At 39.4% G+C, this 72,089-nt stretch overlaps 1 protein-coding gene across 4 annotated transcripts; it reads left to right on the top strand.

Moving 5' to 3' along the window:
- Nucleotides 1-29,352: 29,352 nt before the first annotated feature.
- TSNAX (translin associated factor X) lies at nt 29,353-62,214 on the top strand. Of its 4 annotated transcripts, none has more exons than XM_032841097.1 (7): nt 29,354-29,523; nt 29,787-29,814; nt 30,000-30,104; nt 32,288-32,402; nt 35,095-35,225; nt 56,506-56,633; nt 60,351-62,214. In XM_032841097.1, exons 3-7 carry the CDS (start codon nt 30,089-30,091, stop codon nt 60,726-60,728), a joined length of 768 nt encoding a protein of 255 aa, XP_032696988.1. In that variant the 5' UTR covers nt 29,354-29,523; nt 29,787-29,814; nt 30,000-30,088; the 3' UTR covers nt 60,729-62,214. The 4 variants fall into 4 exon arrangements, with proteins under 4 accessions (XP_032696987.1, XP_032696986.1, XP_032696988.1 ...); XM_032841098.1 differs by having other exon boundaries at nt 29,760-29,814; XM_032841096.1 differs by lacking the exon at nt 29,787-29,814 and having other exon boundaries at nt 29,353-29,523.
- The last annotated feature ends 9,875 nt before the right edge of the window (nt 62,215-72,089 follow it).

The raw sequence follows: 72,089 nt of genomic DNA, 5'->3' as shown, positions 1-72,089 counted from the left end.
AAACCGATGAACAACAACAACAAGAGACAAACTTTGAGACTGAGAGAACAGACGCTGTTTACCGACGGGAGGTGGGTGGGGGAGGGGTGAAACTGGTGATGGGGATTAAGAGGACACTTACCTTGATGAGCACTGAGTAATGCACATAATTGTTGATTACTATATTATATCCCTGAAACTAGTATAACACTGTCAATTAATTAATTATACTGTATTTTTTTTAAATTCTAGAAGTTAAAAAAAAAAGAATGGTTCAGTCCTGTGGAGATCTTGAGAGATAAAAGTATAAACCCATATATATATATATATATATATTTATATATAAATATACATATTTAAATCTTTTTTTAAAAAAGATTTTATTTGTTTGGGAGAGCAAGAGAGTGAGAGATAGTGAGAGAGAGTGAGAGAGAGCATGACTGGTGGGGGGAGAGGGAGAAAGAGAAGCAGACTCCCCACTAAGCAAGGAGCCTGATGCAGGACTCGATACCAGGACCCTGGGATCATGACCTGAGCTGAAGGCAGATGCTTAACTGACTGAGCTACCCAGATGCCCTAGAGACCAGTATATTAACTTATGAAAATCATAATTGGCAAAGTGATCTGACCTTATGCCCTATGGACAGTGAATTTTTAAATGTTGATTTCAGAAGGCCTCTTAAGGAGTACAAGCAGTGTAAAATCTGCTATCTAGTGCCCCTGGCATCCGTTCTCCATCCAGCTCCCATCATATCCTTCCTAACAGCACTTTGTTCATACGCAGCTTGTGTGATTATAGAGAATCTGATTTCACCCTCAAATTGGGAGAAAGGCTCTATCTGGTCTAAGCCTGTAACATTAATCTATACTCTTGTCAAGTCATCGACTAAGGGATGACATAAGCCAACCAGCAGTTGCCATGTCCATGTTAATAACAACCAACGCAATAGTGGGTACCCAAGCTCTGTCAGCTTGATCAGACTGATGGGAAAGTTCTCTCCACTTCTCCTCTCCTCTGCCCTCTCTTCCTCCCCTCCATTCCCCTCCTTTTGTACTAATAGTGGAAGACAGTGAGGACAAAGCTAATTCACAAAGGGATAGAATGATGAAATTGAACAAAGCCAGCGCCTTCACTATGCTGTATCTGGCGCCTTTTCTGCACTTACACTTCCTGTTTGGTGAAATCTTTCCTTTCCTTTCTTTCACATCTAGGACAGTCGGAGAGTTGTGTTACTTGCAGCCAAGAGCATCTTCTAGATGCATCTTCAAGATACAATACATGATCAGTACAAAAGACGTTAGTTTACGGCTTTTCCACGTACTCTGCACAGTGCTGGATGTGCTCCCCACCCCAAAGTCTCCCTCTCCGAAGCTCACCATCTCCTCTGGCTCCCGCCTTCTCCATTCAGACATATTAATACCAACTTTCCCACAGCAGTTTTTGTTTTATTAACTCAGCAATAATTTACTTTCTCTTTCTGCCTGCGGCCTATCAGTTAAGATGACTTCATAGAATTGACACAATACCTGTGTCTTTGGTTTAGGTCCCACTCACCCCTATGACAGGACAGACCCACATATCAGTTGACATGGACACATTCCAAGGTAAACATCACTTTGTGGTTGATTCAAATTAAGGTCTTTATACAGTCCACTGAAATCTCTCCTCTTTATACCTGGCTCTGGTATGTCAGATTCTCTTATTTCAAAGCAAGATACTAGATATTTGAATAAATAACAACTTCACTGTAGTTGATTTTGACCTGGAGTTTTTTCAGTTCCAAAAAAATAGTAAGTGGCTTTTCCTCAGATAATCTCCCAAACACAAATGTTATGTCACCCATGGGACTGTTATGAATAGATGCTACAAGAGTTCCAACTACAGATTCCAACACCAGCAAATTTTAACATTCTTTGGGATTAGCTGTCCCTTCTGTCAACTTGGCTCCTACGAAGCAGTTGAACCCTCATGAAATGCAGGATATGTTCTGCATATGGCTGTCCTGACCTAAAGACATTGTCCAATAAGAGAGGCCTGGGACAGTACTGAGTGTTGACTAAAGATACGAGGTGAGAACTTTATGGCAAGAATTAAAACAAAAACAAACAGCATGTGGATGTCTACAACAAGAAGGGCAACAGATGAATTACTGAATTCAAATGCCTTCGTTTTATCCAGAACCCTATTAAATTTAGCAAAAGAAAAGCATTTCTAAATTAGTCAACAGCCAAGATTGTAAACTGATTATAAGTAATAGTATTTATTGTGCATCATAGAAGGCTTAGCTCTGTTAGCTCATTCTGTCCTCACCACAATTCTGTGGCATAGATATTGTTTTCCAAATCTTAGTGAAAATGTCTTACCCAAGTCCCTTAACAAGGAAGTGCTAAAAATGACAGGTGTTCACAGGTGTGCCTGGCTCCAAGCTCTGTGGTGTCTCCCCATTTCCAAGCAGCATTTATAGGCACTGTTTTCCATGACTCCATGAACAACGTATGTAAGTACGTACAAGAAGCTATGAATGGGCCTAAAAAACCCCCTGAAGTATATAGATTTACGGCTACCTGCAGCCCTGGGTTTTAACTTCCCTGACACAAATCCCAGGCCTAGACTTCATTCAGATTAATTTCATTACAAACACACGCAACTGACAAATTTGAATTCAAATGCTCTATTTTAGAGGACTTTACAAATCATTGACATCAATTAATTTCTATAAAGCTGAGAACACATTTTATTTTTAAATTCAATTAATTTGAGAACAGATTTTATAATTTGACGTATCATAACAATTTGTCCCCAAAAAGGATGTGCTATTTATACTTTCACCAATACTATTATATGAATATGTTTGTTTCCCCCTTACTCTTGGCTATGGTGGGTTTATCACACTTCAAAATTTTTGTCAATCCGGTCAGTGTAAAGAGTATTTTCTTTTAATTTGCATTTCTATAGTTAAGGGTGAAGCGGAGTGTACTAACACTGATTTATTGTCCATTTATACCTGTTTTGCACAGATCTCTCTGATTATGCCTTTTGCTTGTTTCTCTTAAGTGTTGATCATTTTCTTGTTAAGTATTAGAATCCTCTTTATGGTAAGGTAATGAACCCTTTGTAATGTTTTCCCCCTTGTTATGTTTTAAAAATAACTGTTCCATGAAATCTTTTTTCTAACTTGTCATTTATTAAATGCATATCTTTTTGCTCTTTTAAGACCTCTGAAATCAGAATATGTCTTAAAATTGGTAACCTTTTATTACAGCTGTTACTCAGGTGAAGGAATTGTCCTTGCTTGTGTATGCACAAATTGTTCGTGGTTGTTAATATTTCCATCACTTCAGCTCACTTATTTTATAATTAAGGGAAGGGAATTCAGTGGAACTTGAGCCAGTCTAGCCATGATGACACATTACAAAGCCATCACAAGATCAGATACTTTTTAAATACTAAGAGAATGAGCTGTGTTCATAGAATTCTTGATACTGAACTGTTTTATGTTTCTAAAATAAATTCACCTGATATTCATGTATCATTTGGCAAATATATTACTGAGTTCCATTTAACAGGATGTTATTTATAATTTTTGCAGTGACATTTATGAGTGAGATTTGGGCTATTTATTTTCCTTTTGGTACTATCTTTATGAAATTTTGATGTAATAAGATTTCATTAGTTTTATTAAAATACTGAAAGTATTCTTTCTCATGTAAGAACTTAAACAGGTCTAAAATAATTTATTTCATGTATCTCTAAAACTTGTAATAAAAAGTGCTAAAACCAAGGTCATGAATAAAAGTGATGAAATAAGATGGCATAACATTTACTGTGTTCCTGAACATGGGAATGGGATAAATCAGAGGCTGTATCATACTTCATTTTATACTCAGTTGATGTTATGGCCATTTCAAGGATCTGGAACAATTTAAACTCTGATAAAAAGAAGTGGCAATTTTCATTGATTCTACAATTTTTTTTTAAGATTTTATTTATTTATTTGACAGACAGAGATCACAAGTAGGCAGAGAGTCAGGCGGGGGCGGGTGGCAGACTCCTTGCTGAGCAGAGAGCCCGATGTGGGGCTCGATCCCAGGACCCCGAGATCATGACCTGAGTTGAAGGCAGAGGCTTAACCCACTGAGCCACCCAGGCGCCCATGATTCTACAGTTTCTAATTTTCAGTTTTATGGGAAATATGAGACATTTTTAATATATATGAATCCAATATGCACATATGTAACATAAACTTCTATATATTGAGAAATGCAAGTTTGAAAACAGAACATTGGTATTTTTTTAAGGATACTTCTACTCATTGTGTGTATCATCATGGGAGAACATTTATATTTTATCCTTTCCTGGCAATCGCACGGGATCGCACAAAATATTAACAAGTAAGTCAATGTTATAACTATAACAGCTCTTAAAGGCTAGCTCATTTCTTAGGGGTCACATTGTATACATCGTCTCACTTATTTACCATCATATACGGATGAGGAGACCGAGGCCCAGAGAAATGAAGTGACACCCCTGAAAACACGAAGCTTTAGCCCAGAGAGAGAGCCAGGGTTCAAATCGATGTTAATCTCATACTCAGAACTCTGTTACTTGGCTGCACTGTGCTGCTTCTCAGTATGAGTCCTTCTGCCATCCAAGAACATACTTTGGCTGCCAGTAATTACCTCAGCTCTCTATAAATGAGTAGGGAATTTCTGAGGCTGTGTGTGAACTGTCAAGAGCCACAGATTTTTTTTTTTTTTTTTAATACAGGTACCTACTCACCGCTGAAAGCCAAAGATAATTCATTAGGAAATACCAAGTGAGAGAAACTGTATTCTTAGCAGACTTGAAAGCAACATGGGTACGGCAGAAACTCCTTCTTTCATGGGCTCATGTATGCGCTTTCAAAGAGTGCTGTTGAAAATTAAATGTACATAGCTCATTTATCTCTCACATGCCAGATAAGAGAGCATTTTTCTGTTTTCTTTCTCAGAGTTCTTAAGAGTCTCACCAAAACCAGAGGCAGATTTGAGATTAAGACTGGATATTCTCCAGGTAACATTAATCTGTCCATCACTTAGCTCTGAGTCAAAGCAACAGCATGACACGCGCTCGTAAACTTGTGTAAACTTCGACGTGCTCTGAGGCAGGTACGACTCGGCTCCCTGCAGGAGTGGACGAGAACTTGAGACACTGAGCATGTGTCATATTCATAGGAAAGTTGCCAGGGAAGTTTCTGCTTGGCTCATGTCATCATAGATTTGCTCATTTTGCCCAAACAGGCTGATTTATTTGGGGATTTACTAATTTCCCCTTGCTAAACATGTTGCTCAAACTTGATCTGAGCCAAGAAGAAGTAGGCCAAGTGGTTTACCAGTAATACAGATAAAAATAGAACTTGTTTAAAGTCAGGTAGCTTGACTAATCACATAAGGGATTTGTTTTATACTTGTACACACCCTTCAACAGAATTTTCAGCTACTCAGACTTAAAATGAAGAAAGGCAGATACTTACAACCATGGACGGTTTAATTCATTTACTTCATCTACCATAGATGGTTTAATTCATTCATTCATTGTCATCGCATGACAAGAGTTAAAGATCCAAATCAAGTCAACATGTATTTATCAAGTGGCCATTATATGCAAGGTACTGTGCTTAGAGAAGAGGAGCAGGAGGTAATTGAAAGAGAAGGAGGAGAAGAAGAAAAAAGCAAAGAAAGGGAAAAATTATCTCCTTTGGGGCGGGGAGTGTTTGATCTTTCCTTGAAGCTTGTTTTAAAGAGCCCAAGTCGGTGGTGTCCTTGTAAGAGAGAGTGAAGTCAGACTGAACTTGCAGATGACCGTATCTTTCAAAGCACCTTTCATCCAAGAAACTCCCAAGGTTTGACAATCAAGTTTATCTTTGAAACTGAAGAGAAACTAGACAATTTCTGCAAAGAGGAGATTCCAGGCTCCTGGTAAGGAGTATCTAATGGTGGCTCCATCTCCCCAATGCAGAAGTGAGAGTGAAGCGAGGCTCTGAGGCTCCAACCTAAAGATTGTGAGAAACCCCAGCAGAGGTGGGAGGATTCATATACTGGGGTGAATGGGGAGATGGTGAGCAGAGGCCTCGGCCTCGGGAGGAGAACGGACGGGGCCCAGAGAGCCAGACCAGAGCCTTTCAATTCTTACTTGCTTCTCCCCCACACTGCCTTGGGAGTACCACGTGGCAGAGCGAGCCTGGCCAGCTGGTGTCTCGGGGTAGCACCAGGGCGGCCCAGAAGCCTGCTGGGGTGTGGTGAGGTGCTGAGGAAGAGAGGCGCTCGCTGACTACGGTTCCCTAAACTCTCACGCCTACACCCATTCCCACCCTGAACACTGGGACTGGTATATGTCACAGGCCACAAAGATTGTTTCTTTCCAGCACAGGAGCGTGTTGCTGTGACTTAAGAACAAAGTCTGACCCAACCAGGAGTTTCCGGGTGTGGTGGCAGAAAACAGGGCCGTCGACTGTCCCCTCGTACCTGGGGTTCTCCGCCCTGCGGCTCATCTCCTCTATTATCTTAAAGTCACGGAGGGGAAGATAGATTAAGCCTGGGCATTGGCTCTTCTCTAACATGTATACGGTTGCATAGAAAAACAACAAGGGGCGCCTGGGTGGCTCAGTGGGTTAAAGCCTCTGCCTTCGGCTCGGGTCGTGGTCCCGGGGTCCTGGGATCGAGCCCCGCATCGGGCTCTCTGCTCGGCGGGGAGCCTGCTTCCCTTCCTCTTTCTCTGCCTGCCTCTCTGCCTACTTGTGATCTCTGTCTGTCAAATAAATAAATAAAATCTTAAAAAAAAAAAAAAACAAAGCTGAATAGCCTATGCCACATGAATTCGGAAAGCAGAATTATTGGTATGGATGGATCATGAATTTCAAATAAGTGACAAATATTCTCACAGGAAGTATTAGTCATATGAAGCTGTATGAGAGGTTAAAAAAAAAGAACAAGGAGGAATGAAAGTTATGAAAAATATAGAGCACACAATAATGATAACAATAATAGTAACAGCTGCTGGAGTGTACGTATTATTTACTTGGTACCAAGCAGTGCTCTATGTTCGCAGATTAAGTTCTCACAACCCTAAGAGGTAGGTGCCACTGTGATTCCTACTTTACAGATGAAGAAACAGGCACAAAGAGGTTACAAAAATTGCTCAGGTTGGGGCTAGGATTTAAACACAGACATTCTGGGGTCGCTTGGCTGGCTCAGTCAGTAGAGCATGTGACTCCTGATCTTGTGGATGTACGTTTGAGCCCCACAACGAGTGGAGAGACTGCTTACACATAAAATCTTAAAAAAAATAAAGATAAGGGCACCTGGGTGGCTCAGTGGGTTAAGACTCTGCCTTCAGCTCAGGTCTTGGTCTCAGGGTCCTGGGATCAAGCCCCACATGGGGCTTCTCTGCTCAGCGGGGAGCCTGCTTCCCTTCCTCTCTCTCTGCCTGCTTGTGATCTGTCTGTCAAATGAATAAATAAGATCTTTAAAAACATAAAGATAAGCAGACATTCTGGCTCCATAAAACAAATGGCAGATGGATACAGCCAAAGCAAGAATTAGGGAACAAGATCAATGGATGAGGTAGAGCCGAAGTTTCGGTCTTACATGGACGAGATTTAAGAATGGAGAATGAAAGTGATTCACAGCAAGTGTGGCTGGCTGCTGTGCTTGGTGGGACTTGACCTCTGCTCTGTTTTCCTCTGTCCAGTCATTCCTCCATGGAGGAACGCACTCCCAGCCACTGCCGGGATCCTAAATGCAAGTTCTATGAGACACATGAAACAAGGAATAAAATTAAAGCTGAAGTTCATCAAACGCTAGTGGAAAATTGTTGGAGAATTAAGAAAGAAGAGAATATTAGGAGATGGCAATTCAAGACACAGTTGGGACAATTTGAGAACCAAGATAATCGGACGATATTGAAACATGCTAGATATATTTAAATCCACAAGCTCATAAGTAATTATTCTCCCCTCCCCCAGATAAGCTCCTTACAGATCACTGTTAGAGGACGTGGTAAGGCAATTCGTCATTTAGAAAACTGGCAAATAAAGGGAGAGAAGCACGCATTTTTCCTGCTTTTCCTATACACACTCTGAACTCATAGATGAGAGGAAGTCGTTTCTTAGAGAAGTAGCCCAGCTAAGAAGTGAGCAGAGGAAACAAGTGAATTGAATATTATTCATCGGCAATAAATTAATGCATCCTACCATGGCTCATTGATAGCTGCTAACATCACACAAAAGGAAACACACATTGTGTACTTCCTCGTGGAAGAAGGTAGCACCATCTTTGAAGTATCTTTGCCAAAATATCCAACCTAAATCTCAGAAACTACCAAAACACAGAACACTGCATATGATGAGAGAGGAATATATTAAACCGTACTGTGAAAGTGCAACCAGCAAAATCCAGACTACAGGAAACTCTACTGCAAACGTAATCCAGTTTTTCAACAAATAAACAATCCTACAGTGTATTTTGTAGATAAAAAATAAAGATGTACAAATAAAGAAACCTTCTTATAGCTCTTCAGATATGACCAGTAGAGACATTTTTGCTTGATGAGCTTTGCTGATTTTATATAATTTTTTTTTTAAGATTTTATTTATTTATTTGACAGACAGAGATCACAAGTAGGTAGAGAGGCAGGCGGAGAGAGAGGAGGAAGCAGGCTCCCCGCCAAGCAGAAAGCCTGATGTGGGGCTCGATCCCAGGACCCTGGGACCATGACCTGAGCTGAAGGCAGAGGCTTTAACCCACTGAGCCACCCAGGCGCCCCGATTTTATATAATTTAAAGATGATCTCAAATAACAAGAAATAAGCAGTACATTAAAAACACAACTCCTAACATTTTTTTAAAAATGTGTTTTCCTTGCCTCCTCTTATACCAGTGGCTTACATAGAGACTGATAAACAAGTAAACATGCTTGTTCTATTTTTCTACCATCTGTTCCAAAAGACCAAAACAAAAGGACTCTAGGAAAACTTATCAAAAAAATAATAAAGAGCCACAATTTGACTGGCTGACAACTAGCCTAAAAGCAATGCAAGTCAGAATATAATACAAGTCAGAATATAATATAATGCAATGATCTTGAAGGCTGAAAGAAAATGACTACAGGCTTAGATTTCTATATCCAGAGAAAATATCCTTCAACAAGAGCAAAAAAAATTTTGGTGGGGGGGGGCCAATAAAAATTGATAGAATTGGCCATGAACACTCCTGCACTCAACACCACTAAACCATAAAATTCAATTAAAAGATGGGCAGAAGGAGGGTAGTTCAGTTGGTTAAGCATTCAACTCTTAATGGCAGCTCAGGTCTTGATCTCAGGGTTGTGAGTTCAAGTCCCATACTGGGCTCCACAATGGGCATGGAGCCTAGTTAAACAACAACAACAACAACAAAACGATGGGCGGAGGACCTGAATAGGTATTTCTCCAAGAAGACATACAGGATGCCAACAGACGCATGAAAAGATGCTCAACATCATTAATCATCAGGGAAATGCAAATGAAAACCACAATGAGATACCATTTTACACCTGTCAGAATGGCTAGAATCAAAAAGACAAAATACAGTAAGTACTGGTGAGAATACAGAGCCACACCCATTATTCAGGCAAGAAAAAATATAATCCCAGATGGAAAACTGGAAATGCAAGAAGAAATAAAGAATAGTGAAAATAGTAAATATCTCAGTTAATCCAATCAATACAATTATCTATACTAATTAATAATAGCTTATGGGATTTAAAATATATAAAACATTTAAAATATGACAACAGTAGCATCCAAATTAAGAAAAAAAAAAAGAAAATGGTACATGCATTGTTCAAGAGGAGGATAAAAGTAACAAGTAACAATAGGTTTTTATAAATCTAGGGTATATGCTACAATCTTTTAATTTTTTTTAAAGATTTTATTTATTTGAGGGGCACCTTGGTGGCTCAGTCATTAAGTATCTGCCTTGGGCTCAGGTCATGATCCCAGGGTCCTGGGATCAAGCTGTGACTGGGGTTCCCCTCTCAGCAGGGAGCCTGCTTCCCCCTCTCCCACTCCCCCTGCTTGTGTTCCTGCTCTCACTGTCTCTCTCCCGAATAGATAAATTAAATCTTTAAAAAATAAAATAAAATGTAAATAAACTAAAAAGTAATTAAAAAAATATTTTATTCATTTGGGAGAGAGAGAGACAGCACGTGCAGGGGGAAGAGGCAGAGGGAGAAGCTAACTCCTGGCTGAGCGGGGAGCCTGACAACGGGGGCTTGATCCCAGAACCCTGAGATCATGACTCAAGGGGAAGGCAGCTGCCTAACAGACTGAGCTGCCCAGGTGCCCCTATGCTGCAATCTTTAGGTAACCACTAACAGAATATTAAAATATATAAATGCAAGACCAAAAAATGGAAGAGGGCTGGGGGAAAAGAATAAAAAAAAAATAAGTCAATCTAAAAGAATGCACGTAAGGAGTAAAGGAATGACACCAAGTAGATGAAACTAATAAAAAGCAGCAAAGAGAGAGGTGGTAGATTTAAAATGAGTATCTTAGGGGCACCTGGCTGCCTCAGTCAGCGGAGCCTGCTGCTCTGGATCTTGGGGTCTGAGTTTGAGCCCCCGTTGGGTGTAGAGATTATTTAAAAAAAAAAAAAAAGGAAATTTAAAGTGGATATATCAAGGAGTACCTGGGTGGCTCATTTGGTTAAGTGGCCAGCTCTTGATTTTGGCTCAGGTCGTGATTTTGTGGTCCTGGGACTAAGCCCCAAGTCAGGCTCCCTGCTCAGAGGGGAGTTCAGCTGAGTGTTCTCCCTTTGCCCCTCCCACTGCTCACACACACACACACACACACACACACACTCTCTCTCTCTCTCTCTGTCTCTGTAAAATAAATAAATAAATCTTAAAAAAAAAAAGAGTGACTATGCCAGTAATTACATTAAATGTAATTATATTAGCTGGTCCAATTAAAATACAAGGATAGGTGCACTGAATCAAAGAAGAAAACCCAGTTATATGCTGTTTATAAGTAACATATCTAAAATGGTAGAGTACAGAAAACCTAAAAGATGGAAAAAGATAATGCAAACCCTCAACCGAAGAAAGCTGGTTCACTGCTATATTTATAAAAAGTTGATTTAAAAAAAAAAAAACTGCTACCGAAGATAAAGAATTTCACTTCTTAACACAAAATGGTTCAATTTAATAGGAATACACATATTTGTGTGTGGGTAAAATCCACATATAAGTGTATATAATTTGTAGGGAGTTAACTTTAATATATACATTGTTTCACTGCTCACTGGGTGATTAGGTTGTGCTAACAACCTGCAATAACCAACATAAGGAATAAAAGAGGAGACATCACCGAACAGCCTACGGACATTAAAAAAGATAATCAGGAAGACTTCTGTGCCAAATCGTTGGAAATTTTGGATAAATGGGCAAATCCTTGGCAAAATACAAATTACAAAAAGAGACATGAGATGAAGCACAAATATGAAATCTTCTAATTATTAAAGAGATTCATAATATAACCACCTTCACACACGTACACAAACAACTCACGGACTATTTATTTCAGCAATAGAGTCCACCAACATTTAAGGAATAAATAATGCCAATATTACAGAAATCCTTCCAGAAAAATAGAATAAGAAAAAAAAAAAAAAGAACCATTCCCCAATTTTGTATTATGAAGGCAGCATCATTTTGGAACCAAAGCCCAGTAAGGAAAATTAAAGGACATTCTCTGAAGACAAGCAAAAATCCTAAACAAAACAAGAGCAATGCAAATTCAGCTTTGTCTAAAAGGATAATGGATCTCAACAAATTTGTGTTTATTTATTGTGTTTGTTCCTGTAGAGAAACTTGGTTTAATATTTGCTATGCTGAATACCAAGACTTAATGCAAAATTATGATAAGTTTGACAGTGTAGTACATGGACACATAATTTATGACAAAGGTGACAATACAGAGCTATAGCTAAAGAATGGATTTTTATTTTAATTTTTTTTCAAAGATTTTATTTATTTGACAGAGAGAGAGAAAGATATCACAAGTAGGCAGAGAGGTAGGCAAAGAGAGAGGCAGGCAGAGAGAGAGAGGGGAAGCAGGCTCCCTGCTGACCAGAAAGCCCAATGCGGGGCTGGATCCCAGGACCCTGAGATCATGACCCGAGCTGAAGGCAGAGACTTAACCCACTGAACCACCCAGGTGCCCTAAGAATGGCTTTTTAATAAGTTATGCATAATTGAATATCTGAATGGGAAGAAAATCAAAATTGGCTCTTAAACTACATACAATAATCAATTCCAAGTGGATTGTAGCTCCAGGTGTGAAAGGCAAAATAACAAAGCTTCTAGAAATTGATCCAGGAAAATATCTTCATTACTTTGGCATAGGGAAACACTTCTTTCTTAAAAAAGAAAGATTCATTTATTTATTTTGGGGAGAGAGAGTGTGAGAACAGCGGGGAGGAGCAGAGGAAAAGGGAGGGAGAGAAGCTCAAGCAGATACCCCACTGAGTGCAGAGTCTGATGGGGTGCCCTACCCCAGGACCCTGAAATTAAGAACTGCTCTGAAATCGAGAGTCAGACGCTTAACCCACTGAGCCACCCAGGTGCCCTGGGAGACACTTCTTCTTCTTCTTTTTTTTTTTTTAAGATTTTATTTATTTATTTGACAGAGATCACAAGTAGGCAGAGAGGCAGGCAGAGAGAGAGGAGGAAGCAGGCTCCCTGATGAGCAGAGAGCCCGATGTGGGGCTCGAAGCGGGGCTTGATGCCAGGACCCTGGGATCATGACCTGAGCCGAAGGCAGAGGCCTTAACCCACTGAGCCACCCAGGCGCTCCTCTTCTTAAAAGAGAAATAAAAAACCCTAGCCATAAAGGAATAGATCGTTAAATTTAACTGTAATAAAGATAAGGACTTCTAGTCTTAAAAATACACCACTGAAAGAGTTAAAAAAAAAAAAAGAGTCCAAAGAGTTGAGCAGATACTTTGAAAACATATAACTGGCAAAGAGCTTCTGTGCAGAATATGCAAAAAAAAAAAAAAAAAAGAAAAGAAAAGAAAAGAAAAGAAAAAAGAAAAAAGAAAAGAAAAGAAAAGAAAAGAAAAAAATTTATAGAGCAATTTTTAAAAACATTGAACAGGATTTAAAAATGGGCAGGAGACTTCAACAGGCCCTTCACATGAGAAAATATCCAAATGACTACTGAACATATGAAAACATACTTCATCAACAGTCATCACAGTGAAATGAAAGATGTATTAATTATAAAATAAATCTCAACAAATTTTAGAATTGGTTTCAGAAAGACCTCCTGTTCTGATCAGTATGCAATTAAATTGATAAAATACCAACAGACAAATAAACAAAAAATAGCATATGTTTGGAAATTTAAAACCACATTTAAAATAACGGGTCAAAGAAGAATTCATATTGGAAATTTAAAGATGCTTAAACAGAAAAAAAAAATAAAAAATACATGAAATTTGGGGGAATATAAATAAAATCGTGCTTAGAAAGATATTTGTGTCATTGAATTTGAACATTATAAGAGAAGGAAGAATGAATTTTTGTGAGTTAAGCAGGTGGCTTCTTTAAAGAAAAATAGTCATTTGAGAAGAGGTTTGATCTTATTTCAAAATCTTCAGGCCCTGCACTGTGATCTTCCTGTTGGGACTTGCAACAGCCTTCTTACAGCATCCAAGTTAACTCAGATTCTTTGCAAAGTATTCGATCTGTTGAGGCTCAAGGACCCAACACCAGGACTGTTTGTACTACAGTTCGAACCAGCAAGACACAAATCCAATCTGGCGGCTTTCTCAGCCACTTGGCAAAATGTATTGGAGCAGGAAAATAGGAAATTAAAAATGCTGCCTCCGGAATTCAAAAATCCCACTGTGGTCCCACCATCTCTGAAGCTGTGGGCAAAAGATGAAATATCTTTTCTGTGAATGGGTGCACATATCATGACATGGTTATCTGCTAAAGGCATAAATTCTGGAATGGGGCAGGGTCTTGTATTTCCACAGATCTTTATTTTTGAATGCTGGAAATATGTGTCAGACATGAGATCTTGGGGGCCTGCTGGCTCTGGGTCCCACTGTCATGCCGTTATCAATGTAGTAAATTAGAACGCAACCTTGGAGAATAACAAGTCCGTCAATCACGGGTGGCAAAGAACAACAGCTCAATGCCCTGAGCCAGGAGAGTACATGTGTACTGCTGTCCCTATCGGATGCAAGCAAACGCTTCTACTATTTTCTCCAATTATTTGTATCTATTAAAAACAACAATGTTACCCTTCATAACTCATTTCCTACATTTCCTTCAAAATGCGTTGTTGCAAGGTCGGTAGAGTGTGCGACTCTTGATCTCAGGGTCATGAGTTTGGGCCCCATGTTGGCGGTAGAGATTACTTAAAAAATGAAAAAATAAAATGTTTACTGTTTCTCCTAGAACAACTCAGACTGCTCATGGGCCCGATGACCACAAGTAATAACATTTTGCCACAATGTACAATGGGCTGCAATGATTCTCTTTTGCTTCTCATTCTTATAACCAATACTGTGTCCTCCACAAATCGTGCAATCCACTCTGTGGTTATGATTTCTAAATCCAAGTTGTTATGTGGCAAGCAATAGAAACTAATTTAAGCAATATTAAAGAATTTATGCAAGATTCTGGAGAGCAGCCAGCATCAAAAGCCTGGGTGGTTCAGTGGGTTAAGGCCTCTGCCTTTGGCTCAGGTCGTGATCCCAGGGTCCTGGGATTGAGCCCCACATCGGGTTCTCTGCTTGGCGGGAGGTCTTCTTCCTCCTCTCTCTCTGCCTGCTTGTGATCTCTGTCTGTCAAATAAATAAATGAAATCTTTAAAAAAAAAAAAAAAACAAGATTAACAAAGGGGCACCCGCTTGGCTCAGGCGGTACAGCATGTTTGCTGGCAATTTTATTGTCCAGATCTGGGGGTTGAGAGTTCGAACCCAACACTGGACATAGAGTTTACTTAAAAAAATAAATAAGTAAGCTATGAACAATGAATCCTTGGGGAGGATAGGAACCAGTGCAGTTTCAGGGAAGTCACAGACCTGCAAATGACTCAGCTAAAACTACCTTTCCTCCCAGGGCGTGTCTGTTTTAGAGTCAAATTCTAGGAGAGAGAATAGATTGATTTAGGATTATACAAATAAGAAGAACAAATGCCTAAAGGAAGTAATATTGGGCAGGGCAAAATAACATATTATGTAACACAGTAATAACATAATAATGGAATAACATAATAATATATTCAGATATAAGTCCAGTTTGGGATATATGCAAAATTAAAAATTTTTTTTTATAGAGAGAAAGAATGTGTGTGTGCATGTGCATGAGGTAGGGGCAGAGGAAGGAGAGAGAGAGAGAGAGAGGGAATCTTTTTTTTTTTTAAGATTTTATTTATTTATTTGACAGAGATCACAAGTAGGCAGAGAGACAGGCAGAGAGAGAGAGGAGGAAGCAGGCTCCCCGCTGAGCAGAGACCCCCCCCCCCCCTATTCGGGGCTCGATCCCAGGACCCTGGGATCATGACCTGGGCCGAAGGCAGAGGCTTTAACCCACTGAGCCACCCTGGTGCCCCTGGACATACAAAAAATTTAGAAAATGGAGAGATGGGAACACACCATGTTCCAACAACCAAAGATATTCAGTTACTCTTTTTCTAAATAATATTTTTCTCATTAGAAAAAATAAAGATTTTATTTGTTTATTTGACAGACAGAGATCACAAGATCTCAGAGAGAGAGAAGAGGAAGCAGGCTCCTCGCTGAGCAGGGAGCCCAGTGCGGGGCTCGATCCCAGGACCCTGGGATCATGACTGGAGCCAAAGGCAGAGGCTTTAACCCACTGAGCCACCCAGGTGCCCCTGGACATACAAAAAATTTAGAAAATGGAGAGATGGGAACAAACCATGTTCCACCAACCAAAGATATTCACTGTTACTCTTTTTCTAAATAATATTTCCTCAATATATTAGAAAAAATATTGTAGATACTTTGAAACCATCCAAATATATATAATAGATTTAAAATGCCAAATAAACATGTAAATAGACATAAACAACCTTATGCTTTGGTGGTATTCATACTTCCATTAAAATTTTTAAAAAGTTAAAGTTTTTTTTTGTTCTCACTATAAACATATACATGTGGTTACAGTGCAGAAACGTAGGCAATGTAAAGCAAACATTTCCTGTAGATCTGACAAACATCTGATCATGGATACTCGGTTGAGGCTTCTATTTGCTGGGAACTTAGCAGGCAGTCTGGTCCTGGGGTCTGTATGATCTAGAACTATTCTTTTTTTTTAAATTTTTTAAAAGATTTTATCCATTTATTTGACAAACAGAGATCACAAGTAGGCAGAGAGGCAGGCAGAGAGAGAGGAGGAAGCAGGCTCCCCGCTGAGCAGCGAGCCTGATGCGGGGCCCGATCCCAGGACCCCAGGATCATGACCTGAGCCGAAGGCAGAGGCTTTAACCCACTGAGCCACCCAGGCGTCCCTAGAACCATTCTGATTATTACTCCTAGCCTACAGTCACAAGAATCAGGCCCAGTTTGTTTTTTAGGTGTCTCCTCTGGCTATTGCCTAGAATCCTATTAACCTCATTGAAACCAAGGAGCTCATTTCAATGGCAGAATCACCTACCTACATCTCCTGACTACTGAAAACAGTCGCGTTAGCACTTGGAAAATTCTGATCCATCTCTTACCATTGTACTTTCTTTTTTTAAAGATTTAATTAATTAATTAATTAATTTGGAGGGTGAGTCGGGGAGGGGAAGAGGGAGGAAGAGAATGTTTTTCATTTTTTGAAGATTTTATTTATTTATCTGACAGAGAGATCACAAGTAGGCAGAGAGGCAGCCAGAGAGAGAGAAGGAAGCAGGCTCCCTGCTGAACAGAGAGCCCGACGCGGGGCTCGATCCCAGGACCCTGAGATCATGACCTGAGCCAAAGTCATACGCTTAACCCACTGAGCCACCCAGGTGCCCCAAGAAGAGAATCTTAAGCAGGCTGCCTCCCATGTCCTGGTATAGTGAGCTGAGAGGAAACCAAGTCGAATGTATAACCAATGAAGCCACCAGGCGCCCCCATTGTGCTTTCCAAAGCTGTAATGGGGAAAATGTATTTAGAGTTCTCTTACTGAACATTATCAAAGGACGAGTGTATAGATGCATCTGACAAATCCCATCTAGCATTCCTATCTCCCTTTACTTCATAAAAAGGAATTATTGCAACTTCGTTCCATTTAGTGTCGGTCACCACTGAATTAGGTTTCAGATAACTGAGTAAGCAAACCACTAAAATCACTCCCATCTGCTTGAGCACCTATTAGCAAATTTGGTTCTATCTAAAGTTCTTCCCTCTTCCCTAATCTAACACTCTCACAGTGCATTACTTGGGTATACCTCAGGGGTTTGGCATAGAAATGAACAGAAGTCCTGTTTTATGAGCTTTCTCCTTTAGGGAGCCTTTCCCCATTAGGGTTTGACTTTGTAATTGACTCCAGGTGCCTGCTGGGATGTACCGTCACTGCAGACACAGAGGCAAAGGAAAGTGATGGGAAGAGGCCTGAGGCAATTTGGCTACCTCTTACGAGGTAACCATCCGAGGCAAGGTGGTTATTTGATCTCCAAGCAAAGCAGAAACAACTTCATCAGATGTGTGGAGTGAGAGATTACACTTCTGATTGCCAGGAATGCTCAGTGGAATGTGCAGTAGTCGAAATTATCCAAATTCTCCTCTGTGTCAATTCCTGGGGTCTTCCATTCTATTCCAATTAGTGTCCTAATTTTGCATGAGGTCTGGTGATACTGTAAAAAAAAACCAAAAAACAACACCCAACTTTTTTTTTTGTTTGTTTTAAAGATTTATTTATTCATTTTAGGGAGAAATACAGAGAGAAAGAGAGAGAAAGAGAGAGAAAGATCACATGTGCATGTAGTGGGGAGAGGCAGAGGGAGATGGAGAGAGAGAATCTCACACAGACTCCCCACTGAGCACAGAGCCTGATGTGGGGCTCGATCTCATGACTACGAGATCATGACCTGAGCCAAAACCGAGTGTTGGACGCTTAACCGACTGAGCCACCCAGGTACCCCTGTAAAAAGCAATTTAGCCTTGCAATTTTGCAATCTACCAGATCAAAATTTGAGTTTGATTTTCTGTGACCTCAGTTCTGAGGTGAGGAACCTAAAAGTTATTTTAGCAAGCACAGTTAAAGATGGCTCCCGATTCTCTATGGTGAGCCAAGAATTTTTATCTTAAGTCTGTTACTAGCTTGCTTTAAAGTTTTTCAGCACTGAAATAAGGAACGAGACACCTGTCACTCAGTATTCCTTCTTCAGGCACTTCATTAGTCAGCCGAGGTAATAATTTGAGCAACACTTGACTCTCCATGCCATAGTCTACCCAAGAAACACTCTCACTAATTTTGTGCCTTCAGATCCCACTAAGTTCAATAACCACTTCCTCGAGGATCTGTGCCCTGCAACTGTTCCTCGTAGCAATTTCTGTGCCAATCAGAGTTTTTCTTTGTAACTATACAATCCACTCTAACTACTTTATCAGAAAAGGAATTTGTTTTTTAATTTTTAAAATTTTTAAAATTTTTATTTTTTATTTAAAAAATATTTTATTCATTTGACAGCAAGAGACACAGTGAGAGAGGGAACACAAGCAGGGGAAGTGGGAGAGGGAGAAGCAAGCTTCCCACTGAGTGGGAGCCCGATGAAGGGCTTGATCCCATGACCCTGGGATCATGACCTGAGGTGAAGGGAGATGCTTAAGAACTTAGCCACCGGGTGCCCCTTTTTAATTAACATATATAATGCATGATTTGCACCAGGGGTACAGGTCTGTGAATCATCAGGCTTACACATTTCACATCACTCACCATAGCACTTACCCTCCCCAATGTCCACAACCCAGCCACCCTATCCCTTCCCTCCCACCCACCAGCAACCCTGTTTGTTTTGTGAGATTAAGCGTCTGTTATGGTTTGTCTCCCTCCCGATTCCATCTTGTCTCGTTTTTTCCTCCCTACCCCCATGACCCCCCGACTCTGCCTCTCAAATTCCTCATATCAGAGAAATCATATGAAATTGTCTTTCTGATTGACTTATTTCCCATAGCATAATACCCTCTAGTTCCATCCATGTCATCGCAAATGGCAAGATTTCATTTCTTTTGATGGCTGCATAGTATTCCACTGTATATATATACCACATCTTCTGTATCCATTCATCTGTTGATGGACATCTAGGTTGTTTCAATAGTTTGGCTATTGTGGACATTGCTGCTATAAACATTCAGGTGCACGTGACCCTTCGGATTACTACATTTGTATCTTTAGGGTAAATACCCACTAGTGTGACTGCTGGGTTGTAGGGTAGCTCTATTTTCAACTTTTTGGGGAACCTCCACGCTGTTTTCCAAAGTGGCTGCACCAGCTTGCCACCAACAGTAGAAGGGTTCCCCTTTCTCCACATCCTCACCAACATCTGTCGTTTCCTGACTTGTTAATTTTAGCCATTCTGGCTGTTGTGAGGTGATCTCATTGTGGTTTTGATAAGTATTTCCCTGATGCCGAGTGATGTTGAGCACTTTTTTATGTGTCTGTTGGTCATTATCTTCTTTGCAGAAATGTCTGTTCATGTCTTTTGCCCATTTACTTATTGGATGATTTGTCCTTTGGGTGTTGAGTTCGGTAAGTTCTTTATAGATTTTGGATACTAGCCCTTGATCTGATATGTTATTTGCGAATATCTTCTCCCACTCTTTTGATTGTCTTTTGGTAGAAAAGGAATTTGTTAAGGGGTTTTGGATGGGTCTCCTAAATTGAAGGAGTAATTTTAATAAGAGGAAGATGCTTTTAACCTGAGCACAAACCTTGAAATCTAGTCATATGACCTCATACTTAGAAATTATCCTGAAAATGTAGCTGTTAGATCTCCCTACCCCCTCAAACACTGGAAAACACATTAAAGAAGTAAACTCTGGCCTTCACTGATAATTTTCTAAAGGGTAGCATACTGCCAACTGACTCTGATTACATTCACTCACACACACACACACACACACACACACACACACACACCCCTATCTATATATATTTGAGTATAGCTGACATATAATGTTACATTAGTTTCAGGTGTACAGCATAGTGATTCAACAAGTTTATACATTATGCTGGGCTCACCATAAATTTAGCTACCATCTGTCACCATACAAGTCTATTACATATCATTAACTATATTCCTCATGCTGTCCTTTTATTCCCATGACTGATTCATTCCATAACTGGAAGCCTGTATCACCCACTCCCACTCACCCATTTTGGTTATATTAACATTTAAAAAACGTTTTCTGTGATAGTCATCAGTAAGATTCTTTCTCTTTCTTTCTTCCTTCCTTTCTTTCTTTCAGAGAGGGAGAGAAAGTGGGGCGAGGGTCAGAGGGATAGGGAGAGACATCTTAAGACCCAATGTGGGACTCCATCTCATGACCTGAGATCATGACCTGAGCCAAACAAGAGTCTGATGCTTAACTGATGAAGCAGCCCAGGCACGCCCATCAGTGAGATTCTTAATTCTCTGGGTCTATTAGTTATCTACATGCAGATACCTTTTCTGGGGTCCTCTGTGCTATCCAAAGCTTGTGATTTCTATTCTTAGGCATCCAGAAAGGTTTGATTTCTCAAGAAATTCTTATTTTAGTTAGGATTGCTAGGAATTTATGTCTCTAGATAGATTCTACTGATGCCTTAACAAGCGATCACAAACTCGTGGCTTAAAGCAACACAAATTTATTATCTTGTTGTTCTAGCAGTCAGATGTCAGAAATGGATCAAAAATTTTATTGGGTTAAAATCAAGTGTTTCAGGTGCCTGGGTGGTTCAGTGGGTTAAGCCTCTGCCTTCGGCTCAGGTCATGATCTCAGGTCCTGGGATGGAGTCCCACATCAGGCTCTCTGCTCGGCAGAGATCCTGCTTCCCCCATCTCTCTGCCTGCCGCTCTGCCTACTTGTGATCTCTCACTCTATCAAATAAATAAATAAAATCTTAAAAAATAAATAAAATCTAGTGTTTGTTGTGCTGCATTCCTTCCTGAAACTCTAGGGAGGAATCTGCTTCATTGTTGGTTTCCAGCTTCCCGAGGCTTTCTGCATTTGTTGGATCAAGACCTCCAGCCAACAATCTCATCATTGTTACTTCTCCTACCATCATTATCTTGTTTTCTGACTCCCCTGCCTCCACCATCCACTTGTAAGTACGCTTCTGATTGCATTGGGCCCGCTTGGATAACCCAGAATAACTTCCCTATCTCAAGATCCTTAATTTAATTACGTTTACAAAGTCACTTTTGCCACTAAAGTAACAAATTTACAAGTTCCAGTGACTAGGATGAGGACATCTTTGATCTTTTTTAAATTTTAAATTTTAGTTAACATACAGTTCAATATTGATTCATCACTTGGGTAAAACACCCAATGCTCATCGAAGTGCCCTTATTAAAATCCACCCCCCCACCTCCCTCCATCAACCCACCCAAGAGTCTCTTATGCTTTGTTTCCCTCTCCTTTTTCTCCCCCTCCCTAAATGTTCATCTGTTTTCTTTCTTAAATTCCACATATGAGTGAGATCATATGGTATTTGTCTTTTCCTGACTGACATAATCTACTTAGAATACACTAGCTCCAACCATGTTTTTGCAAATAGCAAGAGTTCATCCATTTTGATGGGTGAGCAATATTCTATTGTACATATGTATCACATCTTTTTCCATTCATCAGCTGATGGCCGTTTTGGGCTCCTTCCATAATGCTACCATAAACACTGGGGTGCATGTACCCTTTTGAATCTGTATTTTTCTATCCTTTGGGTAAATACATAGGGTAATTCTATTTTTAGCTTTTTGAGTAAACTCCATCCTGCTCTCCAGAGTGGCGGTGCCAGTTTGCATTTCCACCAACAGTGCGAGAGGTTTCCCTTTTCTAGGATGTGGACATCTTTGGAGGGCCATTATTTGGGTCACCACAGAAGGACCCAATGAGAAGTTGCCATTTTCAGTGAGGAAATGAAGAAAAGAACAAGTCTGGAAGAAATCTGTTGAAAGAGTCATTCATGCTTAGAGAACAGTAGGTGTTAAGGCTTTGAGGCAGGACCACGTCTAGGCTGTTTGAGAACAGAAGGTCAAACAGGATGGAGCAGAGGGAGCACATAGTAGATGAGAATAAGGTAATGCAGTGGTGGTTAGGGCCAACTAGGTAGGGTCTCGTAACAGCTTTGACTTTTTCTCTGTGGTAGAGGAGTATCCTTGCAGTTTTAAGTGGAGGAAAAACATTATCTATATTTTAATGGCATCACTGACTGCTGTGTGGAAAAATACTGAAAGTGGGGCAAAACAGAAAACAGGACACCAGTGTGTATCAGTTTATTGCTGCAAAACAAACTACCCTAAAACTTAAAGGCTTTATATATATTGTTTTTCAGATTTTATTTATTTGACAGAGAGAGAGACAGCAAGAGAGGGAACACAAGCAGGGGGAATGGGAGAGAGAGAAGCAGGCTTCCTGCTGAGCAGGGAGCCTGATGCGGGGCTCCATCCCAGGACCCTTGGATCATGACCTGAGCTGAAGGCAGGTGCTTAACAACTGAGCCACCCAGGTGCTCCAAACTTAAGGGCTTTAAAAGGACTTTGTTTTTCATGATTCTGAGGGTTGGATGCATGGTCCTTTTGCTCCATGGTGGTGACTGCTGGCATCATCATCCTGTTGCATTCAGGAGGGAGTTCAGCGGGGGGGTGAAAGTCCTAGAAAGCTTTACTCACATTGCTGGCAGCTCAGCTGGGTTGGCTGTGAGGAATGGAGCTGGTCAGGCTTCTCTCTCCAATAGAATAGTCAGACGTCTTACATGGTAGCTTATGGTTCCAAGAGAGCTAGAATGGAAGCTGTTGGGTCTTAGAGGTCTAGGCTTGGAATCGATGCAGTACCACTTCCTCCAAATTCTATTAGTCAAAACAAGTAAAAAAGACAACTCAGGGGGTGCCTGGGTGGCTCAGTGGGTAAAGCCTCTGCCTTGCGCTCAGGTCATGATCTCGGGGTCCTGGGATGGAGCCCCACATTGGGCTCACTGCTCAGTGGGGAGACTGCTTCCCCCCCTCTCTCCACCTGCCTCTCTGTCTACTTGTGATCTCTCTGTCAAATAAATAAGTAAAATCTTAAAAAAAAAAAAAAAAGCCAACTCAGTTCTAAGGGGAGAGAAGACTGACTGCGTCTGGATGAGGAGGACTGGCATCTGTATTCAGTTAGAGGAGCACTGCCGTATTCCGGATGCGAGATGACAGTAACTTGGGTAAGGGGAAAACAGAATTTGGGGAGGTGGCTGCAACATGAACACATGCTGAGTGTAGAACCAACAGGATATAGTAGCGATTAGTGCCTCAGTCTGCTTGCGCTGCCACAAAAGAATACCATAAAGTGGGTTGTTTAAATAGCAGAAATTTCTTTTCTCATACTCTGGAGGTTACAAGTCCAAGATCAGGGTTCCAAGGTTGTGGTGAGACCTCTCTTCCTGGCTTGCAGATGGCCACCTTCTTGCTGTGTGTGTCCTCAAAAGGCCTTTCCTTAGTGTATGCACATGGAGAAAGAGATTGTTCTCTCCCTTTTTTTCTCTCCCCACCCCTTAATCTTACTTAACCTTAATTACCTCCTAAAGCCCCTATCTCCAAAGACAGTCACATTGAGGGTTAGGGCTCCCATAAAGCAATTTGGGGGAATGCAATTCAGTCCATACAAACAGGATGCAGAATATAAAAGACAGAGGAGTCAAGGATGACTCTAGTTTTTCAGTCTGATACAACTGGAAAAAGAGATATACACTAACTTAAATAGGGAATAATGCTAAAGAGATGGGTTTTGGGGGACCAGGATGTTCAATTTCGGACGTGTTCATTTTGAGATAAATATTAGACACTCAAGAGATAGGTGAATAAGATAATGGGTTATGGGTTTGGACTGGATATGAATTTTCTGGAGCAGAGACATAAAGTGGGGTTTTATTAGGTTATTGATGGCATTTAAAACCATCAGAATGAAATCAACATGTCAGTAAGTGTAACACAGAGGAAATCTTTTAAGCAATTGATTGTTGAGTTTGGGGAGATGAGGATGAGCAACAAAGCATTGGGAATAGGCTAGGGACGGGGGAGGAGGCCGAGAGAACGTGGTGTCTGGCAGTGGCACCAGGAATAACTGTGTTAAATGCTGCTTATAGGTTGTGAGATGAAGAATAAGTATTGGTCACCAGATTTAAAAATGAAGTCGTTAGAGATAGTGGTAGCAGCAATTCCTAAGCAGCCATAGCCTGATTAGAGATAGACCAGCAGAGTAGGAATACAGGTAGTATAAGGGTTTTACTGCAAAGCGGTGGAGAAATGGTGGGTAGGTTGGGAGGTAGAAGTGGTCAGGAGACTCTTAAGATGGATGATCTGACAGCAAGTTTGTATGGTGATGGGAATGATGCAGTAGAGAGCAGAAGAAAAACAATAATAATAATAATATAGGAGAGAAAGGGGAGAATTACTAGCACACACATGGAAGAGAAAGTACCCCAGCTATGTGTATGGCCCACTTGTTCACTTCCATTAGATCTATGGCCACACGTCCCCTTCTCAGTGAGCTCCCCTTCTCAGTGAGCTATCTTCCAATTGCCCTATTTCAAGGGCAACTCACTCTCACCCCTGGCAACCTTATCCTTCATCTTTTTCTTTCCTTCATTTTATTTTTCTCGATAGCAACGATCACTTTCTAATGCTATATACTTTTTTTGTCCTTGTCTGTCTCATCTCACTAGAAGATAAACTTGATGTGAACAAGGATCCACAATCCTTAGAACAGTAGCTGTGACATGACAGGTGCTCAATAAATATTTGTTGAATCATTAAAAAAACGGTTGTGTCCTCTATGGCACCAATCACATTGCCAGGCATAAATTAGGCATGGAAATATTTGTTGAAGATTATCAGACTTGTAAGGTTAAAGTACTTTACGTCTTTTTAATTACAGATTATTAAAGGTAAGTTTGAGCCACGTTGTTTCATGTTCTTCCTTAATGACACTTAAGTATGTCTATATATCTATATGTATATACCTACAGTATTTGAAATGAATGTTTCCCATCAGTCTTTCAAAAAATTTTCTTAACAGCTTTATTAAGATAAAATTCACTTATTTACAATTCATTCAAAGTGATAAATTCAATAGTTTTTTTTTTTTTAAGATTTTATTTATTTATTTGACAGAGAGAGATCACAAGTAGACAGAGAGGCAGGCAGAGAGAGAGGCAGACAGAGAGAGAGAGAAGCAGGCGCCCTGCCGAGCAGAGAGCCTGATACGGGACTCGATCCCAGGACCCTGAGATCATGACCTGAGCCAAAGGCAGTGGCTTAACCCACTGAGCCACCCAGGCGCCCCGATAAATTCAATAGTTTTAAATATATTCACAGATACATGCAACCATCATCACAATTTTAGAACATCTTTATCACCTAAAAAAGAAACCCTATATACTTAAGCTATCATTCTATTCCTTCCCCCACCTCCATGCCTCTCAACACAAGGAACTGTAAATCTACTTTGTATAGATCTGCGTATTCGAAACATTCCAAATAAATGGAATCATATAATATGTGATCTCTTGTGATGGGCTTACTTCACTTACTATGTTTTCAAGGTTCATTCATATTGTAGCATGGACAGTATCTCATTCCTTTTTATTGCTAAATAGTATTCTATTGTAGAAATGGTCCACATTTTGTTTACCTATTTCATTTACCTATTTTATTTATTTTTTTAAATTTACGTAAAATAAATTTTACATTTATTTTACCCATTTCTTTACCACATTTTGTTTTCCTTTGTTGCTGGACATTTGGCTGGTTTCCAGGTTTCCGCCTCTTCATTATTATAAATGGTGCTGCTATGAACCTTCATGTACAAGTATATACCTATTAGTGGAATTACTGGGTCATGTGCTAATTCCATGTTTAAATTCCTGAGACTGCCAAACTGTCTTCTCACAGTGAATGCACCATATTACATTCCTACCATCAATGAGAGTTCCATTTTCTTCATATCTCTGCTACCACTTGTTACTTAAAAAAAAATTTTTTTTTAAATTATAGCCATCCTCCTGATTGTGAAGTGGTATCTCGTTGTGGTTTTGCCCATCCCTTTTTATTCCCTTAAACATAGTTCCCTCTCCAGTAAAGAACCGGAAGGAAAATCATTTTCTCCTACTACATCCTAGAACTGCTTGAAAAATAAATCTGTGAATTGGTATGTGTACACTTCACAATACTACTTCAGACCCTATAGATAGCTTCTAAATATTATGTTTATTTTTATTTTTTTACTTTTTTTAAAAAAAGATTTTTATTTATTTATTTGACGGACAGAGATCACAGGTAGGCAGAGAGGCAGGCAGAGAGAGAGGAGGAAGCAGGCTCCCTGCTGAGCAGAGAGCCCGATGCAAGGCTCGATCCCAAGACCCTGGGATCATGACCTGAGCTGAATGCAGAGGCTTTAACCCACTGAGCCACCCAGGTGCCCCATGTTTATTTTTAAAATGGTCACTCAAGATTCTGAAAATTTCCCCTAAGACCTCCCCCACCAACCAGGATTTATTTAACAACTATGTAATAAGGTAAAGGCTAAAATAGAAATATTTTGAGAAGCTGTATTTCTTCCCTTGGTTGATTATATGATTTTTTAAAACCTCAATCCAATTTTGATATCAGATTTCTTCTTCCTATAAAGGTGGTAAGTGTGAGGATTTATAAAAACAGGTGCCTGGAAAGCTTACAGCTTTATTCAGAGTCAAATGTGGGCAATTAGAATCCAACAAGAGGAGGAAGGAGAACCTTTCCAAAAAGTAAGGACTTACTGAAAATGTTTACCTTCCGCTTCCCAACATGGGGTGGTAGTTTTCCTTTAAAAACAAACAAAAATATGTTTTGCCAAATACCAAAACTACGTGAGCGCCTCTGAAGTCACAAAACAAGGAGACAAGGTGGAGATGCCTTCCGCAGGTTACCAGAGGTTGGAAGGTATTTCTCGACAAAGGAGCAGCTACAGATGGGTCACCTTCGAAACTGCGTATGCAAATAAATGTCGGGAAAGTGTCCCCGGGATTCACCTCATTTGGTTACTTTAAGAAGTCATTACGGGTTATGAAACTTTGTGTTCTAATCCTAACAGGTATGCGAAGCAGTGATAAGCAGTTCAAGTAACACGGCTGTAATTAAACACTTGAACAGCAAGTGGTGGCTGGAGAAAGAAATAGGGCTGATCTAGGTTTTGGACAGTTGAGGTCTTCAGAGCTGCTATTCCCGTAGCATTAGGAAAAAAATACCCTTTTCTCAGACTGTGATAAAAAAATATTAACTCTAAAGATGTTCATAAGTTACTGGCTTCTTTGGACCTAGAGGGAGTCACAGGAAAATGATTCTATTTAATACCAGAGGATTCCCCCCCCTCAATTTAACTAACAAAGAGGGATACTGGTGGATGTCAGCACAGACTTCCCACAAACTCAGAATTATTTGCCCCAAATCTACAAAGCAAGAGTCCTGAGCAGCCTATTTCATACAGAAGGAATTTGTTTAATCAATTCACGTATTGGAAGAGCTGCAAAGAAACGGGTGGGTGGTGGCTACCTTCTTGCTTCCCAGTTGGGAGAGGCTCCGGAGACCAGCCAGAGCAGAAAACCTTTCTGGGGGCACACCTGTCTCCGGCTTGAAAATACCGCGGTATTCTAGCCAAACTCTTTCATTTACTATTCCTTTGTTCCTAAATTATAACAAGGAGGAATTAACAAGGACGGTGTGTACAACACGTGCCCCCAACACGGAGAGTATTCAGAGACAGGTAATAAAATGCACCTGTGTTTTCCCCACTAGGCCTAGGCTACCCAACCACCAAGCCTTACCCTGAGTCTGTATCTAGAAGATGTAGGATGGCTACTTAGTTACCCCTCAACCTCATTCTTTGAGAAACACTTATGGAGGCTTACAAGCACTATGGGTTCTGGGGGTGGGGTGCGGGTGCGGGCCGGGGGCTTATAAAATGTAGGAAGTCTAATAAGATATGGCAGTACCTGCCCCAAGTAAAAAGCTCACAACTTGGTGGCGCACACCTGTTGTTACCGACCCCTCGCTCTTCTTTTTTGGAGCTAGACGTTGGGAGAAGGCTACGAAAGCTAATTTTTTTTTTAAGATTTTTTTTTTTTTTTTTGACAGAGAGAGATCACAAGTAGGCAGAGAGGCAGGCAGAGAGAGGTGGAAGCAGGCTCCCTGCCGAGCAGAGAGCCCGATGCGGGGCTTCATCCCACGATCCTGGGATCATGACCTGAGCCGAAGGCAGAGGCTTAACCCACTGAGCCACCCAGGTGCCCCGAAAGCTAATATTTAATTGAACATTTACTTCGCGAAAGGACACTCTTCAGGGAGTCTCAGGATTAACCCACTTGGTCCTCGAATAAGCCTAGGACGCAGGTCTTCTACCCCTATTTCACAGATCAGGAAACTGAGGACGGAGGTCAACTATCCTCAAGGTCGCCCACCCAGGCCGTGACGGAGCCAGGAGAAACAGAGGAAAGCGAAACCCGGCGGGAAAGGAGCCGCAGAGTGGGGAACGCGGGCTGAGAGGGGGCAGGCGAGAGCAGGGGTGCGGGGGACAGGTGGAGGACCAGAGAGGGCGGGCTTTACCTTCGTCAGAACGCCGCTAATGCCATCCACTTACTGATTTGCATATCCCCATTCCTTCACCTGCTAGCGTCACCGCCAGAAATGGGAAGTGTAAACTCCCAGCTCCGTAGGGTTCGGCCTCATTTCGAAGAAGACCTTCCCATAGGCGGCCGAGGGCTCGCTCCTTCCTCAGCCTGGTCGGTGAGCCGGAGGGTCGGCTCCTGCAGGCGAACTACAACCCCCATGATCCCCCGCGCGGAAGGCTGGGTCCACGGTGAGGGAGCATGGGGGTGTTCCAAAGGTGCCTTGAGAGAAACAAAAAACAAAAAACACGTACATCTTCCGGCACTTTTCTACCTTCACACAGGCCTCGCCTACATCATCTGTTTTGTTAACAGACCGTTCAGTGAAGCGTGTACAGTCGCTCTGTCTTCAGGCACAGCAGAGGGCAGGCAAGACCACGGCGCGCGGGCGCGAGGTCCTCGGGCCGCGCGCGGGGCGGAGCCAGGGGCGGCGGGGCCGGGACGCAGGCCGGAAGCATTCGAGGGCGGAGGGAGAGGCGTGAGTGGTTGCGGGAGCGCGCTTCCGGCCAGGGCGTCGACGTCGGCCGGCTGCGAGGGGGTTCTCGGCGGGCTCTCCGGCTAGCACCTTACGCACCCCTCTGGCTCCGAGGCTCTCAGTTTCCGCTCATCTCGCCGTAGGCCCTGACGACATGAGCAGCAAAGAAGGTGGCGTCCCCAGTGGCGCGGGGCGTTATTTATTCCAAAGGGGAGAACCTCCATCCTTTTTGTCGGATTTTCCTCCGCTCTTCACCCTAGAGGGATGCCCGCTCCCTTTGCACGCTCGGGGGGGCGGGGGGCGGGAGGGCGGCCCCGGTGATTTCCCGGCCACGTGGTCCTGTTCACACCTCGCTCCCCCCCCCCCCGCTTTTTTTAAATCCTCGAGTTGTGTTTTTTAATCTTAGTTCTGTAATTGCTCCACCTTGTGCCAGACCAGGGAAGCCACTGGTGGAGGCCCGGGTGAGTTGAGCCTCAGGTTTGGGGGAAGAAAGGCAGGGCTGATGTTCTGCCGTCCGCCGAGAAAGCCTCGGAGGCGAGGGCCCCGCGGGCGCCGGTTCGGAAGGAAGGGGCTAGCCGACCGGGACGCGTGTCCGCTCTTGGTGGTGGAAGAGCCTCTCCAACTTCTTTCTCCTTCTCTACGTAAGGCTCAGGAGGGTTCAGGAAAAGGAAGCATGACAATTTCCCACATAACCAGAGGAGAGAAGGGAAGGATGTTAACTCATCTTCACCGGTGATGTTGGCCTTCAAATGTAAGTTCCCTGTGATGGAAGTTAGCGAGGGGAAGAGCACGGAGCGGGGGAAGCAGGATGGTTTAGACGCGTTGTGCACACACAGAAACAGCCGTCAGAAGGGAAGAGGTGCCTGTGTGGCTTTTTTTTTTTTTACTTTTCCTGGAGGTTTGCTGTGGTGCTGGGTCTGCCATTAAAGTCGCGATCACTCAAGTGTTGACACCCCCTCCCCCCCATTACAGTTCCGCAGGTAAACCTTAGTTAATTCACATCAGAAACCCAACCTACAAATACGTATCCGCTGTATGTGAGTCAGGACTCATCTGTCAGTACATCATCTGCATGGTACGCAGATGCCATACGTATATAACGTGTATGGGCATGTATATATATTAGTCGCAGTCCTCCTTTTAACTGGCTCGAGTGGCTCCTCCTTTCAGAACATATGAGCCTAAAATTCTTCCTGCCATCCTGGATCCACCCTTCTGTACCTTATGGTTTCTGTGATTCGGAACCGAGAGGGCCTGAGCTGTAGACTCTAACTCCCACTTATCTGAAGGCTCGATCGGAGCTGGAGGATCCGAGGCAATTGACAAGTTAGGCCTGCCAGCAGTCCGCTTTCAGTCTTCACGGGGAACCCCCGTGGTGCTACTCCGGTGTCCTAACGTTACAGCATCTGGCTTCCCCAGTCAGAGCCGGGAGGAAACCACAATCTCCTTATGTGCTCATGATCATGCAGTCATTTTTGCTACATTCTGTTTGTGAGAAATGAAGCAGTTTAAAAACTGCTTCCTGTTTAAACGGAAGGGAATTAGGTTCCACCTTTTGAAGGGAGTCTCAAGTAATTCCGGGGCATATTTTAAAACCAACACGGCATCTGCAGGGATACTCGGAGGTATGACACAACTTGTGATTGAGTAGAGAGCGCATTGATAAAAACGCCACACACAGTGGAAAAACTGCACTGGGTCGCATGTTCCCCATGTTTACACTTTGACACCCTATACAGAGCTGCTTGTTTCCAACCATAGGTTGCTTTTGTTCTGTTTCTTTCTGGCTTTTCACACATAGTTCTTTAAGCTTGAAATTGCTTCTAATTTGCCTCCCCCGTTCATCTGGTGAACTGTGGTTTTCACCACCTAGCTCAAGTGATCTTTCTTGGAAGCCTTTTTGATTTTTTTCTCAAGCAAATTTATGGATAGACGTTGCATTTTTTCATTATCCATTCATCTGTTTAGTTATGAAATATTTATTGAGTATCTACTAGCCTGTGTTAGTAGTGAACAAGAATACGGTTCATGCTTTCCTTTACATATATTTCCATATATTTATTATGTATTTTTTTTTATTTGTTTATATCTTTGTCTTTTACTGGGCTAAGCTCCTTGAAGATAGAAATTGTCTTGTTTCACTTTGTATTCATAGTACCTAATTCACAGAGGTCATTAATATTTACAATAACTAATGAAAGCTTTTGATTATCTTGATATTTTAGGCAAAATACCAGCTTAATTATTATCTCAATAATAAAAGAGCAGATGTATTTGGTTCTTGTCAACCTGTTAATTTGATTAATAGTTTATTCAGGTTCTGGGGTTTTTCTAATTCATGCAAAATACATCTCTGTGCTCCCTACAGGAGAGGCCGTTTGCTAGGTCTTTGGCATGGCAATGCTTCTGAAATAAAGTGGTGATTGAGAGTTAAGTGGTTTATGGGTATTTCAGTGACTGGGGCTTGGAAATTCAGGAAGTTGATGTCCTTAAAAGTTATAAACTTTTAATTAAAAAAAAAATCCAGGTTTTTGTGGGGGGAGATAATATTGCATGTGGTAGGGTGATTTTAAAAAATGTTATGTAACTTAGGTAGTTGGAAGTAATTTTTGTAAGTCTCCTGTGATAATTCTGTGATAACGATCTCATGTTTACTAGATGAGGTTTTTTTTTGTTTGTTTGTTGTTTTACAGTATGTACAACTTACCGTGAGGCTGTGAGTAGTGAAACCCAGTTAAAGCATACCTGTATGCTTTCAGTATTTTGTATTTTGGTTACTAGTAGTCTCTGATTTCCAGTACTTTAAAAATGAATGAGATGGTATGCTTCTCATTTTTACAGAGTAAATAATAGTTGCTTTATTGTGCATAATGGTGGTGTTTTATAGGCTTGAAGCATAGAATATGCATTCTTATGGTTGTAATAATGTGTTAGCATTTCAGCAGGAACTTGATGCAAGACATGACAAATATGAGAGACTTGTGAAACTTAGTCGGGATATAACTGTTGAAAGTAAAAGGACAATTTTTCTCCTCCATAGGATTACAAGGTGAGTAAATATCTTTAAAATTTGTTACAGTTTGATATGTATTATTATAGTATTTTGTAACTCTTTATATCTCAGTAGACAGTAACTAGCTGTTAGACTATTCTGTGATTTATTCTGTGAACCCTGGGATCAGAAGAGGTTAGCAGCAAGTAGATTTTTTTTTTTTTTTTTTTAAGAGAGTGAGCCATTGTGAGCTGAAGGGGAGAGGGGAAAGGGAGACAGAAAGAGAATCTTAAGCAGGCTTCATGCGCATCATGGAGCTAATGTGGGGCTTAATTCCACAACCCTGAGATCATGACCTGAGCCAAAATCAAGAGTCAGACACCCAATGGACTGATCCACCAAGGCATCCCACTAGCAAGTAGATTTTAAGAATAAATATTTTAATCAATACAGGAAGGGAAAGTTCTTATTTTCAGAGTAGCCAGGGATTTTGTGTTAAGATCCCTCAGTGATGTAGATGTTGTTTGTGAACATATTAAATTTCTAATGGTTTATTAGAGCCTGTTACATTAACACTTTCTTTGGATGATACATGCGAAATTTTAATATTAGATCAGTGTTGAAATCTGCTTTATTTATCTTCCCCTTCATTGTTCAACTCATTGCAATCTGTTTTTCTGCCTCACAACTACTGTAATTGACCTCTTACCCTCATATTGCTTAATCTAGTACATACTCTACTTATTCTACATTTTTGTAGCATATGATCCCATTGACTGCTTAATTGTTTTTTGGAACTTCCTTTTCCTTCAGCTCTGAGGCATCTTTTCTTTGAAATTTCTTTCTGTAAGAATATTTCATTTTATTTTATTTTTCTAGGTAGTCTCTGTATATATCCTGGATTCCTTGGTTGCAAATAAAAGAAACCAGCTTATGAGGCGCCTGTGTGGCTCAGTTGGTTAAGTATCCAACTCTTGGTTTTGGCTTAGGTTATGCTCTCAGGGTCAAGAGATCATGCCCTAGGTTGGGTCTGCACTCAGGGTGGAGTCGGCTTGAGATCCTTTCCCTCTCCCTCTGCCCACCACTCCTCTGCTGTTGACGTTCATGTGTGTTCTCTCTCAAATGAATGAAAGGAAAGAAAGAAAAAGAAACCAGCTTAAACTACCCTAAGCAGAAGAGGGAGGCAAATTATAAAGATTCAGAAGTATCTTATGAATACAGCAAGGTATTGCTCTCTTCCATCTTTGCCTCATTATTTCCTTCCTATTTCATTTAATTGGCTTTCTTTGCTTCTCTGTTTTACATGAGGTTAAGAAGTGCCCACCAGGTAGCTCCCCAAGAGAGACTTTTGTTAAAAATTACAAATGCCTCTAGAAGGATTTACAGTATGTATTTTATAAAGTGTTTAAGTAAGTCCAGATATAATTTATGGTCTTTTTATTATTAAAAATATTACTGGGGGTGCCTGCGTTGCTCAGTCAGTGAAGCGTCTGCCTTCAACTCAGGTTATGATCCCAGGCTTCTGGGATCCAGCCCCGCATCTGCCTCCTTGCTCAGCAGGGAGCCTGCTTCCTGTCCCTCTGCTGCTCCCCCTGCTTGTGCTGTCTCGCTCTCGCGCTCTCTGTCAAATGAATAAATAAAATCTTTAAAAAAATATTACTGAAGTATTCTAGTCACTCATTTACAGTTTTTTTTTATTTACAGTTTTTAAGATAACATACCAGTGGCTTAATTTTTATTGTTTTATTTATTTTATTTTATTAAGTGGAAGTGTATTTGCCATACATAGATTTATTGGAATGGGGGGCTGTAAACTTTGTATTATCACCTGACTCTAAAATTAGTTTTTGCTTGTTTTTTAAATGAGTTCTCAGCTTACATTACTGAAAGATTTTAAGTTATTCTTGAACTTGAGCTTGTATTATGGAAAGAAGCAACACTGTTTTGACTAATTATGAACACTTTTTTCAATAAAAATTCCAATTTTGAAAGAACTGACATCAGTATTCAGCAGTTTAAAGAAATAATAGAACTGTGACAGGAGATCTTAATATTTTAGGAAAAAAACATATTATTGTATGAAGTCATCTTGTAAGTATTTCTCCACCAAAAATGTACATTGGTATTATAGTAAACTTAGTAGTAATTTTTAGGAAAATAATAAATTGTATAAAAGTAAAGATACTGAATGAAAGAAGTCAGTCACAATACCAAAAGATAGCTACTGCCAGATTTCATATTTCATACACAAATTTTATGTGTGTGTATATATATATATTTTAAATTTTTTTTTAAGTTCTGTGCCCAGTGTGGGGCTTAAACTCATGACCCTGAGATCAAGAGTCGTATGCTCTACCAACTAAGCCAGCCAGGCACCCCTGATTCTATATATTTTTAATAAAATAGAATTGTGGTTTTAAGTTAGAAGCAACCAGATACAATATTTACTTAGCCCTGTGTTCATTGATACTTAGATTATTTCAGGTGGTTTTTTTTTAAATTTTATTTATTTATTTGACAGAGATCACAAGGAGGCAGAGAGGCAGGCACAGAGAGAGAGGGGGAAGCAGGCTCCCTGCAGAGCAGAGAGCCCAACGAGGGGCTCGATCCCAGGATCCTGGGATCATGATCTGAGCCAAAGGCAGAGGCTTAACCCTCTGAGACACCCAGGTGCCCCAGATTATTTCAAGTTTTTCACTAACACAGCATCTGGCTGATATTCTAAAAGTGCCCAATATTTTGATTATAGTGCTCCTGATATGGAAGAGATATTGACTGAATCAGAAATTAAATTGGATGGTGTTAGACAAAAGATATTGCAAGTAGCCCAAGAGCTCTCAGGAGAGGACATGCATCAATTTCATAGAGCCATTACTACAGGTAAGTGTCGGTTCACTTCAGTGGTAACATTAAAAAAACCAAAAACAATGTGTAACATGATTTATGTGTGAGTTGGAAGAATTTTAATTGACACTTGGTGAAAGGTTACTGGCTTTAAAAATTGGGACTTTGGAATAATAATATAAAGATAACCTAGAAACATTAATTGGCTTTATTTTTCCAGTTATGTAGAATAGTCACTGATAGATTTTAATAAAGTCATTGAAAAAACAGACCTAACAGAAGGAACTTTATTCTTGAGCATGTAGGGTGTATTCAGAGAGGGCACATCTCACTTCCCAGTATGGGTGTATCTCACTGGTGACTCTGAGATTCAGTTTAATTAGGCTCATAAAAGAGAATGTATCACCTAGCCAGGTGGACCAAACAGCTCATGTTGTGACTCCATACTGGAATTTGAGGATAGTACTGGGTTTATATAAATACAAATCGCTTTATATATATACAAATCAGTCACATAAATATTTAAAGTGCTTGGTTCTTTTCATCCTTTTCTTAATGTGAGTTCATTGACAGGAGAGATACCAGATAATTCAAAAAGATAAAGTCAAAGGCTGATTCATATTTATAGAAGTATATGAAAGTTCTCTCTTTCTATCAAATAGCTGATTCCATTGAACTCTGGACGTTTCATCATGAGAATTGAATTTATGTGATATCTGCTCGGTGTGTCCAGTTTTAGTGTGAACATTTATAATTTCAACTTGTTTTTCAGAAATGTCAACCTGTAGAATATTCAGATGTCTTTTGTTGTTGCTTAGTAATTATATATATTCTTGATCCCTAAACAATGGGTCAAGGTTAGGGGTGCCTACTCCTCCCACAGCCAAAAATGTACATAAAACTTTTGACTCTTCCAGAACTTAACTGCCAGTGACCTCCAGTTGACTGGAAGTGGTACTGATAATATGAACAGTCTGTTAACATGTATTTTGTATATTAAGTGTATTTACTGTATTCTTAACAGTAAAGTAAAAGAAAATGTTCCTAAAATTATAAGGAAGAGAAAATACATTTATAGTACTAAACTATATCAAAAAAATTGACATATACGTGCATTATTGCAGTTCAAACCTGTGGTGTTCTGGGGTCACCTGTTATTTGTGTGTGTGTGTGTGTGTGTGTGTGTGTGTATTTTTTTGCTGAGGTATAACTTACTTATAAAGTTACATTAGTTCTAGGTATACATTGTATATATTGTGAAAGGATCACCACAAGAAGTCTAGTTAACATCCATCACTATACATAGTTACAGAATTGTATTTTTATGATGAACTTTTAAGATCTGTTATTATTGTTACCAACCATAGTTGCCATGCTGTGTATTACATCCCACTTTTGCCCACCTTCAACAACCACCTAAAATGTCTTTTAACTAATCAGTAAAAGCAAGTTAAGGCTGGAGTGTGTTATTAGAAACTAAAGTGAAAACTCAGTTGTATGAAGAGTCATTCTGGTACGTTGCCAAAAGTGATCCATTCCCATCATCATTTATTATTTATTATCAGAGATTTGTTTTTTTAAGTTTTAGCACACATAATAAACAAGGTTTAATGAACTCAGTTTGTGCTGTCTTGTGGCAAAAGCTTGGACATGACAGGTTTGGCAGGGTTGGGAGAGAACATGTAACTGCTGTTAAGAAGGGAGAAGGGAAAGCTAAAACAAGCCTCTTGAAGAAAACCTGAGAATATATGCATGATCTTGTAGTAGAAAAGATTTTTTTTTTTTGAAAGGACACAAGCATTAACTGGTAAAGGAAAAATGGATCAATTGGATTTCATTAAAATTAAGACGTCATTTATCCGAAGACGACATTAAAGTGAAAGGGCAAGCCTAAGTCTGAGAGAAGACACATGCATACCTTGGATAAAGGACTCACGTACAGAATTTTTGAAGAATTCCTACAGATCACCAAGAAGACAGGCAATTTTTAAAAATTGGACAGGGGTGCCTGGCCGGCTCATTGGGTAGAGTTTGTGACTCTTAATCTGTGGGTCATGAGTTCAAACTCGCCCTGGGTGTAGAGATTACTTTAGAAAAAAATGGACAAAAAACATCAGTGGGCCTTTTTTTTAAAAAGCATATGAAAAGGTGCTGAACATTATTTACTGGAGTCATGCAAAGTAAAGCTAAATGAGATACCATTTACTCATCTGCAAGATTAGATTATAAAGACTGACAATACCACTTTAAAAAGCTTTGACAGTATCTAGCTAAAAATGTGTGTCTACTGCATGATCCCTTCTGGCTATGTAAGCAATAAGAATGAGGCTTATGTCACCAAAAGACATGCAAGAAAGCTGGTAACAGCTATAGTGATAATATCCTAAAACTGAAAAATGACCCAAGATGTCCATCAACAGGAGGAAGGATAAATAAATTACAGTATATTTGTACAGTGTAATAGCTGTATAGCAATAAAAAATTATAAACATGCATACCAGCAAATATGAATCTCACATACATTCAGTTGGGCAAAATAAGCAGGCACAAAGAAGTATCTACTGTATAATTCCATTTAAGTGAAGTTGAAAAAGAGGCAAAATTGATCTAAGGAGCCAAAAGGCAGGATAGTGGTTACCTGGGAGTGGAGGTTAGGGGCAGGGGTTATTGATTAGAGGCATGAGGGAACCTTCTGGAGTGACAGAAGTGTTTTGTATTTTTAGCTGGGTGACATTCAGAGTGTACACATACTTAAAAATTCACTGAGTTACACATGTAAGATTTATGTACTTTATATAAATTATAGCTTTTTTTTTTTTTTTCTTCACAAAGTCACTATTGACAAATTCTTAGTTCCTTTTCCCAGAGTGGTTCTTCATATCAGGAGATCATATCAATAATCTCTTTAGGGTATAGGGGTTCCTGGCTGTCTTTAGAAGAGCATGTGACTCTTGATCTTGGGGTTGTGACTTCGAGCCCATGTTGTGTGTAGAGACTAGTTAAATAAATAAAACTTTAAAAAAGTCTCTTTGTGGCAGTCTTATGGTGAAAATAAATGCCATGTTCAGTGAAAACAGCTATGTCATTCGTATTGTTGATATTCTCTGTCAGAATCCTTTTGGTGAGGTTTCTCTTGGGTAATCTGACATTTCCACTTGTTAGGGCAGTTTGGTTTTTTTTTTTTTTTTTTAAGATTTTATTTATGTATCTGACAGAATGAGAGCATGCGCACAAATAATGGGAGTGGCAGGCAGAGGGAGAGGGAGAAACAGGTTCCGGCTGAGCTGAGCAGGGAGGCTGACGTGTGGGGCTTGATCCCAGGACCCTGGGATCATGACCTGAGCTGAAGGCAAAGGCTTTAACCCACTGAGCCACCCAGGCGCCCCTGATCTGAAATTTTTATCTGCTTCTTCTAGTGAAAGTGGATTGGGAAGGAGCTGAGCTTGAACATCCAGCCATTTCCCCGTGTTAGTTCTCAGGGTTGATTGGAATCCAAAAGTGGCATGTCTAGGCTGCAGGTATGTTATAGAACTTTTCAGGGATATAGATCAGGAGTGGTGGCATTGGGGTTCCTGTAGGCTCTTTGGGAAAAGCATGCGACTGTTGATCTCAGGCTCCTGAGTTCAAGCTCCATGTTGGGAGTAGAGATTACTTAAGAAAAATCAGGAAGGAGGAGCAGTGGTGTTATCATTTCTTGATACATGAGTATTACACTGCCATGAGGAATCCCAGTGACATTGCTGCTGTTCCTTCCCGGGAGCTGGAAGTAGCTTGCACCATACTAGAGACAGATCGGTGGCAGACGTGCATTTCCAAGTGGCCCTGCTCCGTATGACTGTGTATGCATGTATGATCCAAAGGGCCACTGGGTGGTGGAGTTGGTGGTGGGGAGCAAGTTGGGTCTCCCAGTTTCTAGAAAGTCCTTGATCTGAAGCGCAGTGTGGTCTAAATGTCTTAACTGCGTCAAAGTGAACAAATCACATTCTGTGGCTTCTAAGTCCCCATCAACTCGGGTAACTAAGGGCAAGAGTTTGAGTAACTTCCACAGCTTGATTGTTTTTCTGTCACACCATGCAATAAACTTATCTTATAAAAACTTCATGACAATGTAATACATACAGTAAAAGGTGGCTGTAGTAGTCTTCACTTTTGACTTCAGTCCATCCTTAAAAACTTTCGTACTTCTAGAAAAACTGGTATATGTTCCTCACGATGTTAGTGCTTCGTCATATGATGTGTCTAGATTAAACGTCTCAATTCTGTATTAGTTCAAGGTTAAGCCCTACCAATCCTCATAACTTAAAGTTTTGGCGGGACAGTGTAGATTTGCTTTATTTCCCCCAGTAATCTATTTTGTATGTTCTTCGTCAGTGAGTAAAGAGTAAGGAAAGACTTTAAACAAGATCGAGGACCATATGGGTAGTGACATAAAAAGAAACCTAGAAAGTTGCTCCTGGCTTTTAGAACAAAATGGAGAGATGAAGAAAAAAGACAAAGGAACATTTCATTGAGTCAACAGAATATCACTTAGGAAGGAGACATTGCAGTATTGGAGAGAGTTTAGATGGGGCATTAATAAAATGGAAGCAGTTTTCAGATTTTCCCTCTTCAGTGTATCATTGAGGATTATTGGAAGCACCAGTTCCATTTTAGGCTTTTATCTATCTTTTGTAAGTTTTTGTGAAGATTGCTTGCTTATTCATGGTTTAAAAATTTAAGGATTTCCTGTATCTCACTTTTCTCTAGTTAAGCCCTTAAAATAAAATGAGATTCTTTAAATCTAAACAATAAAGTTTTTTTTTTTTCCTTAAAGTTAAGGAATAAAGCAGTTAAAGAGGTATCTGGGACTTAACATTTTGCTGACAGGTATTTTATTTGGTAAAATAAAGTTACTTATAATTAGAGTAGCATTAACAATATGATGTTTATGAATAGCTTTCTGCTTGTAATTGTTAAATGCTTGTTTTGGTGTTACTCCAAATAGTTGTTCTTTTGACTTGAAGATAAAACAATTCTGGCATTGAACTAAAGGAGTTCTGTGCTTTTCCTCATTAAGAATAGTGCTAATGGCACGCAGAGCATTTCCCTAAGGGATACTTGTGTGAGCTCAAACGTTGAGTATCCTCCTAATAATTGAACAACAACAAAAAGTTAGGTCTGTTTTCTACACATTTCTTATCGGAGTAGATTACAGATTGTCCCAAGGGATGGTTAAACAAATGAACGAATAATTAGTTGCTTGAAATAAGTCACTTAAAAAAATGTTAGGTTCTGTCATGTTTTTGTTTTGTGTTTTTCCCTTGTTGAAAAATGAACAGTTGGGGGAAAATGTTCTCCATCTCCAAGAAAAAAAAAATTTTTTTGTTTAGTTTATATCACTCTGATAATGATAAAAATCGTTATTTAATTTTGAGATGTTTTGGTGCACATAACTAAGTTCAGTCCCTAGCTAATATTTTAGTTCTCCTATTCAGGAATGTGAAGGAATGGTTAAGTGGCTATTTTGGACCACTTAGACATTTTTTTTAAGCTGTTCTTCTTTATGACCTTTGCAATATCCCTAAGTTATAGATGTTATTCTTACTGCTAAATAGGTGGGAAAATTGAGTTACATAGGAGTTAAGCAACTTGCTCAAGATAAGCTAGTAAGTGGTACCATTGGTTTCTTACCATATGGATTTAATTTATCTATTGACTTTAGAACATCACTCCTACTAAAGGCTTAGTCTTGCTTTAAGTCCTCTTCCCCCCAGTGTTAGGGTTTTCCTTACAAATTCAGCACACATTATAGCTCTTATGTTGCTCTTTTTTGTCCATAGCACTTAAAACCTTCTGACATACTATGAAGTTTCTTTTTATGTTATAGTGTCTCTCTTTCCTGTATTAGAAAGTGGACTCTACACGTCTCTACAGATTTTGTTGTGAGCAACAGATTTCGATAAAAACAACAGGTTTGGTTTTTTTTTTTAAGATTTTGTTTATTTATTTGACAGAGACAGAGATCACAGGTAAGCAGAGAGGCAGGTGGCGGGGAGGGGATGCAGGCTCCCTGCTGAGCAGAGAGCCCGATGTGGGGCTCGATCCCAGGACCCCGGGATCATGACCCGAGCCAAATGCAGAGGCTTTAACCCACTGAGCCACCCAGGTGCCCCAAAACAACAGGTTTTTATAAAAATTTAATTTAAAGTTTACAAAAGTTTTTTAATAAAAATAATATTTTATAAAAATTTTTATATAAAATTTTTTCTAAAAAGTTCATTTTTATAGAAGTTTAATAACAGGTTTTGATAAAAGTTGACAGAATGAAGAACAAAACCATTTTCAAAGGGCTTTTCTTTTTTTGTTCAACCAGGTCCTTTATCTGATGATTTACTTTTGCAAATTTTTCCTTGCCTTTTTTTGTTTCTTCCAAAAGAAAACCTGTTTCCAGTGGCTATTACCTACACATGATAGTAGAAATAGGATCGGTATTAATATTCAGAAAATCCTAAACTTTGTTTTATCAGTACAGAGAAATTTGATACAGGTTCAGCCTATTAGCAAAATTCAGAAAGCTCACTGAGAAAATGAACTAGAATACACAGAGTCATAAGCCTTTGGAATGATAGAACAATTTAGTGAAGGGAAAGATATAGCTGAAAATTGAATTTATCTGTTTATACATGAGATTCATTATGCCAGAGATGTTAGTTAAGATAAAGCTAAGAACTGAAATAGATGAATAAACCATGACGTTTTGGTGGTTTAACAAAGCAGAAATTGTTTCTTTCTCCCTAAAGTCCAGGCTTTGTGGCGGTAGCTTGCACGGGCTCTGTCAGCTTAGTCATTCAGGGACCCAGGATCATGGGGTTCTGGCATTATCAATACATGGTTTCCACGATGAACTAGGGCATCAAAATAAAGCCTGTGGGTTGTGGGAAAGAAGGGTGCAGGGTGATTATCCCTGCAAAAGATAGATCACGTCTGCCCACATTTTTTTGGCGGGTCGCATGGCCACATCTAACTTCAAGGGAGAATGAGAAATACGATCTCTTCCTATGCCAGGGTAATGAAATGTGTTTGGTGAACAGTCAGTTTTTTTTCCTGCCCATTATGGCAATTTGATGTCCATTTGGTTTAGTGGAAAATCCAGGTATATGCGTGATGATGGATTTAAAATTTTTTTTCTGAATATATTTTAATTTTGTTTGAAAACATTCATTCACCTAATTTGAGAATAATTTTATAACTGAAAGAATGGTTAGAGGATACCTAGTCCTGCTACCTTATTTTTTAAATGAGCTTAGTGATGGTATTGGAATTGAAATCTGGTTTATCTGCTCTGATACATGTTCTGCTAGACCACTTCTTCTCTGATAGCTAGTATTACTATAATTACTGTAATACTAATAATACTCTAATATAATAATACTACTAACAATCTACTATCATTGTTTTTTCCAAAGCCAAAGACTTTTACTTGACTATCTCAGATCCTATATGTGGGTAAAGATACTGGTACTTCCTTTAATTTTACCTGTACATGTAAGTAAAATGGATACAGTTTAAATTTGCATTTAAATGTGAGATGGTTCAGTACACATTTTCCTGACTATTTTAATCACAATTTAGGGGCACCTGTGTGGCTCAGTCAGCTAAGCATCTGCCTTCAGCTGTGGTCACGATCCCAGGGATAGAGCTCCCCTGCTCTGTGTGGTGCCTGCTTCTCCCTCTCCCTCTGCTTGCCGCTCCGCCTGCTTGTGCTCTCTCTCACTGTCAAATGGGTGAATAAAATCTTTTAAAACAAAATCACAATTTAGTAAGAGTGTATATCATAGTGCAGACCCCTGTGGTGAATAGTATGACCATGAGAAAAATCTCTATAGGTATTTTCTTGGTTACAGAAACTCCATTTGTAAACATTCTTCTAGATAAATGTCTGGTTCCTACAACTTGGACTGTCCAAGTATGAGGTCTTCTAGCCTAGTTGCTCTTTTCACCTTTGAACATTCCTGTTGCTTTTCTGAAATCCTGTTTGAGAAAGCTCCTTTTTGGAGCTGAGGCCTGTCAGTTGGTAAGGATGGAGCTAAGTAGGGAGCATGGAAGGGACAGACAGCTTCTTACTTAGTTTTGTGTGAATGCACCAAGTCAAAGAGCTTATACCATGACAAACTATTTTAATTTAATATGCCTTAGTAGGATAAACAGTCGTGTTCCATTAATACAATTTGCCATTACTTAGAATTATAATGCATGTTGGGCTAGGGTAACATGTCAAAAGAATGGCCTCTTTTAATACAAGTTAATACACTGCAAAGAAAACGGTAACAGAGAAGCGACTGACTTCTTTAAAGAAGTTAGAAAATGTTGTCGAACAAAAATTAATCACCTTCATTCTTTTTTTTAAGATAAATGGTGGAAGATGTATTATGAGCTTTATTTTTCCAAAGATAATGCCCTCATTCTTATTTTAGTTATTCTCACTTTAGTTTAATTCAGCAGTTTCAGAGGGCCCTTGTCCCGATACTGATGCATTATTCCATATAAATCCTGCAGTGTAGGCAGATGTCCGTTCTTCACAAACACGAAATTGAAGTGCAGTAAAGTTCATAAATGACCTTCGTTCACACAGCTAATGAGACTGAGTTAGCTTGTGAGCCTCATTTCAGGTCTGTGCCTTTCTTTTATGCCACCCTCATATTTTATTTGGAGGAAGGCTAGAGGCAGGGAGGTGAGTAAGGAGGTTGTGGTGGTCATTCTAGGTGTCACATGAACAGAGTCCCCACGCTGGTGTTAGCCATGGAGATGGAAAGGAAAGAGCATACTTTTCACATGTGGTTTTTTAAATGTGCAAGGGGAAGGAAATAGTCTCAGGACCACCTTTAGGTTTCTGGTTGGGTTGGTTGAATGAGGGCGTTATTTAAGAGAAGAAAACTGGAATGTGGAATGGGTTTGGGATGATTACTTGGAAATTATGGGGCATCCAAGTAGTTGCCTAATAGGCAATTGGTTATAGGGTCTAGAGAGCTGATGATACAATGCAGGACTGATCTTCAGTTTCAGCCTCAGAGTCATCGGCTTATAAGCTGTTGTTGGGTTTACAGACACGAATAAAATTGTTCAAGGAGAGTATAGGGTGGCAAGGAATCAAAGACTGCGTCCTGTGGAACTTTAACTAAAGGGAATAGAATATTTGACTAAATTGGATCCCAGAAGAACCAGGAGAGGGTGAGATCCAGAGCTTAGGTTAATTGACATGCCTTAGAGGAGAGGACAGCCACCTCTTCAGAGATGGGCAGTTAAGGATGGGTATAGAGGTAGGTAGTGGAGGAAAATTTTGCTCACTATCTCTCTTTTTCTGTTGTGTGCCAAGAGAGAAGGGATGGGAGGTGGGGCAGTGGTTTGGAATTGATGGGAGACTGGAGGTAAAAGAAGGACTGTGAGGGGACTGGGAGTGGGTCCTTAACCAGAGACATTTATTGTGACTATCTGAAAGTTTACCTGATGAGTAAATTTGATCTTTTGTATATAGCAATAGAAGTGAATGAGGTAGAAATTTAATTTGTGGTTAGGGTTTTGCTCATTAGTTGCAGCAGATGACAGTGGGAGAAGTAGGACAAGGTACTCAGTTCAATAGACTATGGCCATTTTGGTTGTTAAAAGAACACTTCTGTGTCTGTTGGTAAGTAGTGTATTACTAACTGTGATGAGTAGCAAAGTCAATAAATAATACAAATTTCCACATATCTGGCGTATCTCATAAGCCAAACACTATAGATCCAAGATACTGTAGTAGTTTTGTTAGGGCTGCCATAGTAAAACACCACAGACTGATTGGCTTAAACAGTAGGAATTTACTTTTCCACATTTCTGGAGCCTTGAAGTCCAATAGGCAGGATTGTTGTTTTTCTGAGGACTTTCTCTGGTTTAAAGATGGCTCCTGTCTTTCTGTGTCCTCACATTGTCTCTCCTCCACACACAGGCATCCTTGCTGTTTGTCTCGGTGTGCTAATCTCCTCTTCTTACATGGGCACCAGTCAGGTTGAATTAATCGTCCAAGTTACTAGGGTTAGGGCTTCAGCAGATAAATTTGGGGGATGTACATAGTTTAGCCCATGACCTGCTTTCTGGTTTTGTGCAGTGCAGCTAGGGGGCAAGCTGCAAAATTAATGTTACTCCAGGGTGGGGAGATGGGGGAGTTGCTCTGAGCTAAGTCCAGAGGTGCACCTGGGGGGACTTGTGCTGTGCAGCTGAGCTGTGGCCCCTTTCTGTAAACCTCTGCAGAAATGCCCTAAGGGGATGAGTCGACAGCATTGGGGAAGTTTGCCAGGAAGCAGGGATCTAAACAGGTGTTTCATGCAAAGCATATTTCCTCAGGTTGCAGTAAGAGTCTTTGAGGTAGGTTCAGGGGAGCTTTGCTTTAGCTGAGACATACCCCCTGATGCTGAGGGGAGCGGCTCTGCACTAGGGGAGGGGTCTGGGGGAAGGAATCTGCCCTGGGTCTTACCGAATGCCTGAAGGACAGCACACCTCTCCCACCCAATAAGTGACTTCCAAATCTTTCTTTTTTTTCCCCTTCTACTCCCTTTATTTATATCTCAGTGGCTAGAGCGAGGATGGTGAGAGAGGAACAGAGATTTGATGAGTAGTGGAGAGATAGAGGTAGAGGCAGGCCTGTGAATCCCCACGTAGGCAGGATCCCCAGTCACTGAACGACTCATTGAAATGGAGAAGGTCATGGGAAGAGTTTGATGATGTTCCCAATATCAAATCTTGCCTCAGTGGCTTCATTTAGCTAGAGAAAGACAGATTAAAAAGACCTTTCAACCACCATCTAAAAATCAAGAAATGATTTGGTAAGTAACTTACGCTTCTGTCTTATAACACTTGGTAAGCAGTTTTATAATAAATATAGCTTAATGTAGTAAGAAAGTAAAAGAGTCTATTTAGAATTTGGGATTAATATGGATTTATATAGTAATTTATGTTCCTGTTAAATATCTTGAACATCATTGCAAGGAACAAAGGAGTTGAAAATGTTGACAGGAGACGTTAAGGGATTACTATAGTGATTAAGTGAGATAGGAAGAGACCATGATCCTTTGGTACTAGCAGAGTCAGCTTGGAGGGATTTAGAAGATCACCAGATTACTATTAACTTTTCTACTCATTCAGGTTTGCTATTTAAACAGATAAAATTTACTCACTGAGGTGAGGTAGAAAGAGAGCATCTGCTGTCAGACACACCTGGGTTTATGTGTTCGCTCTGGTATTCCTTAGCTTTGTAACCTTGGAGCACAGTATACAACCTGTCTGAATTTCAGCTTCCTCACCTGTATGTGGGGATAGAAATAGCTGCCTCATGGGTTGTATTGAAAACTAAATGAGGTATGTTTATGGAAAGCATTTCCTATTTTGTTTGGCACATAACTGTTAACAAATGTTTATTCTCTTCCCTTCTGGAATTTAGCAAAATTAATTTGTAACAGTATGCTAAATTTTAAAATTCATTTTCATTTTGGGTTAAGAACTCAGTCATACTTTTTCAGCATACACTCTTCAGTTTTAAAGTAAAAGCCATGTGCAAATGGACGATATCCAAATTAGACAAAGTCCAAATTAGTGAAATTGTGCTTAAGTTTTACTGTTGGTAGTATAATTGCATGTATTTTACAAAGCTAAGGCTTATGGATGTATTTTCAATGTATAATTTATGTATTTGCAGGTAGATTTATTTTAGCAGAGTGGCATGTGACTAAACCTGGATCTGACTTTAACATTTCAGTGATCTAATAGAGCTAACTTCTGAAAAAATTGAAGTGGTGTTCTTAAAAATAGTTATAAATGCAGTTTCAAAAATTGACATACGATTTATACATCATAAAATTAACCCACTTAAATTGTATAATGCAGTGGTTTTTACTGTAATCACAGTTGTACAGCTGTTACCATTGTCTAATTCCAGAGTGTTTTCAGCATCCCAAAGGGACACCCCTTACCCGTTTGCCATCACTCCCTATTTTCCTTCTCTCACGCCAATACACCCAAGCCTAGACAACACTAATTTACTTTCTGTCTCCATGGATTTGCCTCTTCTGAATATTTCATATAAATAGAAGCATACGGTATGTGGCCTTTTGTGTCTGGCTTTTGTCACTTACCGTAATGTTTTCAAGGCTCTCATGTATGTTGTAGCATGTATCAGAACTTTGTTCTTGGGATGCCTGGGTGTCTCAGTTAAGCGTCTGCCTTTGGCTGAGGTCATGATCTCAGGGTCCTGGGATCAAGTCCAGCATTGGGCTGCCTGCTCAGCAGGGAGCCTGCTTCTCCTCTGCCTGCCACCCCCCCCGTTAGTGGGTTCGCACATGCGCACACTCTCTCTCTCTCCCACAAATAAATAAATAAATAGAGCTATCTTAAAAACAAAACAAAACAAAAAAAAAACACTTGATTCTTTTTTAAGGCTAAATAATATTCCATTACATATATACCACATTTCGTTTATCCATTCATCAACTGATGGACATTTGGGTTGTTTCTACTCTTGGGTTATTGGGAACAGTGCTGCATTTGTCTACAAGTCTTTGTGTGAGCCTCTACTTTCAGTTTCTTGGGTATATACCAAGGAGTGGGATTGCTGGGTCATATGGCAAGCAATTTTTTAAAACACTGAAAGCCTGGAAAAAGTAGTTGAGTACAAAATTTGAATTTAGAATGAAACCTCTGTCTTGTCTGTTTACCTTTATATATGGTTTTTGATGGGGATTTGGACTGGATGTATATTGCTTAAGTATTATAAGAATAAGTAAAAATAATCAGAAGTCTTTAATTGGGTTTCCTTGTATATGTTCTAATAGGGGAATAAGGAGAAAAATAACAGATTACATAAAAGCAACCTACAGACTTCTCTCTTACTGGCAGCTGATTCTGTAAATAATTCTAATTGGATTTCATCCAAGGTAAAAGCAGAAGGGGAAGACATTGTTTGATGGAATATGGCAGTAGGTTGAAATTTTTCACCTTGGGGATTATTCACTGAAAATAGCGGATGTCCTTTTCATCAAGTTGAAACATAACTTGTTTAAACATCCTTTTACCTAGATGTGACCAAAACTGCTTTTCAGTGTTTGGGGCCAGATGTCCTTGAACTTTCTGTGTGTTATATCATGAAACCTACTTACCATGGAGCAGTAATGGCCACCTCATCTCTGAAGTAACTTGAATCAAACACATTCTAAAGACAACTTAAATAATGACTTTAGATATACTTGAAAATGGAATGTTTGACAGCCGTCCATATTTACGTAGATTGACACCACAGATGAATTTTGAAGGCTGCTGTTCTATACCCTCCTTTTTTTTCCCCATAAAAAATAAATCAGAAAACTTTAAGACCTCCGGTTCTGAACTTCATCAGTTTGAACTTCAATCTTGTAAGAATATTTCTTTCCATTAAGGACTTAAATCCAAAGTACTATAAATTAAGTATAATTAGATTATTCTGAACATTTGAACACCAGGTTTTAAAATATTTTTGTCATAGCACTTACAGTTCCATCAAACTAGTGAGGAAGAACCACGGAGGAATTATTTTAAATAATTTTCTAAACATTTGAGTCTCTTCTCAAGGTACTTTTGGGAGTGGGGAAAGGAGAAGGTTGTAAAGGTGTCATTCTTTCCTTCAAAACTCTGTGGTGCAAAAATAGTTGTTGATAGCTCAGAGCTGGCTGAAACATGTAGCTGAAGTGTAAGTTTTATGTAAATGGTATGAAGAAATGCGTGCTTCCTTGACTGGGCATATCAGAACATTTAAAGCTTTTTTTTTTTTTTTTTTAATAGGTAAAAAGGATTTGAGAGAAGACAGCCTAGGTACAGAATAGCACGGAGTCATGAAAGTATGTGGTGTGAGAGACTAGAGAATAAAGTTGAGCAGAGCATGGAGAATAGTTGAACTGGGGATTTAGTGGGAGAAAAAGTGAAAAAAAATTCATTAGGTTTTTTATGGAATTGACTGTAAAGAAGCAGTCTTTTGAATTAGATATTTTTTTTACTTTGTGACATGGGTGAATTTCTTAATTTTTTAAGTTCTCTGAGCTTCAGTTTATCTCTAAAGGAAGGATAATAGTCTAGTCACGTGAGGTTATAATATACATGAAAAAGATGGATGTAAATATCAGATATGTTAGCTTACATATAACTAACACTTGGGACTTAGTAAGCTACTACTCATACTTTATTTATATTTTTAAAAAGTCTTGCTGGAGGCTTCTGATATATACCCCAAAACAATTAAAAGCAGGGACTTTGGCAGATATCTGTACACTCATGTTCATGGCAGCATTATTTGCAATACCCAAAGGGTGGAAGTGACCTAAGTGTCCATTGATGGATGAATGGGTAAACAAAACGTCCCATGGCTGTACCGTGGACTGCTCTACAGTCTTAAAAAGGAAGAAAATGCTGACACAATCTACCACATGGATGAACCCTGAGGGCATTGTGCTAAATGAAGTAAGCCGGTCACGATAGGATAAATACTTCACGATTCCCCTTATGTGAGGTACATAGAGTAGGCCAGTCCAGAGACAGACAATAGAATGATGGTTGTTAGGGGATTGAGGGAAAGGGGATTGAGAGTTGTTTAACAGGTATAGTTTCAGGGGCGCCTGGGTGGCTCAGTGGGTTAAGCCTCGGCCTTTGGCTCAGGTCATGCCTGGGATGGAGTCCCACATTGGGCTCTCTGCTTGGCAGGGAGCCTGCTTCCTCTCCTCTCTCTGCCTGCCTCTCTGCCTACTTGTGATCTCTCTGTCAAATAAATTAAAAATCTTTAAAAGCAGGTATAGAGTTTCAGTTTTGTAAGAAAACAGTTCCGGAAATGGGTGATGGTTGTACAGCAGTGTGAATGACTGCCGTGGAACTATGCACTTAAAAATACCCACTTAAAATGGGAAGTTTTATGTTTTTACCCTATTGGGTGAGTTTAATACTATTTCATATGCATTTATGTGTAAGAATACAAACATTTTAGCAACAGCATACTGCTCATTTCTATGTCATTCAGCAGTGCTTTGTTCCAGGAGCAAATGATGGTTCTGTTTAATTGCCCTATCATTTAGTTTTACTAAACGGGTTTTTTTTTGTGGGTTTTTTGTTTGTTTGTTTGTTTGTTTTTTTAGTAGGAAGAATAGTTCCTGCCATTCTGAATTTGAAAATTACCATAGAGATCATTGTGTACTTCTGTTTTACAACTGAAGGGCAGGCATGGAGGTTGGTTGTACTTAGTTGATTTTGCTAACTACAAATCATTTTAAGAATGTATTCACTGGAACCGTTTTCCATGCTTTCGATTAGCTCAACTGGATAAAACAGTTGGACAACTAATGAATTCAGCCAAATATTTTTTTTCCATTCACAGAGGAGTGTTGTTTTACCATATAGTCTCCTGTAAATAGCATCTTGATTAAAGTTCATTAAGAATCAGGAATAACTTTTATAATACTGGTTTGCTGTATTCACTGTTTGTCCTCCTCTCCCTCCGTAGCTGAACTCTGGAACTTAAAATTATTTCTCTGTGATTATGCAAGGCATTTCAGCTGTTTGGTCCCTGTTCTGCATTTAGCTCCATGTCTACCCTTGCATGTCGCAACAGTCCTTAAAGGAATCTTAAACAAAGGGACATCTACTCTGGGATGCTATCCTTACACATTATGAAGTAGGTCCTGGAATTTCAGTCTTGAACAGGATCAAGTTCTTAGACAGGATTTGCCCTTGCCAGTGTTTATAAGCAAAATAGTGCAATGCAGCAATATTTGTTCCCACTACAGTGATTTAAGCCACTTTGCTCAGAGAGCTTAGGGGGTTAGAATCCTTTTGATGTTGTTTTAAGTACCACGTTTTCCCTCTTTTCCATTGGTGGTTTTTTTGTTAATTTATACTTAACTATATATACTACATATAGTATATATATAGGACCAAAGTTTTGTACTCTATACACATTTATGTGCATTCAGCTGAAGCATTCTGCCTTTCCAGGTATGCCATTCTACCATTTCACACTAGAGATTCTCCAGAGAAGCAGGAGAGAGAGCGAGTAAGGAATCGATTTATATATTTAAAAGAATTGGCTCTTGTGATTGTGGGGGCTAACAAATATGAAATTTCCAGAAAAGACTGGCAGACTGGAATGTCAGTAATGAGTCGGTGTTGCAGTCTCGAATCTGAACTCCGCAGTCTGGAAATATAGGCGAGGTTCCTCTGTTGTAGTTGTGGGGCAGAATTGCTGCTTCTTTGGAAAAACTTAATCTTTGTTCTTTTTTTTAAATTAATTAATTAATTAATTAATTAATTTATTTGACAGACAGAGATCACAAGTAGGCAGAGAAGAGGCAGAGAGAGAAGGAGGGGAAGCAGGCTCCCTGCTGAGCAGAGAGCCTGATGCGGGGCTCAATCCCAGGACCCTGGGATCATGACCTGAGCTGAAGGCAGAGGCTTTAACCCACTGAGCCACCCAGGCGCCCCTTAATCTTTGTTCTTAAGGCCTTCAGTTGACTGGATGAACAGCCTCTCCTCACCCCCATTATGGAGGGTGATCTGCTTTACACAGAGTCTTATTGATTTAAATACTAATCACATCTAAAAAATACTTCACAGCCACATCTGGACTGATGTTTGACCAAGCAAGTGATCACCATAGTGAGCCAAACCGACATATAAGACTAACTATTATGTACTGTATTGTCATAGGAGAATAGAGAGGAGGCTGGTTCAGTTTGAGTGATAACCCCACTTCTGATATCTTCTACCTTGAATTGCACATAGGAATTCATATCTTTTTTTTTTTTTTTTTACATTTTATTTGCTTATTTGAGAGAGAGACAGAGAGAGCATGAGAGGGGAGAAGGTCAGAGGGAGAAACAGACTCCCCATGGAGCAGGGAGCCTGATGTGGAACTCGATCCCAGGACCCTGGGATCATGACCTGAGCTGAAGGCAGTGGCTTAACCAACTGAGCCACCCAGGCGTACAGGAATTCATATCTTGACCATCAAGCCAGCTCGAGGTTTATAGGTGTATAGATGTGATTATCCTCCGTCTTCAAGTTTACATTGACTTAGACCCATTAATCCAAGACAATGATTGCTCGGCAATGTCATTGAGAGCCTTAGCTTGAAGGTTCAGGAAAATTTATGTTGCCACCTTCAACTGAAGCATGTTACAGTTCTTATGCTCTCTCCCATCCCTATCAGTAAACATGTGTAGAATAAGCACCTTGCCGCTTGTGTTTGATTCTAACATTGAAAGTACTACTGGTTTTGCTTAACATGGCCCTGAAATGTAAGCCAACCCTAGGAATTTGGAGACAGGTTATATACCTAGAAATATTGAAGTAGTGATTTATATTAACTGTAGGGAAATTCACATTACAGAATACATGTAAGTCTTGTGCATTTGTTGAATTTTTTAAGGATTTTAAGAACAATTCTGACATTTTACAAATACAGGTTTGTGTACCCATCTTTGAAATTTAACCTTTGACGAGTTAATAACTTGCCTATGGCATGAGTCGAGGCTGATATAGGTAGTGGGGTGGGGGGAAATTGAGCAGGGTCTTAGTGAGCTGTGTTAATGATTTTGCTCTGTGTTCTCAGAGCCATGGAAAGCTATTTGGGCTTTAAGCAGGGAAGTGATGTGGTGACTGTTCTTTATTAAAAGGACAAACATTCAGTGGTATGAGAATGGATGACAGGTCAAAAAATGGATGCAGGGAAGACCTCAGAATTGGCAAAACAAAGAGGGGGACTGCATTTGGAAGGAAGATTGTGATTTTGAAGTCCCTCTGATGAGATTGTCAAGTATGTATTTGGATATATGGGACTCTAAGCCAGAGATGTAAAGTTGAGGGATGGCAGGAGTAATTGAAGCAAGGTGTAGGTGAATTTGAGAGAGCCTGGGACTAACTAATAGATGCAGAGAGTAAGAGGATCTGGCCAGAGAGGTAGAAAAAATAGAAATTAGGAGATGATGCTATCAGAGGGACCAAATAGAAACTCGTTTAAAGAATTCCTCCTGGGGTGCGTGGTCATGTCATGATCTGGGTGCTCAGATCATGATCCCTGGGTGCTGGGATCAGTTTCTCTGTGGGGCTCCCTGCTCATTGCAGAGTCTGTTTTGCCCCCTCCCCTTGCCTCCTGCTCATCCATGCTTTCTCTCTGTCTCTCAAATAAATAAATACAATCTTAAAAAACAAAAACAAAACACAAAGAATTCCTCCTTTAAAGTGGTCAAAATGCTGACTGCTGCTAAGATTGAGACTGAAAAAATGTCCCTTAACCTTATTAAATAGTGTAATCTTCATGATAGCTGTGTGTAGAGATGGGCTCAGGGTAGGATGAGGTAGGCTAAGTGTGAGGTGAGGTTATTGAGAAATGTTGTAGCGAGCTGCTTTAAGAAATTTAGCTCTGAAGGGGAGAAGAGAGATGGAGCAGTAGTTGGAAGGAAAGAGGTCCAATAGGCAGGAGAGATCTGAGCATGTTTGAATACTGACCATTAGCATCTGATAGAAAACACAAGGTGGAACATTGAAGGCAGGATCCATTTCAAGCTTCCTGCTGGGGTTGCATCTTTATCCTGATCGTAGAGACAGCGACTAGTCTCAAAAGATAGAATACTTCCTCTGTAGTGATGGGTGTAAAGGAGAAATAATATCATTATTTATTTTCCTAATTCCCTATTATATTCACCAGGGTCCAAACAGGAAACAAGCTACACAGTAATTTGAATAGGGCAAGTTTAATATAAGGATGAACTGTGCAGGGGGTTACCTGATAGAGCAAAAGTCTATTCTAAAAAGTATAGGAATCTCGGAGGGGGCAGCCACTATCCCAGAGCTAAGGCAGGGCATTCAAGTAAGAAGCAAATCTAGAAGGGTATACCTCTCACCCCCACCCTCCCTCACCCCTTGAAGGCATGGCCCATTGGATGGCAGAGAAGTCTGCTGAGGTATTGAGCTGATTTCCAGAATTTCCATAATTCTCAAACTCCTTGCCCAAAGTGGTGGTGGCTCATTGGGAAGCTGCTCTCAAGGAAATGCTGTGTGCTACTGGTCACCTCAAGCAGCTGGTTGCCTCACAAGGAGAAGGCTGCTAGGAGGGACATGTGAGAACCGGAAGGAGAGCTTTCTCGTCCTTTGCTTTCCTTCCAGTGCTCTCTACCAGCAAAGTTTAATATTGTGCCAGCCGACATGTTTTAGGGTCCACCTCCGTTATCTGAAACAGTGGAGCTGAGAGACAGTAAATGGACAAGCGACATCGATGATTGATCTTTTAAACTTTTTCTACTTTTTTGCTATAATGATAATGATGAATATCCTTGTATGTAAATCTTCGTGCACATATTTTCTGTTTAACTCACTCATAAGAGCTGACCGTAGTAGAGCTTATTTAGAGATGCAACGAGTGGTCCTTAGGTTTTGTTCTTCCCTTTTGTGTGCGCGAAGTTATTTCTGGAAGGAAATGACAAGTACAGATTGTCTTTGGGAAAGAGAATTGGGCGGTCACCTATTCTGAAAACAAAAATTTTACACAAGTATTTTTTATTGTAAATGTAAAAGATGTTATCTGTTCTGTTAAACTTAACTTTATTGTTTCATTTCTCAGCATGTTACGGTTCATGAAACAGTGTCCTATTCTATCATGTCCTGTTCTGTCCGCTGAAGGCACCAGTCTCTGACCTTGCTTTAACATCACTTGTGGCTCAAAATGAATCAGGGTATTTTATTTAGTAGTTTCCTCTTACTGCTATCAAAACCAGGTCATCCACTTCCCTTTGTTTCTTTGACCCTTACGTGGCATTTGATGTGATGATACCCAGTGGGCAGGGGGGTCTTAATAATGCTGCTGCCAAGCCTGCCTTGTAGTGTCAGCGCTGGGAGGACTCTTCACAAGAAGTGTTAGAGAGACAGCTTGAGTGTTATGAGTCTACTCAGTTCTGAGTTTTCTTTCTGTAGTAAGAATTCTCTTTTTGTTCTTACAACAAAGCCTTTTTTTTTTTTTTAAGATTTTATTTATTTATCTGACAGAGAGGTAGCAAGAGAGGGAACATAAGCAGGAGGAGTGGGAGAGGGAGAAGCAGGATTCCCACAGAGCAGGGAGCCTGATGTGGGGCTCAATCCCAGCCGAAGGCAGATGCTTAACGACCGAGCCACCCAGGCGCCCCTACAACAAAGCTTTTACAAAGAATACTAAGACAGTTTCTTAATAGTAATGACATTCATTTTAAGAAATACTTTTTCCCTGTAAATATCACTTTATGGATTATGCTGTAATAAAATAACATTGAAAATTGTAGGTAGAGAATTTCGTTTTTTCAAAAAACACTAGAAGAAAGTATTTATAATACTGTTTTTTTGACCTTTACCAAAATTTGTTTTTATTTCAGTGTTAATTTTGTAGAACTTAGATCTGGTACAAAATTGTATTGCTCATTAGGTTTTTTGTTTGTTTTTTTTTTTTTTTAAACTTAAATTACTAAAGCAGAAAAGAGTTATCTGTTTCTTCAATCCATTTTGGAGTAGGAGGAAAAAAACCAGTATTTTGACACTTAATTCTGTATTATTTAGTGTTTTTTGCCTATTAAAATTTCAAGAAAGATCCAAATTTTGTTTGATTTTATGCCTCGTTTGATTAAAACATTATCTGTTTTGCTGCTTCAGGGAGCAAAAAATAATCCAGTGTGTAGTTTCTGCTACAGCTTAAAGAATTTTTATAATAGCATTTTCTTAAATTCTTTAAACAGTTTTTTTTTTCCTAAGCATCTTTAACATTTCTCCATAGGAAGGAGTATAGATTTTTTAGACTATAAAGACCAGTGAAGTAGAAAGAGCTTGAGTACATTTATATTTGAGTGGTCTGTGAAGTTCAGTGTCAGAAATGTTTGGTGTGTTCAGTACTAACACCTACCATCTATCTCAAGTAATTCTGTGTAGTCTAAGTATTGAATCCAGTGTTACCATTAGAATCCGCATCCTTTAAGCTTTTTTTTTTTTTTTTAAGATTTTATTTACTTGAGAGAGAGAGGGAGAGCAAGTGGGAGGGAGAAGAAGAGAGAATCTGAAGCAGATTTCACACTGAGTCCAGAGCCTGATGCAGGGCTTCATCTCACAACTATGAGATCATGACCTGAGTCTAAACCAAGTCGGACACTTAACTGACTGAGACACCCCAGTGCCCCCCATTAAGCTCTTGTTGAACTAGGTGATGAGCAATTTGAAGTTCTTTATTGATGACAGTCTGACTAATTCATTGGTTGTTTCTTAGTCATTTTCTTGGTTGGTATTTCAGGACTGCAGGAATATGTGGAGGCTGTCTCTTTTCAACACTTCATCAAAACACGATCACTAATCAGTATGGATGAAATTAATAAACAATTGATATTTACAACAGAAGACTATGGAAAAGAAAATAAGACCGTAAGGATTTAAAATTCATTTCACATTTATTACATAATTTATATAACAGTATAGTGATGTTAGGAGATTTGCTGGCTTGCAATGCTAAGAATGTTGAGATAGCGGCGTTGCTTCTAAAGTGTGATTTTAGAGATAACCCAATTAAGGAAATGGCCTTTTGAAAATTTTTGCTCATGGGTGGAACAAGAGCAGCTGTGGCTGTGTTGGGGGAGAATAATGCTATTTATCTAAAGCACTGCCAAGTGATTACTGTTAAGTCCAGTCTTGATTTTACTGTTATTTATGATGTGCCCCTTGTAAGCACTATCTCATTTCATTTTGTTATTAACTGAATGAGGTAAGAATTATCACCCTCATTTTACAAAGTAGGAAACAGGCTTTAGAGAGTTGAAACAACTTCTCAAAAGCCACACAGCTAATGAAGTGGGACAGAGCTAAACTTGGAAACCAGGTGTTTTGAAATCTAAGCCAGTGCCCTTGCCCACTCTACCAGTTATTTCTCAAAATGTGCTACAGAAACCCTTGTACCAAGTATGTGCCTCAAAGGAGTGTTTTATAGGATTTGATTTCAAGGTTTTCAATTAGGCCGTGTTTGGTATATGGCACATAAGTGCTCACTAACGGTCATTATAAAAGTTAATATAAAATTGTTACTGTATAGGAGAGCTGTTAATCACTTACTAAATTCATAAAGCTTGTATCTGACAATTATGTAGCTATTCCGAATTAAGAAAAGAGACATTTTTGCAGTTTGACTTTTAAATAAATACTGTTTTTTGCCTGGGTTTCAGAATGTAATATTCAGGCAATGAAAGGTGAGATTTGATACTTCCTGAGATACCAGTACACTTAAGGATACAATTAGACAGTTTTTCCTATCTTAGTTTTTCATAATTTTTTATTACTTTTTAAACATTACTCAGCCAGGATGGTTAGGCAGAAGTTGGAGGAAGCTGTAGAAATAATGTTTTCTTGAATATTAACTAAAATGTTTACATTGAAAGGTCAGACTTAATTTGGCATGACAAATATAACTTTAAGGAAGCCATATATATTCTCAGTTTTTAAAATTATATGAGGTGTATTAAGGAGGACATTCATTTTTGAGAAGTAAAATTCCTTTAGATTATTTAGTGAAGATTGAATTATGAAAAGAATAAAGTAAGCCTATTTGATCTTGCTTCTTAAATATATTAGAGAAGTTACCACACCCTCTTTCAAGTTCTTTCTAATTCAGATTGGAAATAATCAGGGTAAAAATGTAAAGAAAAACTGAGAATAATGCATTGTTTTCAGGATTTAGGTAGTAAATTATTCTATGACTATGGTATCATAATAATTCATATGTACTTTTCAAATTAAGACCCACATTCATAAATAATTTTTCCTTTTAGTACTCAAGATTCTTGGTATCGAAAATTCTGGGCTTTTGATAGGGGAGGGCATTTTGTTCTGACTTGCCTACTGAGAATATTGTCAAAACCATTTAAATTTTAAAAAATATTTTACTAGGAAACATTTCAAACATACAGTAAAGTACTATATTTGCTCCATCGAGATACTTTTCACTAAACTACTTTAAAGTAGGGGCGCCTGGGTGGATCAGTGGGTTAAACTACTTTAAAATAAATTATAGATTCCATGATATTTCACCCCTACATACTTTAGACACATCTTGAAAAATTGCATTTCGAGAAATTTTCTTTTCTCTAGTTTCTAATATAATTATCAGTAAAGCAGAATTTATTTCCTTGGTAATTAGTTGAAATTTGTTAAATTTTTAACATGCTTGTTTCTCTAAAATCATCTTCTTAGGCATAACCAGGAAACTCTTTCCATCTAATGATAGAAACAAAGAACATTAATATGTGCTTAAGCTAAAGTTATTTTTATAAACAACCTATAAAATTCGGTCCTCCCCCCTTCCCTCCCATAATCTACCCTTTCTCAAAAGATGCCAGTTCTAACAGTTAATAGAAACAAAACATAACAGGTAGTTTTATGTCATGATGTTGTTTCAGAGGCATCAGAAAAATTAGGAAATTATGACTTTGGGTACTTATCTGGGTATGTCATTAACTAGCTGTATGATGTATTGCATTTCTTGGACCTCACTTTTTATATCTGCGTTGAAAGGATTGGCCCAGACGGTCTCTGAAGAGTCCCATGATATCAAGTGATGTTAATAAAAATATAACTTTGACTCTGTCATTTCCTTGCTTAATTCTCAGTGACTGTCTGTTACCCACAGGTAAAGTTCACATTCCTTAATGTGACTTTCTTTCTGTAGTCGTCCTGTACTACTACTTGCTTTAAACTTTACCCAAGGAAATACCTCATGTGTTCCTCCAATACATAACACAGCCCTCACCTGCACACTTTTGCAGTTCTCTGTGCCTCAGATGTCCTCCAGTATGATTGCAACCTCACTCAGCGATGTCTCATACAGACTTTTAATAATAATGTAGGCCTCTCCTCTTCCAGAAAGGTTCCAATAGAGAGAGGGAAAAGTGGACGTGGAGAGAGGAGATGGATGTGGTGGTGGCGGTGATAGCAGCTAACATTTATTGAGTATTTACTTTGTGTTGGGCATTATGCCAAGAGCTTGGTAAATGTTATCTCATCCTTAAAATAAACCTCTGAGGTAGGTACTGTTATCCCATTTTACAGATGAGGAAACTGAGGTTTAGAGAGATGAAATAACTTGCCCAAGGGCATACACCTTATGAAGCAAGGTCCTGGAAGAGGTGGGAGGAGATGGGTCAAGGTCATTTGGAAGAGTTAACCTCAAACAAGAGGAGGGACAACTCATCATCTGAGACTGGAGGATAGAAGGTAAAGATGGATGGGGACATAAATGAGCTTTTTATTTTGTTTTGTTTTGTAGGATAAGGTCATTGAGAGAGCTTATGCCAGGTGACCTGGCAAATGGTCAGGTCAGTGAAAGTAGACAAGATTGTCTACTGGCAGTGGAGAGGTTTGGGATTGTGTAGGGGGCTGAGGAGAGTGGTGAAGGTTTGGAATAGTGTTGGAAGAGACCGGAGAGAAAACTTATAGGAGTAAGTAAAAAGGATTGGTGAGTATTTGTAGCAGTACCAACTCTGTATAGTTGTGATTACTTTTTTTTGGTCCAGTGGTATTCAGCCACTTGAATAAAGCACTAGCATGAGTAGATTTTAATATCGATTCAGGGTGGTGTCTCTGTTGGGCAGGTGGAGAAAGGAACAACAAAGGAGTCTAAAGGAGCTGAGGAGGAGATAGTGAAAGCGATAAATCACGATGGTCCGTGTTATGTGGGGATAGAAGAGGCCACAAAGGGACTAAGCGACTTAGGAAAATATGAGTGGATCACAAACCTGGAGGGCTTTATGATTTGTCATTTGAATAAGTAAGTGACTGTCATGCCATGAAGTCACCAGGCTTCGTTTAAGAATGTTTTCATTTTACTTCATATGTCAAGTGAAGTTGGGAATAGTTGATTTTAAAATGATACAGTATTAGATCACAAAATTATCTGGAGTCACTTACTGCAACTTTCTACCCAGGGCATGCATTCTTGTAACATCCCAAATGGTCATTAAACAAAAAAGACCTTTTTTACTTAGAGATTAGTAGGACTCATCTGCTCTTGATTTTGTGCCTTATGATAAATGCAATACCTATTCACACTTTTTCACATTGTATTTTCTTTGTGTGTGTGTGTGTTTTCTTTACCAGCCCTCCTCTGACGCGCAGGATAAGCAGTTTGGTACTTGGAGACTGAAAATCACACCTGTTGATTACCTGCTGGGAGTGGCTGATTTAACTGGAGAGTTGATGCGGATGTGTATTAACAGTGTGGGGAATGGGGACATTGACACCCCCTTTGAAGTGAGCCAGTTTTTACGTCAGGTTTACGATGGGTTCTCATTCATTGGCAATACGGGACCTTATGAGGTTTCTAAAAAGTTGTATACCCTGAAACAAAGTCTGGCCAAAGTGGAGAATGCTTGTTATGCCTTGAGAGTCAGAGGTTCAGAAATCCCAAAACATATGCTGGCAGATGTCTTTTCAGTTAAAACAGAAATGATTGATCAAGAAGAGGGCATTTCTTAGGATACCCTACTTGGTTGTTATTCTCTTGAGAGACCAGTTTGTAAGACTGTTATTTAGTATTTCGTTTGACTTTATGGTGGCTTTTACATAGAAATGTTTTCAGTTGTACTTGTTTTAAATTGTAAACAACCTGTACATAAATTATCGAGACGAATCATTTCTTTATCTTACTCATGAACGTTTGCATACAAATGTTTGCATATATGCCTATTTGAATTTTTGCTGGCTAAATTTCATCATTTATCTTTGTAATGTGAACATGCTTCAGAGTGCACTTTCTGCCATACCTGTTTTAATTTACAGTGTGTGAAGTTTGGAGTGATAATATTTAGTGGAAGCCATTTATAATTTAAGTGAAGATTTTGTTATATATAGCAAAGATTTCTTAGTTACGCGTCTGGACTTGAGCTTCCTGTTTAAATTTCTTGGTAATATTTTGTCAAGCCTCCACTATGGGCTTATTCTATAGGACAAGAATGAAAAATTATTAAGTTATCAATAGACTTAATTTTATGAGGTATAGTAGTGAGAATTCATATTATATTGTGGCCAGTTTTTAGGCCATTTTGAATCCATTTGAAAGCCTTCCAGAAAAGTGACAAGACACCCAGTTTTTAGTTTTTACATCTGGTTTTTATCCTTTATCACAGAAAGTCTGATAGTGAATTGGAGCTAATGTTTTAATATCTTCACTGGTGTTTGAATTCAATTATATAATTGTACATACATCTGAAAATCTTTCAGTAATGATTATTTAGCAGTTCTTTCATTGTCATTATATTACATTAGGCATGTTTCTTATAGATAGGTCTATAAGAAATTACATTTAAATAATTATAATGAAGTTTGAAATTTTTGAAATACTGAGTTAATTCAAACTTTTATAGTTGTCCAGTTGTGTTACTTGATAGTATAAAAACTTGCCAAAGAAAATTTATCATGTACAATTCAGCAATAAGACAATTGTCAACACAGTTGGGAATAACAGTGGTGGTCTCTAGTAATATTTAGAATTGGAATTTACCTTCTGGAATTAGTTATAGCTTATTCCCTGTGATGTGAAACTGATTTGAGCATGACACTACTGGCTGACAACCAGACGTTTCCATTCGGTTTTGTGAGTTTTGAGAATCTAGATAATGGATTTTATTTGTGGAAAGACTAGCTGCTCTGTTTGCAAGGGCTGGTTCTTTGAAAGTGAAATTTTCTCCAAAACAAATATATATTTCATATATATATCATGTAAAGGAAAATGAGACGTAGACATGCCTAATAAATTAGGTTGGTTGGTTTGCTTTGGTCGTGATAAGTGTTTTGGTTTTCCTACTTGAGAACATTGCTAAAATACAGTTTCATTACATATTTTTGTTTCTTTTGCCACTTAAAGTTAAATTTATAATGTTAAAAGTAAAATAACAAATGGATTGATGAATGTCTTACAGATGTTTAAAACTGAAGTCTTTAAATAAAATATTAAAAGATAAAAGTTAAGCTTATTTTTTGATCATATTGAGAAATACTTAATCAAATTGTTGTAGAATTTTTGGCCTAAATAGGAAGCCTAATGTAGACTAGCTTAATGTGGAGATTTATTATTTCCTAAAATAAGTCCAGATATAGAGTTTCAGGAAGGACATCTCTTCAATCATTGACCCAAACTGGGTAACATTCTCATCTTTCTAAACCAGTTAGTGGAAAGAAGGAGATCACTTGGATAGGCCAACATACCTTTTTTCTGAGAGGAGGAGAGACACAAGAAACCAAATTAGGGCATTGTCATCATAGGAGGAGGGGCAAATGGCCTTTGGGTAGGCAGTCAGCAGTATCTACCACAGGTGGATTGATGCCATTGCTGTTAATGCACTGCCACGTTGCATCTTATACTAATATGGTGGGTCTTGGACCACTCATAGTAGAGCATCTCTAATCTATCCTGAATGTCCCTCAGTTCTAAAATAGTTGGTCTGATAGCATCATCTATTGTAATATTTTTCATCTTTATTATAAAAAGACTGGTTCTAGATTACATGGCAAGTAACTGACAGAATTCTGAAATAAAATTGGGTTATTTCCTTTGTAAGTAATTCCTGCACGTATTAAATCAGTGGGTTTCAGAATCTACACTGCAGAGCCTCAGGGCTTTCTGAGGGTGCCTCAAAGAAGATGCTGGCTATGTAAATGAGTCATTTGGCCAAATAGGTTTGAAAACTTGATTCAGACTCTTTGCACTCTATAGACTCACCTTAGATTCAAATCTACAAATAGATTAAAAGTAAAAGAATAGAGTCAGATATTTCATACAAATAGTAACCAAAAGAGAGGTACACAACATAGACTTTAAGGCTAATTTTTCGTTTTTGCTGGGGACATGAACAGCCTGTAATGGTTAAAGGCTCACTCTATCGAGACTATATGGCAATCTCACACACACACACACACACACACACATTAACCACAGAGTCCCAGAATACATGAAGCCACATCTGACAGAACTCAAAGGAGAAATAGACAATTGAACAGTAGTAGTTGGAGGCTTCCATACCTCACTTTCAGTGATAGCTGGAAGGATAAGACCGATGAGTAACGAAATCGAGGACTTGGAGAGCACTATAGACCAGTTGGACTTAGACTCACATAGAGCACTCCAACCACTAACGGAAGACACAGTGTTCCCAAGTGCGTGTGGAACATAATCCACAAAATGTCAGGTTACAAAACCACTCTCAATACATTCGAAAAGACTGAAACCATACGAAGTATGTGACCACAAATGGAATGAAATTAGAAATCAATAACAGAATAAAATGCAGAAAATTCATAAATAGGTGCAAATTAAGCAACATATTTCTGGGTAACCAGTGAATCAAAGGATGTAATCACAGGGAAATCGGAAAATATTTCAAGAGGAATGAAAAATATACAACTGACGGGATGCAACAAAAGCAGTTCTCAGAGGAATGTCTTTATAGCTTCAAATCTGTACATTTTTTTGTTTAAAGATTTTATTTATTTATTTGACAGAGACAGCGAGAGAGCGAGCACAAGCAGGTAGACCAGCAGAGGCAGAGGGAGAAGTAGGCTTTCCACTGAGCAGGGAACCCGATGTGGGGCTCCATCCTGGGATCCTGGGATCATGACCTGAGCCAAAGGCAGTTGCTTAAGGACTGAACCACCCAGGTGCCCCTCAAATCCCGACATTTTAAAAAGAATGAAGTGAAGTCAGTAATTAAATCTGCCTTTAAGAAACTAGAAAAAGGATAGTACGCTAAACTACAAAACAATTTAGAAAAAGGAAATAACAAATATTTGAATAGAAATAAATGAAGTAGGAAATAGAAAAATAGAGGCCATCAGACCAAAAAATTGGTTCTTTGAAACGATCAACCGAATTAGCAGAATGGGGGTGAGGATTGGGAGTGACTGCTAGCAAGTATGTGATTTATTGTTGAGCAAGTATGTGATTTATTGTTGAGGTGATAGAAATGTTCTAGAATTAGTGGGAATGGTTGCACAACCATGTGAATGTATTAATACCCATTGAATTGTACACTTTAAGATGGTGAAATTTATGTTTTGTGAATTGAATCTTTGTATTAGTTTTTTACTGCTTTGTAAAAGTAGATTGATTGCTTTGTTGAAATTTTAGAGAAATTGCCTAGCAATTTCCCACCATTTCCTAGCAATGTGAAACTGGGTTTAATACTTTGTTTGTGGGAGGATTTTTTTCTAAGACAATTTGTGCAGTTTCTTTAATTGTATAGGACTATTCAAACTTCTATAATTTCTTAATGGTAAGTTTCAATAAGGTATATTTTTCTCAGGATTAGTCCATTTCATCTTTTCAAATTTTTTGATACAAAGTGTTGTTAGTATTATTACATCTATATCCTGGCTATATCTGTATTCATATTATATATTTGTGTTGTCTCTCTGTATCCATTTTTCTTAGTCCGTTTTGCCAGATGTATCTCCGTTATGTTAGTCTTTTCAAAGAGTTACCTTTTGCTTTTTAATTATTCTTTTTTTTTTAATTTCAATTTCCGTATGGTTAACATACAGTTAATATTAGTTTCAGGTGTACAGTGCAGTGATTCAGCAATCCTACACATTTCTCAGTGCTCATCATGATAAGTTTACTCTTAATCCCTGTCATCTATTTCCCTCATCCTTCCTTCCTCCGCTCCTCTGGTAACTGTTCTCTATAGGTAAGAGGTTTTTTTGGTTTATCTCCTTTTTCTTTGCTCATTTGTTTTGTTTCTTAAATTGTACATATGAGTGAAATCACGTGGTATTTGTCTTTCTCTGACTTCACTTATTTCAGCATTATACTCTCCGGACCCATCCATGTGTCAAGTGGCAAGAGTTCATTCTTTTTAATGACTGAATAATATTCTTTTTCCATTCATCTATCGATGGACACTTGGGCCGCTTCCATACTCTGGCTGTTGTAAGTAATGCTGCAATAAACATAGGGGGTGCACATAGCTTTTTGAATTAGTGTTTTCATATTTCTGGGTAAATACCCAGTACTGAAATTGCTGGGATCATACGGTAATTCTGTTTTTAAGTTTTTGAAGAACCTCCATACTGTTTTTCCACAGTGACTCACCAGTTTGCATTCCCACAACAATGCGGGAGGATTCCTTTTTCATCCACATCCTTGCCAACACGTGTTGTTCCTTGTGATTTTGATTTTGGCCATCTGACAGGTGTGAGGTATTATCTCATTGATGTGCATTTCTCTGATGATGAGTGATGTTGAGCATCTTTTCTCTGTCTGTTGGCCATCTGGATGTCTCCGGGGAAGTGTCTGTTCATGTCTTCTGCCCATTTTTAAATTGAATTTTTTTTTGGTATTGAGTTGTAGGAGTTCTTTATATATTTTGGATACTGACCCTTTTTCAGGTATGTCTTATAAATATCTTCTCCCATTCGGTAGGTTGTTTTTTAGGTTGTTGATTGTTTCTTTTGCTGTGCAGAAGCTTTTTAAATTTTGATGTAACAGTAGTTTCTTTTTGCTTTTATTTCCCCTGCCTCTCAGAGAAATTACTATCTGTACTCTCTTCTAGGATTTTTATGTTTTAGGTTTCACATTTAGGTGCTTAATCTGTGTATTTTTGCATATGGTGTAAGAAAGTGGTCCAGTTTCATTCTTTTGCGTGTAGTTGTCCAGTTTTCCCAACTCCGTTTGTTGAAGATTGGCTTTGTTTTTCATAGTCTGTTTTCTGTTTCCTTGATTTATACTCTCATTATTTACTTTCTTTGGGTTTATGTTCTAATATTGATTATAGTATTTTTTACATTCTTCTTTAGGTTTTTAAAAATTTTTTCTCTGAGTCTTGAACTTTTTTGGTTTTTAAAATTCATATCAATAAATGCTCCTGGAATGCTTATTAGTAAGATATGATGCTTGACTAGTCTACTTTCTTTATAGCCCTGGATTGGTCCACCAGATCTCCTAGCTTTAGAGGTCTAAATGTCTCCCCCCACCATTTGGGATTTAGGTAGCTGCCTGATTAGCTTCTGTTGGCTGATGTTTATTGTTTTTCTCCCCATTTTTGTTTATTTATTTTAAATTTTTAATTTATTTTTAAAATTTCTTTTCAGTGTTCCAGAATTCATTGTTTATAAACCACACCCTGCTCCATGCAATACGTGCCCTCCACAACACCCACCACCAGGCTCACCCAACCTCCCACCCCCCACCCCTTTAAAACCCTCAGATTGTTTTTCAGAGTCCACAGTCTCTCATGGTTTGTCTCCCCCTCCAATTTCCCCCACCTCCCTTTTCCTCTCCATCTCCCCATGTCCTCCATGTTATTTCTTATGCTCCACAAGTGAGCAAAACCATATGATAATTGACTCTCTCCATTGACTTATTTCACTCAGCATAATCTCTTCCAGTCCCGTCCATGTTGATAGAAAAGTTGGGTATTCATCCTTTCTGATGGAGGCATCATACTCCATAGTGTATATGGACCACATCTTCCTTATCCATTCGTCCGTTGAAGGGCATCTTGGTTCTTTCCACAGTTTGGCGACTGTGGCCATTGCTGCTATGATCATTGGGGTACAGATGGCCCTTCTTTTCACTACATCTGTATCTTTGGGGTAAATACCCAGTAGTGCAATTGCAGGGCCATAGGAAAACTCTATTTTTAATTTCTTGAGGAATCTCCACACTGTTTTCCAAAGTGGCTGTACCAACTTGCATTCCCACCAGCAGTGTAAGAGGGTTCCCCTTTCTCCACATCCTCTCCAACACATGTTGTTTCCTGTCTTGCTAATTTTGGCCATTCTAACTGGTGTAAGGTGGTATCTCAATGTGGTTTTGATTTGAATCTCCCTGATGGCTAGTGATGTGTTGAACATTTTTTCTTGTGTCTGTTAGCCATTTGTATGTCTTCATTGGAGAAGTGTCTGTTTATGTCTTCTGCCCATTTTTTGAAGTGATTATCTGTTTTGTGTGTGTTGAGTTTGAGGAGTTCTTTATAGATCCTGGATATCAGCCTTTTGTCTGTAGTGTCATTTGCGAGTATCTTCTCCCATTCCGTGGGTTGCCTCTTTGTTTTGTTGACTGTTTCCTTTGCTGTGCAGAAGCTTTTGATCTTGATGAAATCCAAAAATTCATTTTCGGTTTTGTTTCCTTTGCCTTTGGAGACATATCTTGAAAGAAGTTGCTGTGGCCAATGTTGAAGAGGTTACTGCCTATATTCTCCTCTAGGATTCTGATGGATTCCTGCCTCACGTTGAGGTCTTTTATCCATTTCAAGTTTATCTTTGTGTATGGTGTAAGAGAATGGTCGAGTTTCATTCTTCTACACATAGCTGTCCAATTTTCCCAGCACCATTTGTTGAAGAGACTGTCTTTTTTCTACTATATTTTTTCCTGCTTTGTCGCAGATTATTTGACCATGGAGTTGAGGGTCCATATCTGGGCTCTCTGCTCTGTTCCACTGGTCTATGTGTCGTTTTTACACCAGTATCATGCTGTCTTGGTGATCACAGATTTGTAGTAAAGCTTAAAATCAATCCTCTTAGTATCCATACAGTCTTTTCAAAAGCCTATTCAGAAAACTATAGCCACATCCCAGCCCTTGTAGCCATGTCACCCATACCCAATCCAGCAATGGGGAGGGAGGGAGGGAAAGGGGGACTTTGAGGACCACAGGGGTGGGAGGGCTGTGACCTTGTCTCCATAGGCCTGCACTCCCTTGGTCCTCAGCCTCTGCCCTACCTCTGGGGCCCTTATCCCCAGAGCCCCTAGCAATGTACTTGTGGAGGGGTGGGCAGGGCCTAGGCACTGGCCCCACCTTATGCTTAGGCCAGCCTAAACCTCTCTATCAGCCTTGGGCTGTTTAGGAATTAGGAAATAATGAGATTTCCTTTTGGTCATTTGTTTTTATTCTTATTTAATTTTTAAAATAGATTTTCTTTATTTATTTGAGGGAGAGCAGAGCTAGAGAGAGACCACAAGGTGGGGGAAGGAGCAGAAGGAGAGGAAGAAGCAGATTCCCCACTTAGCAGGTAGCCTGTATTGGGACCCCATTCCAGGACCCTGGGTCATGACCTGAGCTAAAGGCAGATGCTTAACCAACTAAACCACCCAGTCACCCCAGTCATTTGTTTTTAAACAATAAATGGAGTTTTGTTGAATAAATGTCCCAAAGCTGTCCCCTAATAAAAGTCCTTATTTGTAGAATCACATTGATATTTTAAGTCAGGCATTATTACCTATTATGACTACTCTTCATGTTCATATAATTTGTGTCTCAAGAGAAAGGTTTTTTTGCTTTTGTGGAATAAAGTAATATACATAGTTAATTTTCAGTCATCTTCCAATTTTAGGGTAAAAGTTTTCCCTTTTGTTTTTACCTTTATTATTTGATATTATCCCACTTGTGATATAATTGATAGCCAACACTGTAATTTTAAGGTGTAAGAAGTTGACTTGATACATTTATAAATTGCAAAATTATTACCACCATAGCATAAGCTACCACCTCCATCCCGTAACAGTTACCTTTTTTTTTTTTTTTACATGCATTATCATACGTGGTTACACACCATTTCTTTTTTGTGGTGACAACATTTAAGATCTCTTCTAGCAACACTCAAGTATATGAAACAATATTATTAGCTATAATCACCATGATGTATAGTTAGTTGTTAGTCTTTGTGTACTCTCTTAGCAATCTCCCTGTTTCTCCCATTCCTCAATCACCACTTTATTCTCTTTGTCCTTTTTAGATTATTAAAAAGGTGATATCATATGGTATTTGTCTTTCTCTATCCGACTTAACTTCACTTAACATAATGCCCCTCAAGGTCTTTCCAAGTTGTTGCAAATGGCAGGATTTCCTTTTTTCTCATGCCTGAATAATACTATATTGTGTGTGTGTGTGTGTGTGTGTGTACATCGCATCTATATCCATACACCCATTGATGGACACTTAGGTTGTTTCCATATTTTGGCTCTTGTGAATGCCGTAGTGAGCATAGGAGTGCAGGTATTTTCAGTATCCAGTTTTCATTTTCTTTGGCTATATACCTTGAAGTGAGATTTCTAGATCATATGGTAGTTCTTTAATATTTTTAAGGAATCTCCATGCTGTTTTCCATTGTGGCTGCACCAATTTCCATGCCTACCAATAATACACTAGGATTCCCCTTTCTCTATGCCCTCACTAACACTTATTATCTCTTGTCTTTTTGATGATAGCCATTCTAACAGGTATGAGGTGGTAACTCTTTGTGATTTTGATTTGCTTTTCCCTGATGACTAGTGACGTTCAGCATCTTTTCATGTGTCTGTTGGCCATGTGGATGTTTTCTTTAGAAAACCATTTCCTTCTGCCATTTTAAGAAGTTGTGTTTTTGCTTTTGAGTTGTGTGAGATCTTTATATATTAATCCCTTATCAGATACATGATTTACAAACATTTTCTTCTATTCAGTAGGTTGCCTTCTCGGTTTGTTGATTCTTTTCAATAGTTTTTAGTTTGATGTAATCCCATTCATTTCTTTTTGCTTTTGTTACTTGTGCTTTTGCTATCAAAAGCATTTATGGGGCACCTGGGTGGCTCAGTGGGTTAAAGCCTCTGCCTTCGGCTCAGGTCATGATCCCAGAGTCTTGGGATCGAGTCCCGCATCAGGCTCTCTGCTCCGCGGGGAGCCTGCTTCCTCCTTTCTCTCTGCCTACTTGTGATCTCTGTCTGTCAAATAAATAAATAAAATCTTTAAAAAAAAAAAAAAAGCATTTATTTTTACTGGTCTACTTTTTCTGGAAACACCATGTTTGTAATCCATCTTGATGATCATTTATTTATTTATTTATTTATTTATTTATTTTAAAGATTTTATTTATCCATTTGACAGATAGAGATTACAAGTAGGCAGAGAGGCAGGCACAGAGAGAGGAGGAAGCAGGCTCCCTGCTGAGCAGAGAGCCTGATGCGGGGCTCGATCCCAGGACCCTGGGATCATGACCTGAGCAGAAGGCAGAGGCTTAACCCACTGAGCCACCCAGGCGCCCCCATCTTGATGATCTTTTGAATAGTATATGCAGTTACATATGCCGAATCACAAGTGTTGCTTCAAGAACCATGACAGAACAGTATCTAGGCAGTACAGGAACACAGGACTCAAAGTCCAGAACTTTTTTCCATACTCATAACACAAATGAAAGCGTCCCAAACTGCCTGTCTAGTATAACGCACATACGCAAACACAACCCCACAGTAGTTTCCGAACACCTCTTAGTACTTACATGTGGAGGCAAAATGGATGGAAGGTGACAGCAACATCAAATAGGCAGAGCCCTAATGCCACAGGTTCTTTAGGAATGAAGATTCTGGTCACCCACCAGGTAGACAATCTCTGTTAATTGAAGTTTGGGCCAAAGACACAGGGAACATAGGATGAGTAGTAGAAGCAAATACAAATATGAATGATTTCCTCAAGAGCAGTGGCAGGAACAAGGACTTCAGTGACTGCATGTTTTCTCCTTGCTTCCTGTGTTTGATGTTATCAATCGGTTATGTTCTTTTTTCCTTCCTCTCTTTTTCCCTCATTATTTTATAGAGGGTCTGTTGTTGGTGGTTCATCTTTTACTTTAGTTTTCAAGTTACAGGATGGCAAAGGTTTGGTATTAAACCGAAAGGAATGAGCCTCGGAGTCGGACAGTCTTCATTGGAGAGATGAAGGAACACGGTGAGGACACCTTAACTGCGTGGGGGGTAGTTGTTTCACGTTAGCTGGAAGCATGCTGGTGTCTGGAGGTTGAAACCTATCAAGCAGGATGTGCGTGAGTGCCCGGTGACTGACAGGACTGTCCCGGGCATCACCTGTTGGCGCTAGACCTGCCTTCTAAACGCCCACTGGGAATTGTGGGGGTTGAGGCCTGGAAACCACATTTCCGTGATTCTCTTGCTAAGAGGGTTTTATTTGCAGTCCCAACAAGGAGGGGCTCAAGTAACATCTGAAAAACAAAAGAGAACCAGCAGCCAGCATTGTTCCCTCAGCATCAGGGGGCAGGTCTGCGGACTCCTTCAGATGGCAGACGTGAGGTTTCGCAGGAGCTTCTGCATTCTGTTAATCATCTGCTTCTCCGCAGCAGGCCGCTGAGATCATCAGCCCTGGTTTCCTGCAATTCCTGTGACTTGTGGATTTCCTGAATTTGCTGGCAGCTTTCCCTGACCTCCCTTTCACCCAGCCCTTCCAAAGTTTTGGAAGCACCTGTATTAAATCCTTTCCTGCCTGTAATACCTCGAGTGCTTTTTGTTCTCCTGGCCAGTGCTGACTCATAGAGACAGTTTTCGGGTATGAAATACAGATGGTTCTCAATCATAGGAAGAGATGCCCGAGCTCTCTCAGAAGAGAAATGCAAACTAAAGCTACCACTTACCACTTTTTACTTACCAGAATGGCTAAGATTTGAGATGGGTAACACTGTGGATGTGCGAGAGTAGGTACTCCTGCTGCTGTGAAAAATGGAAATTGATATTGATCAGTGATCAGTATCACTGAGGGGTGTTGAGGCAATGTCCATCAAGTTTATTCTTATATTTATGAAATTACATGTTCAAAAAATACTCATTCCAGTGTTGTTTAATAGAAAAATGTTTGAAATAAGAGTGTTCTTTTACGGGGGCCAAGTTAAAATAAATTACAGTACAACTATACAATTAAGTGCCATAAAGCCGTTAAGGAGGAGGCCGTTTGGTGGGTACTGGTAAGGAACTGATAATAGCAGGACGTAAATATGCCACTATTGTGGGAAAGAGTGAAAAGAATACGTGTATATGTTTTCATCGACGCACAGAATACCCCTAAAAAATACACACAACGTGACAACAGCGCT

The sequence above is a fragment of the Lontra canadensis genome, unplaced genomic scaffold (assembly GCF_010015895.1).
Source record: "Lontra canadensis isolate GAN:19392208 unplaced genomic scaffold, GSC_riverotter_1.0 scaffold120, whole genome shotgun sequence".
In the NCBI taxonomy this organism is placed as follows: domain Eukaryota; kingdom Metazoa; phylum Chordata; class Mammalia; order Carnivora; family Mustelidae; genus Lontra; species Lontra canadensis.
This window is presented reverse-complemented; position numbering and strand designations above follow the sequence as displayed.

Excerpts from the sequence above, each read along its gene's own strand:
- TSNAX (XM_032841095.1), top strand. The coding sequence starts at position 29,508 with ATGAGCAGCAAAGAAGGTGGCGTCCCCAGTG. Across the intron at positions 35,226-56,505 it reads TCATAGAGCCATTACTACAG|GACTGCAGGAATATGTGGAG; the intron begins GTAAGTGTCGGT and ends TTGGTATTTCAG. Across the intron at positions 56,634-60,350 it reads ATGGAAAAGAAAATAAGACC|CCCTCCTCTGACGCGCAGGA; the intron begins GTAAGGATTTAA and ends TTTCTTTACCAG.